At 38.1% G+C, this 72,089-nt stretch overlaps 3 protein-coding genes across 3 annotated transcripts; all 3 read left to right on the forward strand.

Annotated features, from left to right (window-relative positions):
• Positions 1–20,435: 20,435 nt before the first annotated feature.
• On the forward strand, positions 20,436–25,549 carry HOXB3 (homeobox B3; the record flags this gene model as incomplete). Its single annotated transcript, XM_083376231.1, has 2 exons — positions 20,436–20,910; positions 24,783–25,549. The coding sequence occupies 2 exons, from the start codon at positions 20,436–20,438 to the stop codon at positions 25,547–25,549; spliced, it is 1,242 nt and encodes a 413-aa protein (XP_083232357.1).
• A 10,045-nt stretch (positions 25,550–35,594) lies between these two features.
• Positions 35,595–38,044, forward strand: HOXB2 (homeobox B2; the record flags this gene model as incomplete). The annotated part of the gene is made up of 2 exons (XM_083376487.1): positions 35,595–35,970; positions 37,365–38,044. The coding sequence occupies 2 exons, from the start codon at positions 35,595–35,597 to the stop codon at positions 38,042–38,044; spliced, it is 1,056 nt and encodes a 351-aa protein (XP_083232613.1).
• A 21,870-nt stretch (positions 38,045–59,914) lies between these two features.
• Positions 59,915–63,404, forward strand: HOXB1 (homeobox B1; the record flags this gene model as incomplete). The annotated part of the gene is made up of 2 exons (XM_083378060.1): positions 59,915–60,596; positions 63,055–63,404. The coding sequence occupies 2 exons, from the start codon at positions 59,915–59,917 to the stop codon at positions 63,402–63,404; spliced, it is 1,032 nt and encodes a 343-aa protein (XP_083234186.1).
• Between the last annotated feature and the right edge of the window lie 8,685 nt (positions 63,405–72,089).

Genomic DNA, 72,089 nt, shown 5'->3' on the forward strand with positions numbered 1-72,089 from the left:
ACAAAATGAGGCAGTAAGATGAATAATACAAGCAGCTATGGTAGGGGTGCAGAGAGGCTAGTCCTTCCCCTTTTCTGTTCTTCCCAACACAACCCCCCACAACTATAAATCTATTTCCCACCCTCATTCCTTTGTATCAGTTTTTCCTTCTGATATCATTTTCCTGGGGGAATTGACATTGCCTCCTTTCCATCCCTCTCCTTCCCCATAAAAGACTTACTTATATCTTTGTATTTGCTGGCTATCCTGCTTCATTAAATCATAACACATCCCCCTATTTGTGTTAATTATTGGTTTATTTATTGATTGGACACTACAATAACTTTGCTGCTGAAGTACTTTTCTGCAAACTGTAACAAAATCTGTAAAATCGTTAACATCTTCCTTTGTGTTATAGGTGCATACTTTTTATTAGCTTGGTTGATCTCCAATATCCTGCTAAATTAGCACTACTGTTATAGAAGTTCAACACAGAAATGAGATATATACTATTTCACATGCTTCCTAGTTTATTGATTACTTCTTCCATTGATGCATATAAGGAGACATCCACATTGGTTGTTAAGATTCAGAGTTCAGTCCCAATTTCTTTTTCCATCAACAGCACTTTAGAATTCATATTTAACAGTTAAACATTGTTGAAAATAATCTTTCAGTGTAGGGGCTTTCCCCCATGAATTGTTCTTATGGAAGCGTTCAGCTTCCCTCTCTTGCTATTCTTGGAAAACCTGCAACATTCATTTGAACAGGGTTACCTGTGCAAGGTAATTTTCCTCTTAACTGTGGTCTGAAATAGCAACCAAATTGAAACTAAATTGGCAGAGCAACTACTGAAAGAGAAAAACAATGTTTTCTTTGCAACCATTTTTTATTCATATGGGACTTCTTGGATTAATTCTATATCCATTTAATTTTGAAGCAAACCTCCTTTAATATCCAAAGCATTTTTTCAACAGCTAAGATGACAATGCTTTACAGACTTATGCTCCAATGAGACAAGTAGGATTATTTATAAATATTTATATAGGATTATATTATAAGTGATTTTGAAATCTCAGCCTTACATTTAGTCATCGTATTGAAACAAAGGTAATTGTGTTGTAATTCTTCCCCAGTTTTATTTATAATCAATATTTGTTTATTGTTTCAAAGAACAAGGATAGTATACCTTCTTCTCCTAACCAACTGAATTAACAATATAAGCATATTTTGATAAACTAGAAACAAGAAGCAGTGTAAATAAATATTCCTGCACTCCTCCTAAACCATCTTTTTCTTGCCTAGATCAAAGAATTTGATCTTAGAATTTATAAGAGCTAGGACAAGTCTGCAACAGGAGGTAAGATTCCTACGTGGTCTGTGTTTCTCAACCTTAAGCTGTGTGAACTTCAACCCTCAGAATTCCCCAGCCAACATGCTGGGGGGGGGAGGAATTCTAGGAGCTGAAGTTCACATAACTTAAAACTGCTGAGGTTGAGAACCACTGATCTAGATAACCTTGGGTCAGCCTTTGTTCTACAGCCCTATTCTACTGCTAAGCTTGTAAGCCGCCCTGAGTCTTCGGAGAAGGGCGGGATATAAATGGAATTAAAATAAATAAATAAAATAAAATATTCTGAGAATAAAATAGGTTCTGTGCTGAGAATCACATATGCCACCTATTGCACTTGGAGAAGCATTTGGACAAAAACAGAATATTAGAAACATAAGTTTCTCAAAACACAGCAAGTGTTTTTCTTTTGTTTCAATTTGTGGTTCTCTATTATGTTAAGGACTCTTGAGTTTTATATTAAAATAAAGTCAAGGGTAGGTAATCCAACAACAATTTGCCTGACTGCCTGATAACCTATGGGGAACAGTAGGAAAATGTCTGAAACTCACTGCCTAAAAGGAAGAAGAACTTGAGTAAGGGAGTTGCAGCAATAACAACTGTTTTAAGTTTCAAAGGACATAAGCCACTTTACAAATCCATAGGAAATGATTCCTTTGAGATAATTTGCCAGAGATTCTAGCAATATGTGCCTCAGTTTATCCCCCTTGTTTCCAAAGTGTACAAATATATTTTAAGGTCCAAGTATCTTGACAAGGTTGATCCATCAAATATTTCTGGATTACAGTACACCTTAAAGTAATCTTTTCCAACATACTAGAATGCATACCATTAGCATCTGGAAATCTAGACCCTGGCTTAAGATGAACTTCTGTGCTTCAGAGCCGCACTAAACCCAACTCAAACACAACCACAAGCCAGAATAAAGTGGTGAGAGCAGACATAGTTCATACCTGACAACTATATTTCTACCCAGTTCTCACTCTTTGTGTGCCCACAGTTTTGTAGGCAAACTAAGAAACTTGGTAAGAAAGGCATTTTTCTTAAAGACCAAACAAACAAAGAGTAATCCAAAATAATACAGTAAAATAAGGTTGGGACTTCAGTATTTGATGCATGTGTATATTTCTCCTTAATTATGTGCAAAAATTTCCAAATCAATCTTCTGACTTTCAGATAGCTTACTTCTAAGTAACTATGAGACCTACATCTCCAATCAGAAAATAAAAAGGGATTCAAACTTACTCTATTCAGGAAATCATGGTCTGACAATTTAGTCCAATGACAATGGGGAAGATTTCATATTAATGGACATTACAACTGAGTAAAGATTAGTTAATACTGCAGTGACTAAGTAGTCCAAGTAGCAATTTGATTACCTGAGATCTATGTACTTCACCCTGTAAATTAGCCCTATTTCTGCCCTATAATAAATGTAGCATTGGTATAAAAGCCCAGGGAACCATTCTTTTATTCTTTGGATAGGATTCCATGAGAGGTTCTTTGCACAAAAGCAAAGCACAAAAGAAGATAGTTAAAGATGCATTTCCAAGTCAGATATTAAATTCTGTGAGCCCTCTTAGAAATAAGTCCATTAACTTTAGTAAGACTTACTCACAGGTAGGTTAATTTAATGCTGCAACTGGTTGAGAAAGTGCTGATGAAGCCAAAGGGATATTAACAGAGAAAAGCAAAATTGCTCTGCTTCATATAAAGTAATAAAGTTATTTTTATATTAGAGTAAGCCTTTTTAAACCAGAAGAACTGAAGTTAGTATATCTTAGAATGAGTTACCAAGTTCCAGATGTAAGGCCATGACCCAGAGTATCTTGTATACAATTCAGCGGGAGTTCTTGTAGGCAAGCTTCATCAAGTTGAATAATTCCCATTCAGTTCTACAAACTTTGTGCAGGAGGTTGCTTCAATGAGTCCTCCCTACCAACATTAAAACACCCTGGGGTGTTTTGCTTTGGGATCATATATTCACAAAGTCTTGACTGATTGAATGTTTTTAGGGGAATAATGAATTTGTTAATAGTTGCAGAAGTAAGTATTCCTTAATGGAATCCTGAGGATAAAAGTACCCTTGCTTTGCAATAAGCCCACTTGAATGGCATTTATGAAAGAATAAGGAGAGAAGGAATGAATGAAAGGCATTGCTGGATTAGTAACAGAAGCAGACAAGTAAGTGTTGAAATCCCTGGTCCATTTGCTTTAATCCTGGAACGTTTGTATTTAGGAAATAATAATGTACCCAGTATGAATATTAAAACATGATATGTGTTATCCAACATTGAGCATTGAGCAGACAATCCAAAATACATGTACAAGAAAGTAAAGCATATATTAAAAGACAGGATTTCTTTCAGTAAAGCAGCCTTTGAGAACAATGCTTTTTAAACACAAACTTTTTTTTTAAAGTAGGTTTACATTGCTGTCCTGATTAAACAATAAACAGTGAGGTCTACTGTTTGCATTTGAGAGAGGTGGGAAAAAAAAAGAGAGTAACAGATGAGCCGTTCACTAATCAAAAGGACTTGAACCAGATTAACTTGGGGTGGGTTCCAAATTTGGGGGCACTACAGGGAAGGGAACCCCAGCTCTACAAAACCAGCAGAGCTCTTTGTTAGGAGACCACCACCTCTGAGCTGTTGGGGAGTCAGCGCCAGCTGCAGGCAGCTGCCGAGAGCAGAGGTTGAAGATGGGAGGTTGGCCTTCAGATCTCAGACTGCACATGAATCTCTTCCTTTGTCTCTGGTGTATTACCACCCAAAGACGAACATCTGAAGCAAGCCCATTTGAACCCTAATTCCAGATTGATTTCAAAGTTAATCAAAAGAAGGAAGGAAGGGAGGAAGGAAGGAAGGAAGGAAGGAAGGAAGGGAGGGAGGGAGGGAGGGAGGGAGGGATATTCATTTCTTAGCTGAAATAAAAGATAGAAATGGTGATAAATATCACAAAAGGAAGGCCAGTGGAGGAAGAAGTATTAATTGATTCCATACAATAATATCTTGTGCACCCCAGAGAATGGAAAAACTGATTCTGAAAAGGAAGCTATGAAAATCATCATAGTGGGTGTTGGATAAATGGATAGAATTTAAAAAAGAAGGAAGCCTCTGCACTGTTCACAGACTATAAAAACAGAGAAAACGACATGGTGTAGGTATGCATGCTTCAGCAGATCAATAGCTAGTTTGCTAACGAGACCACATTAAAATGTCGTGGCATGAGGCTTTCCTTCTTCAGGGGAATCTTTTGCTCATCACCCTACCTTTCCTTGATGAAACATAAACTAGCAAGATCGGTTGTCTAAAAACGAGAGCATGCTGCATTTTTTTTTTCTAAATGTGTTTCCTTCTAACTGTTTTTGTTGTCATTGTTACTGTTAGTTACAAAAATGAAAGCTGGATTATTCTTCGCTTTTCATTAACATCCATTTAAACAAATCATAAACACGACAAAAGAAAGAAAGAAAGAAAAAGAAAGAAAAGAGAAAGAAAGAAAGAAAGAGAGAAAGAGAGAAAGAAAGAAAGAAAGAAAGAAAGAAAGAAAGAAAGAAAGAAAGAAAGAAAGAGAAATAAAGACATATGGAATTAATTTCGTATCTTGACGTTGAGAACCAAGCCAGTTCCTGCTGGTCTCTTAAACCATAACCCATTTGGTTCTTTTCTCTCTGGCACCTCTGGTCATTCTGTAGGATCCCTTTCTTGTTTTAAAGTCTTTATACAGAGAACCAGCACTGCCTAGAGCGATAGGCCTTTGCCCCTTTCTCCGGTGGAAGTGGGAAGATTTTTTTTTAAAGTCCTGCGTGTGTCTTCATCCCAGTACTGATAAAAACTGGGCTTCCCTTGGCATTTCGGAAATTATTGCATTTTTTTAAAAAAAATATTGGAATGTAAAAAGGAACCCCTCACCCCAACTTGGGGGGGGGGGGGGAAAGCGCATCCGTGCGGTAGGAATCAAAACTCCCCAAGCCACAAGCTCCGCTGTAGGAGTTTAGCCGCAACATCTACGGAGCTCTATTCGCGCAGCCTCGCTCTTTCTTCCCGCTTTGCTTTCCTTGAATCCTTCTGAAGCTTTGGGCCGCTTCCCCCTCTCCACGGAAATCGTTACGTTGAGCATTTTTACAGGTAAGAAGGTTTAATAAAAATTAAAAGAAAAACCGAATTTAATAAGAAAGCTTCAATCCGAAACAGCTTCGTCTGAGCCTGGCATATGCTCGGGCCGCGGAGATTTAATTAATAGCTCTGACAAAAGCTTGGGAAGATGTCGATTGGTCGATCTGAATTCTACAAACCTTCCCCCCCCCCTTCTCCGCCAGAAAAACAAAACAAAACACAGCCCTAATCCGGTCTTTTGATCTGAACAAACTGGCACCGATCATATATTAAATAAGTAATATTAATGATCGCCTAATAACGTTTGAATAGGGGCTTTCCAGTAGAAATAAAATACGTGGGAGGCAGGTTGCTTTTTCGAAAGTGGATGCCCCCATCCCACCCATCCCTTTCGGACCACATTTGTTAAAGGTTTAACGCCTCTAGGGTGTTTGAAAGGGAAAAAGTACAAACGCTTCTTTCTGGGAGGGGAAAGTCCGCTTGTTAAACAGAAGGACGTGATTTATGGCGATGAGAAAGATGTGTTTGTTTGAGGTGGTTATGTCGCGGCTAGTCTGTTTCCTAGAAGATCGAATCCGAATCTCTTCCTCCTCTCCCACCACATTACTCTTTTTTTGTGTTTGCTATTTGTGGTTAACAAATAAATATATTCCTGATTTGTAAAGCCAAGAAGGGACAAGAATAGAAGACCAAGCTGGCTTGGTGACCAATACATAAGTGATCCATTTAGGCTTTTAGATGTGGGAACAATTTATTAGCACAGTGTTTGCTCCTTTCTTTATACCTTATGATTTGTAGGAATTAATTTGGGAATGTTAGCCTGTCTTTTTTTATATACAGACTTACCTGGGATCAACCTTTAAGGGAGGCATTGATACTCCATTCCTTTGCCTATGAGAAGTCAGTCTCATGGATTTGTGTAAGATTGTCTAGCAGGAAAGTTACTTATAAAATTACAAGGGAACAAGATTTTGCTCCAGATCAACCAGCTGAGAGCCGGAATTGTTGGAAATTGCTAAGGACTATAATAAATTGACTGACAACTTAAATCCATATAATTTTCTTTACAACTGGATAATCCTATATTTTTGAAATATCGCAACGCTCTTGTATCAAGTATAGAAAACTCTTATGTTCCACTTGCCATGAGGGTTTCTTAAACTCTTTCTTTCTTCCAATTGCATCTTGAAGATGATGTTTTCTACATTTGGGAACAAAAAAGTTTTCCTTTTGCCAAGTTAGACTGTCCTGAAAACCAGAGTTCCATTTTAAAAAATGAGCTAATTAAATGAATAATTACAGCTGAGGGATCAAATCAAAAGGAAAAGTCAGAATTGTTAAATGGATCAAGTCATCAAGGCTGACAATACATTTGTATTCTGGGCTGAGAATAGCATTTATAAGAATGAGGATCTTGAGATGCTATATTATCTATAAACATATCCCTTATTACTTAAAAATAAAACAAACCATCAAACCTTCAAACTACCCTGGTGTTTAATATTTCCACTGGCAAAGCCAGACCATATTGTAAGAGAATGGCAACCCAACTTGTTCAATGTATCTCTTCTTTCAAAATCTTCCATGATGTGATGACAGATGAAATCCAAGAGGAAACCACGAAACCCTTAACTCTCTGTAATTTAATCGATTTAATCATAAATCATCCACTTGATGAAGAACCAAAGTTTTCATTGATAGAAATTGATATTAATGGAGCAGCTGCTTCTTTAATTCATGTATTGTTTTTCTCCAGTTTGAAGACAAATTTGGGGGGGGGGCATGATTGGGGGAGTTTTTTCTAATCATTTTTAAAAATCTTAATTGGAATTGTTTAGCTGGCAACTTCTCAAAGGGCCACAAGTCAAAATGACTTCAGCACAGCTTCACTGCAGTGCTAAAGATCTCTAGAGTTGGATTATATCTTAATATATGCAACATCAAATATCAGATTTTGAATCTGGATAAGTGCTTCTCTTCAGAAGAAAAAAAGAAATGTGAAAAGTTATAATGTACTATTCCAGGCAAAGGTGGGGGAGAAGATTTATATTTTAAGCATTAAATATACAATTGCAATCTGCATTTATTTCCTCCTTTGTAAGTTTGTCTAGTTTCTATTGCATACCAATGGCTAAGGCTTTAAAATAGGAAGGCTGAGTGGAAGCATATTTGAAAGGATGACTTAACCCTAAACTCCTAAATCATGTCTCACAATGAGAGTCTGTTAAACATTGGCCATTTTGCAATGCTTCATCTTTGCAATTAAAAATTAACTCTTAGTTTCGCCACTTTTCCAGTTTATTATGGATGCCTAGATTCTAATTAGCCTTAGGTATGCTGATGAATGCCCAGATCAAACAGCCTTGAAGAATTTTCCAGTAAAGCAAGAAAAAAAAAATGGGCCAGAAAACTGTTGGTTAATGTGAAACCTAGATAGATGCATAAACACATCCCAGCCCAAAAAACAACAGCTTGGAATTAAGTTTCATTGACCTCAGGGAAATTTATTTCTCCTTAAGGGAATGGAGGTAGAAATGTGTGGTGCACAATTGGGATAAAAAACTGCATTAAAAAAACCTGTATAAATGACTTGGAGGAACCTTAAACTTAGACTGACATGGTTTTCTAGATTTAATGGAGTTGCTCTGGAGAAAACCAAGTGGCAGAATAAAAAATGAAGCAGTAAAGAGCTGAACGCCAGTAAGTGATAAGTACAGGACATAAGGGTGCTTCTCTGTATTTTCCCTACCTCTACCTCATTCTATGCCTTCCTTTCAGCTATTCAGTCAGTCAATCCCACATTCAGTCATTGTATGAAATAGAGAAGCCATAACATCTTTGATGCTGTTTCTGAGAAGTTCCCAGACCAGGGACACTGAATGGGTAGCAGCATAAAACAGATATTTATTGCATTTGCTACTACATACTCATTTATTTTTCCAAGGAGTTTATGTCCTTCCTTTATCTGGAAATCTATTAAACTCATTAAAAATAAAAGTCTATACAGTGGTGATGTTAAGTGTAGGAAAAGAATATAAACGTTCTTGAGGTTTATCACATTTTTCAGGAATATTATTGACTTAACTCTGCCTACTTTGTCAACTCACAATTTAAGAATAATCAAACTTGGGAAGTAAAATGCTTGCCTGTCTGAAAGGCCTATCCTCTTTCATTCTCTAGGCATAATTCCATCCTGTGGGGGTCAAATCATCGACTTCTTTCCCAAGAAGAAGTAAGTGGATTTCAAATTCAAACTTGTGTTTTTTTAAAAAAATATTTTGGAGACTAATTCCATTTCCATTCTGACAGAATTACACATTCTTTTGCTGAGATTCTGTCTACTGAATTTTAGACAGCTCTTTCCATTCTAAGCTACACAATGTATATATACTGTGTTATAAATAGTGATGTCTATTGCCTTGCATTTTTGCATGCAAATCAGTAAAGAGGTACATTTTGAGTATGTGATTAACAAAACAAAGTTTAAAAGTAAATCATTTTGGCTTTTATCCTCTTCAGCAATTCTCAGGTGAATCACTCTCATGTGATGTATGGCTCTGCCTGCCTGCCTGCCTGCCTGCCTTTCTTTCTATCTATCTATCTATCTATCTATCTATCTATCTATCTATCTATCTATCTATCTATCTATCTATCTATCATCTATCTATCTATCTAATTTCCTGTGTTTGATACTAACTGAGTTATCAGCTCTGAACATACTGGTCTGTCTCAGTGAAAGTTCTTACATAAAAGCTTGGCCAGCCCACAGTCCTCCAGAAACCTTGGATTACAGCTCCTATAATGTTCAGTTAGTATTGCATTATTTCCTGTGACTGAAGATACCAGCCAAGTTGGTATGTAAAATTTTTTTCACATAGACAGAGAGATCAGTATGTTCAGAGCTGGGTAGAGTATCAAACATAGAAAATGGATAGGTAGGTAAGTAGATAGATAGATAGATAGATGATAGATGATAGATAGATAGATAGATAGATAGATAGATAGATAGATAGATGATAGATGGATGGATGGATGGATGGATGGATGGATAGATAGATAGATAGATAGATAGATAGATAGATAGATGATAGGTAAGCAGGCAGGCAGGCAGACAGATAGACATGATGGGATAGGAATTATAGTCCAACACAGCTGGGGGTGAATGTTAAACTCAATGTTTAGCAATCTTACTTCCTTGCACAAATGCTATGGATTGCTCTGTAAACTTAACTGACATTTTAGATCCCAAGTATGTGAACTTCACCTTCTAACCTCATTTAAAGCCTTACTAGAAAGATTTGTCAGGTGACATTCTCAATATTTTACTTGGAAGTAAATAACATTCAATTCAAAAGGATATTCTTGGTTTTCATAAGCAGGCTGTATTGCAATGTTGGTCAGATGAGCAGATTTTTCACTGACCTGATAGAAAGTTTAAGGGAAAGCAAGTTTAGATGGATCACAAAATGCTCAAGGGTAAATGTTTCTTCCAATATATGCTTTTGTTGTAGGCCTTTTCTCAATCTTGAGAGTGGTGTTGAGATGAATCTTTTCCCTGAAATTTCAGAAGTAGGAAGCACTCTAAAGGCTGAGATGTTTCATTCCAACCAGGACAAAATCGCATCCAGAGTGGAGTGATGAGGGGAAATCTGGGGAAAAAAATGGAGCACTACTCTGGGATACAGGAATAGGCCTCATTTCCACACCGGATCTCCCCTTTTTCCTGGCTTTGTTGACAAGGCAACCCGCATGGTCCACTGCAAAATGAGACATCCCCTCTGACATTTACCTCTTCCTCCCTCATTTCTTTTCCCAAAGGCTGCTGCATCCTATTTCAGAGTAGCCAAAGTGGCTGCCAAACATTTTAGTGGTATATTTAAACTTTTTTCCTATATATTGATTTCTACACAGTCCATACATATTGATTTTGTGCACTTAAGTGTGTCATCTCAACTTTTATAAAGTATTGTTTTATACTATAAGTCCTTTCTCTCCCCCCTCCCCCATATTTTGAAATGTCTACAAGCCCAATAGAAAGACTGAATAGGCTGTAATGTGGTAGGCCAGAGGCTGGGTGGGAACCATAAAGGAAATTCTGCTTGGGAATCAAAGTTTAATAATACTTTAAGTAAAGGATTCCAAGAGTTGAAGAAGGGAAGTGCCACCAATAGAAAAGTTAGGATTCTGCACAATATTAGCCTTGTCATATGAAATTGGTAATATCTTATAATCTAAAGTTTAGCGTACATTAAGAAAGGACAACTCTTCACTTTATGTTGAATTTTATCAAATGTATTGTAGCTGTGCCTGAGAAGAGGAGTGTCATAAAAACCTTTGGAAATAAGTCCCCTTGAAAGTTGGATGAGGTTAGAAACCCAAAGATATATACTTTGGCAATATCATTATTTTTTCCTCTGAGTTCTGCTTTGAAAATGTTGACAAGGTTGCTAGGTGGTATTCACTTAGATCTTTCCAGGAATGGGGGTGAGATATGAAGCAGTTTTGAATTCTGAGAATTTCTCCCTCTCCATCCCTTTTCCCTTTTAAGCTGTTGTTTGTTTATGTGTAATATTTTGGAAGTAATTCAGAACTACTTTTGTTAATTTGACCATTAATCCAATGAGTTATTAAGCTTCTAAAACAAAAGTTCATGAGTAAGAAAGAGTTACAATCCATCAAGGAAAACAAGGAAAACAATTGGTTGAGATTGGCTTCTAGGTAGAATTTGTGTCTATCTTAGATCAAAGAAGTTAAAAAAGGGTGAGATTTCATGGATACATATCTGATATAGATATCTTTCAATCATAGACCTCTATCTATTCATAAACCTTTTTAAATTTGGAGTCATTCTAACATTATCATTAGATAATGGAGAGGTTCTTCAAGCAAGATCCAAAATATTTTTGTATGTGGATATATTTCATAATTATTTCTTTCATAATCATCTTTCACAATCTGACCTCCTACAAGGAAGAGTTCAACATGGAAGATACCATAGTGAGGAAGGTTGCCCCTCATTCCTAAAAGCTACTTTTGAGTATTACTAATGTTTCAGTAATAAAATGTTTAAAAATGAGAAGCATAGGCATATATAATTTTTCCATACAGGGTTGATGGATAAATGGGATTGAAAGTAAAATTTAGGATGAATTCCTTGAACTGAAGTCAGTAACTATTAAAGTCTGATTTTCATGTTTTTTTTCCAACTAGGAGTAACGATAAGATTAGTTATAACTATAAGCCATATATTTATAATTAACTGAGACACAATCTACTTCCAACAAATGAAACAAAGTATACATAACTTCCATAGATGTTGGTTTCATATCCACAGAAAAAAGCTAGGATATAAAACAACAAATAAATAACATTACAGCAATTGCTACACTAATTGCACTAATAAATAAAACAATAAGCTGACCCACTCACATACCATTGAGAATAAATTATGTTGAAGAAAAGAAGACCAGGGCCACTCCTAAATAAGAGACAAAGAATTTGTAGCATTCTAGATATTGGAGAATTATAACTTCCAGCAGGCCTTATCACTGGCTAGGTTGTTTGTGTCTGGGGGGAATTGGAATCCAAGTTCTGAAAGACCACATATTTCTCATCCCTGCACAGATGTGAAGAACCATTGCAATATTGAATGAGGGAGCACCAGTTATTTTTTTACTGCATTTCCTAATCAATTACTTAATTGGTGTTTAATAGTTGGATTCTGAATAGCAACTCTTCTGCAGTGAATAAGATAGCAATACAAGGAGCTACAAGGCTTTGGTGTATCAGGCAAAAGATTACTTTTTCTCACTGTCCAGAGATTAATGTCTTAGATTAGTACCTTAAAATAGTTCCAACTCAAATGTATTCTATTGCAACTCCAAAAAGTTCCAGCAGCCAGCATGCCTGTCCAACCTTCCCAGACTGATGCCTCTCCCTGCCCCCTCCCCAGATGGTTGGTTTATAACAGTCCTGACTACCAACAAACAATGATCACTCTCAGAGGCTGGGACAATGGGTGTTGTGTACGGTATATTAAAAGGGTATAGGTAGGGGATCAATATAATTCTATGCTGCCTTATCCTCAATGGTCAAAATCCAGCAGCTGTGATTTAAAGTTGTTTTTTTTAAAAAAGAACATTTCCCCAATTTACTTTGTAAAGGGCCCAGTCCACAGCCACTGAACCACCCTGAAGCTGTCTGATTGAGGTGAAACCCTGTATTTCAGGTTTAGTCACAAGAGAAAGCAATAATTGGTTGGGTGGTTCTGCAGTTGAACATGAGGATATCTCAAAGGTGCTAGAGCTGAATAAGCTTCTTGAAGGAGAAGAGGGACGTTTTCAAAGGAGAAAACTAAGACAGTCGAATTGCCTTTTGGAAAAAGCACCTTTGAGACAACCATGAGCAGGATGATTGAGAACCTCCATAGACAAATGTGTGGATTAACTTTCCTACACGCCCTCTTCAAGATATCAGCCATATTCAAGAGATCCAGGAATGGGGTAGGTATATTCCACATTTCTAGTGGGCACCAACTTGTCAAAGAAATGAACTGGAGTTAACAGTACAGTAGTTTTTAAATCTTCATCTTCATTGAATTGCTTTAGCACATGACGAGATCTTCTAGTAGCACAGAATTGGTTATTAGCATTGCAGTAATTCAGCTGTGTAACCTGTTGGATTTTAAGAGTCTAGAAGCACTTAAAAATAGCCAATAATTTTATTTATAGAACAAATGATTTCTGCTGGAAGCCAGAAATGGAGAACTCACAAGGATCTGGTATCCGTGGACTGGTGCCAACTCGGTGGCAGTTCAAACGGGCCGGCGCTTTTAGTAACAACATGGAGCGCCCGGAATGAAGCTCAGATTGTTGCCAGAGGCCGCAGATCCGAGAAGGAGGTGCCGGGAGGGAGAGGGGGGGGGGCGGGGGCTCCCGGCCATGATTTATATTCTTGAGGTTGTGTGACATACGGGGATGCCGAGCCGGGGACTGTGGGTGGGTGGTTAGCGGACGTTTTTATTACAGATTAATAATATTAGCATTCAGAACGGGAAACGAGGTTACTGGAGCCAAGGAATGTTTCCCCAAACGAAAATATTTTAAAACGATCTCTCCTTTCACAAACGAAACCTTCTCCCCATTTTAAAGATAGTTCTCTCTCTGTTCACCTCCCATTAATTCTGGGTTCATTACTTGGCGACGTCCTTTTCTCTTACCGTCACACGTGAAGGTCAACTGCCAAATAAATGTCCTTTTACACCTGAACGTACCGCGGTGAAATTATAGCTCTGTTCTCAGGCAGATTTTAAATTGAGAACGAGCGGCCCAGCTAATATTTTATCTGAAGAGTTCCGTCCCTGTCACGAAAGATCAAGAGCACAGGATTGTGTCCGCCCATTTTATGGTTAGAAAAAAAATATCTACCAGACTTCCTGTAGGGGATGAGTCTAATTCGGGCATGAGGATTTACCTAATTCCTCTTTTCTGCACGAAGATATTGTCTCACTTTTGCCTGCCGAAAAACAACAACAAACGCGAATTGTTAAGAAACGCAAGTCTGCCTTGCGTCTTCTACTGTAAACGGGAAGAAGCCGCGCTTTGGTGCCCGGGAAAGCTGACATTGCTCTGTTTTTCCTCAACGAAAATAAGTGATCTGGGTAACTGTTGTACCATTTAAAAATTGAGAACTGGGCATTTCTGTGCGCATAAAAAAAGTGTAAGGACAAAAAGTCTCAAAAATCGCGTTTGGATACTTGAGGATGAGTTAGTCCAGAGACCCGCTGCTTTTTTTTCAAATTAGTGGCTTTCAGTACTAAATATCCGCGAGGGCGGCTTCAATACTGTAGAGTATTGCATTAATTATGGTAATAACAGCAACGTTGAATTGCAGGTAATGCGGCTGAGAACAGAGGGGATTCTTAGATTTCTGTTTCGAGTAATTTCCCCCCCCTCCCATCGCAAACACATTTATTTTAAAGTAAACGTTCTATACTGCTATGCATTTCTCCTCCCAACATTTGCCCCTTGCCTCTTTCCCTTTCTTTAAACAGACCCCTCCTTTTTCAATTTGTTCTTTTCCATTATATCTCCTGGTTCACTCGCCTGAGTTTTTAATAGTACATTTGTGACCTACTTGGCACATCCTAAGCTACTTCACTAACACCACCACAAGTGTGTAACCATTAATTTTGCAGAGGAGGGTTGATTCCTTGCCTGTAGCTTGCTTTGAGTGTATTCCTTCCAAAGCAATCCTATATATGCTACTCAGAAGAAAATGTCAAGGAGTTTTTTTTAGGATTTATTCCCAGATAAAATTTTGTAAGGTTGCTAAGTAACTGCACAGTTATTCTATGCATATTTGTTCACAACCATGATCTATTCAGTATGGTTTAGTCAAAGAAAGTCTTAAAGAAAAATATCTGAAATAAATATTGACTTGGTAAACCGAACTACAGATAATAAATGGAGGAAGAAATACAAATTCCCAATGTTAAATCTTGCTTCTTCTTCTTTTTTTGTGGGGGGCAACTATCCCCCAATCTTGTCACTTAGGCAAAGAGACTAAACTAAACTATACAAAAGAGTAGATTTAATCCTGGTAAAAATTAGTTTACCGTCTGTGGTGGTCTAAAAGTAATTCTGTAGACGAAAAAAGATGTTTGGTATCCAATCTTCCAATGGTAGTCCAAATTAAAAAAAAATAGCCTAATATTGCAAAAAGCATCTTTCTTAGTTGTTTAAGAAAGCCTGGCCAGAAGAAGTTAATATCCAAGTGGAGATCCATGATATTCATCTGTATTTCTATAAACATTTGGTGTAGATCAAAGGTAAAGTTGGATTTAGCCAAGGGCTCAGATAAAGAAGTTTTCCCCTGCAAAAAATATCATAAAAAACCCTTAGGCTAAATATGATGTTTTGGGATAGCCAGGGTGTCTGAGGAAAGAAACCAGACCATTCCAGCACTTCTTCCTTTTCTCAATGCCAGTTCTTGTCAATTCAGCAACTGAGCACCTCAAAAACTGGAAAAAAGATTGGGGAAGAAGTAACAATGGATCTCTCATTTTGACAAACTTACAGGCCTAAAAATGTGCAGAGACCTCAACTTCTGCCTCCCACTCTCAGTTGTAATGGCAACTCTCTTTCCTGACAGCAGCAAAAACTGGTGTGAACCTTTTGTCTTGGCAAGCAAAGCTCCCTTTAGACAGGACAGGGGTTATAAATCTAAAGTTACTTTGACATCATCTATCTATAGCTATTGCTAGCTCTGTCTGTCTGTCTGTGTCTGTCTGTCTCTCTCTCTCTCTCTCTCTCTCTCTCTCTCTATCTTTTTTATTTATTTTTTTATTTTAATTCCATTTATATCCCGCCCTTCTCCGAAGACTCAGGGCGGCTTACAAGCTTAGCAGTAGCCTATCTATCTATCTATCTATCTATCTATCTATCTATCTATCTATCTATCTATCTATCATCTATCTATCTTTTACATCCACCCATCCATCCATTGGTTTACTTTACTTTTCCTATGCAAATTGTTTCATATGTCCCCATTCCAATTACATAACTTAGAAGTAACTCTCAACAAGCAAATGGTTTTGTACCTTTGTACTTTATATGCACAAAATAACACAACTGGCTTCCAGAAATGTGCGGTTTTTTATTTCTTAATACAGAAGCATCTCTTCCATGTTCAATCACACATTGCCAGAGCATACAAACCCAATTACAAACTATAGCTTAATATATAAACTTGATTTGACTCTCCTTCTATTTTATACCCTCTTGAATGTTTAAAATTTCACTAATACACACACACACACAAAACGTCATGCTACCACCTTTCTGTTACCTTCCTTTGAAGAGTAGCCATCGTAATTATGTCATATTCTCTATATATGACATCTAGTTTGAAGTAACAGAATATCAAAAGGTCTCCTCTGTAGCTTTACTCAGGAGAAGAGAAGAAGTGTAGGACAGAGGAAGAAAGAGAATAGGATGATAGAAAGAGGTGGGGTGAATAGGATGCTCTTTCTGAAGATTTATTAGCATAACTTAACACGTAGTTGAGAAACATGTGGATCAATACAACTCCAGTTCTCCTGCTAGGCCTCTGTATCCACCATGTCTCTATTTGCATATTGCCTTTTCCTTAACTGACGCTGTCAGGAAGCAACCTTGGCGTTTGCCCAAGCCCTCCGCCCGCACACGCACGCACGCACACAAACACACACACCCGCATACTAACCATCGCCATTCCCCTTGCTAGATACAAAGTCTTTTTACATACAAATCTCTTTATTCCCCCCACCCCCCACCCCACCCCCCGCTTTAAATAGCAAGCCGGTTATTAGTATTAGAATTAGCACTAGTGTTATGTTTAAACCTCTGTCTAGGCATTGCCTTATTGAGGGCTTGATATAAGCGGTTCTTTCTGTTTTCTCCTCCTTGGTATCCTGTCTGTCGGTTGGTCTGTCTATCCTTCTCTCGAGCTCTCGCTCTCTCTCTCTCCTCTCTTGCCTTCTGCTATAAAGCCAGAGGCCATTGTTAACCGTGAACAGGGCGTACGGAGAGTATAGGGCAGTCAGAATCCTCAATATCTTTGGAAGGCTGTCGAGAATCTTGTGATTTCTCCCTCTTCTCACCTTCCCCCTCCTCCCCAAACGGACAGAGAGAGAGAGGGGGGGAGAGAGAGAGAGGGGGGGGGGAAGAGAGAGAGAGAACTGGAGCATCCTTCACCAGAGCTTCTATATAGAGATTCCCCCCTCCCTTTGGCGTTATGACCGGATTTCTCTCTCTAGATATTCCTTGAACATTTTTTTTTAAACCGAGAGGAATGGGGGGAGCTCTCCTCGCTTATTGATTGCGTTGCTTGCTGGCTGCGAAAATATATTATGTCTGCTCGCCGCGCTGCTCTCGTCAGAGGCTAAGGTAAGGTGGACCGAAATAGGCTATCAGTTGTGAATGGCGGAGACCGTGTCTCCATGATTTATAGCTGTATGACTCGCATCGCGGTTCATGAAGAGTTCACAAGCTCTAAGCTTCCTTCCACGCAGCGACTCTCGCTCGCTCGCATGCTCTCTTCTTCTTCCCCCTCCTTCCCTTCCCTCCCCTTTTCTTCTACCCCCCTTTTGCTCTCTTTTTGCTATTTTGAATCCTTTATTTTCCTTCTACTTATCCTTTTTTTTTTTAGTCGAATGGTTTCTGTCTCTCTCTCTCCTTCCTTCCTTCCTTCCTTCCTTCCTTCCTTCCTTCCTTCCTTCCTTCCTTTTTTTTCTAATTTAGGCTCTCATGAATACAGTAGCCTTTTACTTTGAATTATTATATTGTTCTATACTTATCATTTAAAAAAGCTGATTAATTTTATTCTAGCATAGTAACATAATTATGATTTTTTCCCACCCATTATGGAGGTTAAAGGGGAAAAGGTTATGTTTTTTTCCACCTCGGCCTTACAGCCTTCCTTCAATTTTATCGCAAGCTTTTGGACTCTTCAGTTTGTTTTTGTTTCTTTAAATATAGTTTATAAAAGTCCTTAAGAAAAGAGGCGTTTGTTTTGAAATATCCTTGGGAATAAAAATGAAACTTCCAAGATGGCAAGAAAGAACTTCAGAGTTGTGGTTGACATTTCAACAACTAATTGCAAAGACACGATCTGATTTCTCATTCATTATTCCAATGGATATTTCTCTCTGTATGTATGTGTGTGCATGTGTTTAACTACCACAACAATTCCTTGGAGTAAATCATTTACGATTCCATCCGTATTAGAGTAAGACAAATGACCGACATTTAGAAAGTGTTGAAAGATGAGGTACAAAAAGGGATCCAAATGTTAGCTACTGAGTGCACAGATTACTTTGGATCCCTTTTTTGGGTAGAAAGGAGATTAATATTTTAAAGATGCAGCTTAATTTAAGCCAACAAAAGCAAAAAAAAAAAAAAAAACCTTTGGTGCCTATTTCTCCTAGGCCTTCCAGCACTCCTAGAAAATCCAATCCAAAACAAACTGTGAGGGCCTAGAGAGAAGATAATAATGGCTGAGTCAGGATACTCAACCTGCCCGCTTTCATCAGACAATCTTTTTTCTTTCTTCTTGGAGCCATTTGAAGAACAATGCTAGATTATGATGTTTGCTAAGAAATATTTCCTGGGTGCTGAATAAAGGCAGGGCAGCTGCCCTAATTCTTTCCAGGAACACCTGGCCAGGGAAGATTTTAGATGCCTCTAGAGACCAATGGCTACAGTTCCCAGGCCAGGGCAGAGAATGAAGAGGAAGAGGTGAGATATACCGTAAATTTTGAATTGAATTATTACAGTCTATTTGCTGTTCCCCAACAAAGGGAAGAACTGGAGTGGTGCCTTCAATACTATTGTTTATGCCCGAAAGGTATGAAAATACAATGCAGCTATCTGGATTGAAATGAAGCAGAGAAGGGTTGAAGAGAAATAAAAGAGAATTCCTTTCCATAGATGCATGTTTTGCTCTATTAAATGCATTATAGCTTTTATTATATTTATAAAATTAATTTTCCTAGCGGTGAAAGGAATCCCCTTTCTTTGGGAAGCATATCAGCTCCCATCGCAAGTAAAATAAAATCCTGACATAAAAGAGAAACAAAAGCAAGGAACCAAATGGTTTTGTGAGGAAAAACGGGATTTGTTTTGTTCAAAGAGCAGTTGAGAAGTGGGCTGTAGCCCGGCTTTAGGAAAGAGAGAGGCCAGCTCACACCTTGAGCAGCAGCAACAAGACAAAATTTTAACGACTCAGGGAAGAGGAGTTTCTACAGCCCATTTCAAACGCAGCCAGGGTTGCAAAAACAGCTTCAAAAGAACCAACATCAAAGAACTTGAGCTCATTCCCCTTTTGAAAGCAGCAGATTAAGTAAACCAAATCTGGAAATATTTCAGAAGTGTTAGGAATATTTTCAATATGATAAATGTTGAACCTCAGAAGCATTTAAAGGTACGGTTAAATATAATTTTATTCAGTTTACACTTAGGTTTGTTTTTCCAAAAGTTCTCAATCCTGAATTGGGAAAATATTATATTTTAATCTTGCAGGTGAGAAACACTTGGTAGTTCTAGGTGGATGCCTGAGCTTACACAAATGCTACTAAAATTCATTCCGAATAGATTTACCAAGTGACTTTCCACCTCAGACATAGTTTATGTGGAAGTAAATTCCACAGATTTCCGGAATTTTAACTCCCAAGTCCCCTCCCGTCCCTGTTTTCTTCGTCTTTATTCAGTCCCTTTAAATAAGCGGTAGCAAAATTGAGATCCATTCACTTCTTTGGCACGTGGAAATAAAATACCTCGCCCTTGTATTGGAGCAAGTGTGCGCGCGTGTGTGAAAAGCCTAGTGTGTAGAAAGGTAGTTGGACTATACCCATGGCTGAGATTTTGGAGGATTGAGTTGAACGATCTAAAAGAAATCCTGCGACAGCGATTTCTTTCTCGGTCTACAGGAACTACTTATATGGTGTAATTAAAACAAATAAGTAGACGAACAAAAACGACTGAACTTTTAGAACAACAGAAGAGAGAAACGCCAGTAAGGAATCGATTTGGTGAACGGTTCGCCTGTATGAAGCCCCCTCTTTGTGTGTATGTTTGTGTGTGTGTCTGCGTGCGTGTGTCTGTGTGTATTGTATGTGCATATCTAGAAATCTTAGCCCAGTGGAGAGAGGCGAGGTGCATCCCAGAGCACCCGGCAAAAAGCTGTTGGCGGCGGCATCTGCTCCCCGCTCCCGGCCCTCCTCCGTAGCCGGCCAGCTATTCATGTCACGCGCTTTTCAACCACTAAGATGGATTCAGAGGCCGAGCCGTATCATTGTGTGTGCCTTCTAACCTTTCAGGTCATCTTCCAAAAGACACCGGGGGAAGGGAAGGCCCCTTGTCACGTGACCCGGGGGTGCCAATGTCCTTCCATGAGAAGGCCAACCGGAGCCTGGTAGCAGCGAGCGAGCGCCTCGGGGAACCCCAGCCATGCAGAAGACCAGCTACTACGACACCTCCACGCTCTTTGGGGCTTACTCCTACCCGGGGGCCAACGGCTTCGGTTACGAGGGCCCTTCTCCGCAGCCTTTCCAGCCCGCGGCTCATGTGGAGAGCGATTACCAGCGGCCCGCCTGTACCCTCCAGTCTCTGGGCAACGCGGCCCCACTGGCCAAGGCGAAGGACCTGAACGGGAGCTGCCTGCGCCCCAGCTTGCCTCAGGAGCACCACCCGCCCCCGCCCGTCTCACCACCCACCAACCCCGTCACCGCCACCAGCGGGAGCGGCAGCACCACATCCAACAGCGCTGGCGGCGGCAATAACCATAGCCAATCGGGGGTGGTCAAAAGTGTCCCCAGCAAATCCAGCCTGGCCTCTAGTAACGCCGCCCTTACCAAGCAGATTTTCCCTTGGATGAAAGAGTCGAGGCAAAACGCCAAGCAGAAAAACAGCTCCCCCTGTGCAGGTATCTTCTGCTTTTGGAAATAGCCCCATACTTCCCGTGCACCTACAGTGCCTATTACTCTCTCCCTGGCACATACCCAAGCAAGCCCAGTTTAGTTATAGAAAGCTGGTGATGGGGTGTAGGAAGTGGTGAAGGAGTGCCCGGCAATGCCAGGCACTATGTGTGCAGTGCCATGCTCTCCAACACCCCCCCACCCACCCATCTGAAGGATTTAGGCTTGGGAGGCAGCCTGCTTGGCTCTAGAAGAACATTATTTAAGTCGGAGCAGCAACCTGGGTGGAACTAACATCCACATCAGCAGAATCATGCTAGCTCAGAATGATGGTGTTGGTGGTCTTATTTTACATATTTGGATTAGAAGAAAGTGGGTGATTAAGATATGGGAGAAAAAGGATCTGCTTGGAAATTGGCTCTTGAGGGAAAAGCTTGTTGTTTAAGTGAGAAATGGCTTGCAACAAAGACAGAGTTGAGAGTACCAGAAGGGAAATAGAACAAAGTATGGGTGCAGTAGGAATGATTTTGTGAACTGTGCATGAAGACAGAAGGGCTAAAGGTGGCAATGGGGAAGCAAAAGGTTCCTCACTTCAGTAATATGTATTAATAAGTTCAACCTCCTTCCTACTTCCATTCCTTCAAAGGATATGGATTTGGATACTAATTACACATGAATATTAGTATCATCTACTTATATTGAGGTAATTCTCTGGTTAGTAAAATTGGGACTCAAAACAGTTCCCTTTTTGATGGCCAGAAGTTAACTTCCATTAGTCCCAGCTGTTGGATGCAGGGTAGGTTTCTATAGGTGAGATGGTCATTGTCTAATGCTCCTTATTAAAAAAAGAACATAAACCTTTTCTCTGAAGGTAAAACACAATTGAATCCGAAAGCTTGCAGTTATCTTTGTCTCACGACAGAGTGTCTTGCTGGTTTTGAAGACTCTCCAAAGGGCTTCTATCCACCCTTCTACCATAAGGCTCTGTCATCTTCTTCCTCAGTCTGCTGGATGAAGAACATGTCTTCTTCAAACCAGACAATCTGGGCAAAGCTGAGTTATGGTCTCCAGTTATAATGTCTGTTTTTTACACCTGACAAAATGTATTTCCATCAAAGTCCTGAGATGTCTGTTATACTCCATTTTATATGCCATTGGTTTAGCATGGATGCTCACTAATATCCAGCAGAGATTGTCTAATTTGTTGCAGGCATGAAGGCTACTGTTTCCCAATCCCCATCTTCTAATACTGTTTAAAATGTCTTTTGTCCATGTATAATGTAGTCATTTAATCCAAATCTTGCCTGCTAGGAAAAGAGGTTTATTTGGAGGTTTTTGTTTGATATTTAAACTGTAGAATTATTGGGGATAACTGGGTTTTATAGAGGACAAAGTTTATAATAGCCACAAATGTCAATGGCTCCAGATTCATTTCTAAACACTTTGGTGTCAAGTTCCTAAAATGAAATGGAAGCAAGTGAGAATAATGTCATTAAAACTCAATTCTAAATACACTTAGGTTACAGTTCTTTTTTTAGGTATACATTCTTTGAAGTCAGTGATGTTCCTTTCCTGATATGAATAATTTTATTTGAGGATTAATCTTCTTATAGCCAATTTGCTATACTAAGTAATTTTGAATCAGCAGCCCTATTCAAAGTTGTGTACTATGACACAATTTAATTTGGATGAATAATTTGCATGAATATGTTATTGCACAAAAGGTATAGAGCTAAGTCATGCTTGAATTAAGAGAGCAACCAGATTAATATGTTTGAGCATGTTAATATGGTCCTACTAAAAGGCAATAGCTGGAATCCCAGTGTGGCATCTATGTGCCTGGAGACATCACATCTGATAGACTTTTTACATTTAAAAAAACATTTCAATTAAAAATGAATTGGAAATTGGCATGCCGCATGAGCAAAGCACCATCCTCCAGCCTCACCTTTATTAACTCTAATGTCTTTGGGCCCCAATGGACTCTGTTAGGTTGCTTTATAAATTTTTTAAAGAAAATAAAAATGATAGGGGGGCTGCAGCCCAGCACTATTTTTAGATGCATGTCCACTAGCCCAGAGTAAGGACCTATAGCAAACAATATTAAGTAGGGGGGGGGAACAGCCACACTGGATGGAGGGGTAGGTGGCATTCTGATAAATCTGTATTGTTTCCCCCCATGGCAGTCATTTGGGGAAAGAATAAATTCCCAAGCAGCCATTCTAAGAGAGCACCCCACAGTGTATTTTAAAATTCCAAATGTACCAGTAAAAACAAAACGTTTGGAAACCTCCTGATTTTCATATAGTAATACCTCTTGCGTAATCTTTAGATTTTTGAATAAAAATTTGCAAATGTTGCATTAACTAAATATTGATGGAATCATACCCTAAAATAACAACTGTATGAATTAGATTCAGTTTCACACATGCCTATGATTTGGAACTAAATGCAAGAGCTTTCCTCCTTTACGGAAAAGTATATGTTTTAAGGAGAGAACTTTTTAAAGGCAATTTCATAAACCACTTGCCCTGAGGGGTATGTGAACTCTCACCAGCGTTCACCGAATCTGTATTAACTTTGCCCTCAAATCCTGCTTTTGTCCCATGTAAAATTTTATTAAAACTCTTACACTTTTTTTTTACATCTCTGCTCAATGTAAGAACACAGGAATTTTACCCTACATCAGAACACTGCAGGGAATGTTACCAATTTAACAGATATTAACTATGACTTCAAATTATCTGTGATTCCTCCAGGTATCTTGTATCTTTTTTTATATTTATGTTTACACATATTTTGGGGTATAGGTTTCTTATTTCATCCTGCAGTGGATAGACAATGGCTAAAATGATGATGAAGTTTCTTACAGTGCAAAACACTCACAAATAAGGCAGAGAACAGGCGTATGGTTGAAGGGGTGGTAGATTCTTGAGCAATAGAATGGGGATTTTTTACATTTCAGATTGTGTGTAGAAATCATTTGGAAAAAAAGAGTTTCCATATTACACTTGCTTCTTTGATGGGGAATAAAAAGGATTTCTACAATGGGGGAAGGGGTTATTTATTAATGGCTCCCCCAATTGCAGTTTGAAATGATTAGTCCAGCTGCATTGCCTTAAATCTCTGCTAACCTATTCTTTTGCATGTGTACCCTGGGCTTGAGTCTTTAGTCAATCTTTCTTCTAAGTCAGTATTGGAGGGTTGGGGAGCAATTCCCAGCTCCTTAAAAAACAAACACAATTCCCATTTACTTTAAAGCACAAGGTAAATATCAGAATATGGATTTGTATGGAAAGCTTGCTTCCCTTTCCTAAATGCATCTTTTGCACTTTTGATTATAAATTTTTCTGAACACAATCCAACAAGAAGTTCTCCGATGCAGCCCTCCCTTTGAATAAGTGGGAACTTACAATGGGCTTGCCCCCCCTTTCAAAAGTGCAGTTTGTGTGTGTGTGTGTGTGTGTGTGTGTGTGTGTGTGTACCCTGGAAGCAGTTGCATCTCTCAAAGCAGGCAGGCATCCACTTTTGATGACCTGATGAGCTACATGCAGGGCAGGTCTATATACCTAGGGGCTTCATTTTGCCTTGCTAACCTCGCCCACATAATTTCCTCTGAAAGGGTCTGCTTCAAAATAATCGACTCCCAAATAAATTGCCCTGGATTTCTTTTCTGCATGACATGATCAAATTTTCATAAAGCATGGGGCAGCTTTGGAGAACAGAACTCTTAATAAATGACATGATTATGGAGTGGGGACTGGGGGGGGGGGAGAGTGTAGCCTTCTCGCCCATAGGAGGATTTATTAAGAAGCCTGTGCATTCAATTTTCTGCATGTAAGTAATTATCTTTGATTTCATTTCCCGACCTTCTTTCCAGAAAGCTGCAGTGGCGAGAAAAGCCCTCCAGGCTCCTCAGCTTCCAAGAGGGCCCGCACAGCTTACACCAGTGCCCAGCTGGTTGAGCTGGAGAAGGAATTCCATTTCAATCGCTATCTTTGCAGACCACGCCGAGTAGAGATGGCCAACCTGTTAAACCTCAGTGAGCGGCAGATCAAGATCTGGTTCCAGAATCGGAGGATGAAGTACAAAAAGGATCAAAAGTCAAAAGGCCTTGGGTCATCCTCTGGGGGGCCTTCCCCCACAGGGAGCCCTCCCCAAGCCTTACAGTCCTCTGCAGGCTTTCTGAATGCCCTACACCCCATGACTTCAAACTATGAAGCTCCATCTCCGCCCTCTTTCAACAAACCACACCAGAATGCCTATGCCATGCCCACTGCCTACCAAAACCCCATCAAAGGATGCCCCAGCCAACAGAAGTATGCCAACACGGCACCTGAGTACGATCCTCATGTCTTACAGGGTAATGGGAGTGGCAGCTATGGCCCCCCCAATATGCAAGGCAGCCCAGTCTACGTGGGTGGCAATTATGTGGATTCTATGCCCAACTCTGCTTCATCACTTTATGGGCTGAACCCCCTTCAACATCACCAGCCCCCCAGCATGGAGTACAATGGGGGCCCCCAGATGGGCTCTAACCAGCACCATGGGCCTTGTGAGGCTCACCCGACCTATACAGACCTTTCTTCCCACCATGCTTCTACTCAGGGTAGAATCCAAGAGGCACCCAAGCTGACCCATCTGTGATGAAGAGCAGGGCAGACTCGGTGGGGAATTAATAGAGAAGGGAAGTGGTGAGTCAGGGGACAGACTTGTTGTGGTTAAAATCCTGGCCTCTTCTTTTGCAAAAACAAACAAACATTTGTGTTGAAACCCTTTATGAAACCTAAAACTATTGTTTCAGGGACACAGTTTATTCATACTGTGTCTTGCCATTCCTGATAGATTTGACCCTAGGATGAAAAAATGGTTAGGCATAGAAAACCATACTCTCTGAAGTAGAAGTATTTCTGTATATTCCCTTCTCAAAGAAAGGTGAAAACACCAGACAGCCTAGTGCCCTTCATATGGTTGAGATAACAATCTTTAGATTAAAATGAACAGATCCTGGGGATTAGTCCTGGCTGAGCTCTAAAAGACCTGTTGTAAGCCCAGGGTAAGAATGGTCAGGCTACTGTAACACCAAAGTGCAAAAAAGTCTATAAGGCTGTGGGAATCTATTCCTTTTTCTTCAGTGTGAGAAGTTATTTTGAGAAATGCATCTTAAACACATTCCATCTTTTGTGTTCTAGTTCAATTTAGGCAGAGGGAGCAGAGATGGGGGTCAGAGTAAACTTGTACTTTCTTGGACCCACAACTCTTGTTGGTTTTATGAATATACATGTGGGAAACCTGTTTTTATGATAACATCTTGAATGGAGCAGCACATTTTCATGAGATACTAACTCTCCATAGGCAGAGTAGAGCATTTCTTCAATGTAAAGAAAAGCTGAAGAACTGCCCCAGCTCACTATATTATACACAGTAGATTAACTTCATTCCTTTTACATTTTTGGATTTCAACTCCCATCAGCCCTAGTAAGTTAATAAATAGAAAAAGGTTGTGGGAGTTGCAATCTGGATCATCTAGACACCAACAGATGCATACCACTGTTCTATCACTCTGTTTTCAAAACTGCTAAAATCTTAATTACTCCTAAGTAAACCTCTACCACATTGGAACTGAATTAATTTCAGTGGGAAAAGAAGTCAGCATTCTGTCTGCTCACAGGTTGCATTCCCAATCATGAAGGCAGTAAGGATTCTTAATGAGATTAGGAGCAAATTTTCCTCTGTGTGTGTGTGTGTGTCTGTTATACAGATCACAAAACAACAGCTTATTTATACATAATTGATGCGTTCCTTAAATATAGGTTATTGATAGATTCATTAAGATTCCAATTTGATGAAGGGTTTTTTTTTAATATGGGGTAAGACTTCCCCATGAAAAAGACCTGCTAAAACACTGACACAAACCTCCCTCCCCCCACCCCCACCCCCCAAAAAACAACTTTATATACCATTTATTTCAATGCAGTTTGTGGAAGAGAATTCTCTGCTGAAAGTTGTTTAGCTGTAGAATTTACTTCTGTTCATTTCAAGTATTTTCTTTTCTTAAAAGTATGCAAATACTTTGTTTACAATTATAGAAGGGTATATAGGTGTTTGGAGACAATCAGCCATACAGGAACATACACTTATATGCAGGGCTTTTTTTGTCATAGAACGCTCTCAGAACGGAGTTCCGGCACCTTTTTTGGATGGAACCTTGTAGGGTAGGCAAGGCAGGTTGTATGACATGTGTGAGTTCTGGCACCTTTTTCATTTACAAAAAAAGCACTGCTTATATGCATACACACAGAGGGGATTCAGTCAAACTCATTTTAATAAGTTTGATAAGGAAGATGTTACTAGTGAATTTCATCTCTTTTTAAAAGTCTTTCAGAATCTGTTTCAGATTTGTATTTCACATGTTATTTGTCCTGAGGTTTCAACACAAATGTTTGAATGTTTAAAAATGTTCTGATTCTTCTGAATCATAGAAATCAATTGAAATAAACAATTTCTGTTACATTTTTTTAAAAAAAGTTCATATAACATGCACAAAAAGATCTGGTCTAGATCTTGAATGCACCTCAATATTTCTTATATCTATGCCCTTTTCCCTTAGCTAAATACTAATCTATCACAATTCTTAAAAGTTTATTTTACAAAGAAGAAAGAGAAATCTTAAGGTATTGAATGGAAACTGTCTTTTTCCTTTCTCAATGTATCTCCACTCATATGCAAATTGTTGAACAGGCTTACCCCCTTGTCCAGTTTCACTAACCCAATACTGTTATCTACAAAAATACATCTTTACAAATTATTCACTTCTATATTCCCCTCCCTCTTCTTTAATTCTAAATTTAAATAGTAAATTTAACAGCAAAATTGAGTTTGGTTACACAGATAAAAATCTAACATCTGGAAGGAGAAAAAATAGTGACCTCCCCTTTGTTCTTCCCATCAAAATGATTACCTATCCTTCTTTATGATTTTGGTGTTAAGGTCGGTTAAGGACTGTGGGACTCTCTCACATATGTCTTTGCATTTGTCTGCATAACTTCTCTTGAACGTGAAAACAGGGTATATTTGATCAGAAACTGTTATGTCCTCCAAATGGAAGCAAAGTAAAGGATCCTTTGGGGAGAGGATTTCTTTACTGGTGCCTCTACTTTGGCCTGGCATTCTTTCTTGCACTTAGAGTTTACATTTTAATGGCTATATATACCAACATTTGAAGGACACACATTGGAATACTATTTTCAATGGAGGTGTGCCATGTTCCAGTAAACATTCATATATATAAATATATAAATATATATTATATTATATTATATTTATTGGTTATAGCCAGTTTTAAACTATTTTTTCTTTTGTTGCATTATTTATCCCCAACATTTATGTATTTATAAGGAAAATGGACTTTTTTTTTAGTACTGACTTGTTATAAAGGACTATGGTGTCTTTTCTTTGTCATTGTACAACCAAATTTTATTTTCCATTCTTCCTTTTCTGCTTGTTCTGTTTTAGTTATTGTAATTTAGGGAAAAGGCCAGTAGTTTTCGTACTTAAAATAATGTGTTTAGTTCTACTGGAGGCATGAAATCAGGTTGTAGTTGTATAGTCCTCAGTTAGAAGAACTAGCTAACCCCCACCCCATCTAATTCTCTTCCTTCACTACCACTTCTCTTTTTTGAAGCATCTTCCTTTGTTCTTTACAGTAGATAAGTGAACAATTCTTGAATAAACTTTCTGTTCTTAATTTATTCTTGTCCCATTTGTCAGATTTGAAAACAGGAAGAAAAAGGAGTTATCAAATAGAATGAAGATGTTCAATTTTTTAAAAAATAGATTTCTACATTTTTCAGCCATTAATGAGAAAGGCATTTTTATCTATCTTATACCACCTTCTTTGGTTCTGTTTATTCTTTTGGTAATGACAGTCACTGCTTTATTTTGGAGTTTATAGAACAAGAGGACTTTTCCCAGCTGATTAGAATTATTTTAAAAGTTAATCATTGGGGAGTTGATTTCCCTCCCACTCCCTCCACAATGACCCCAGTCTCCCCCCATTCGCTTGAAAAATCTTGTTCTAAGTAGTCTCACGCCAATTAAAATTACCCTTCATCCTCTGCAGATACAAAGAAGGGTGATCACGTGCTGTCCAGATTAAACAGCCATTGGGCCTAAAATGAAAACAAAGAAAAATGATTAATCATAACAAAAGCACACAGGCTTTCTTACTGAAATTAAGAGTGAGTGGGGGAGAACCTATGGTGAAATTAAATCACTAAGTAAAGCAAGAAATGAGTTGGAAGCAGATGCTGTTTGGAGCATTGAAAGTTGGGGGGAGGGAGGAAAGGTCCTTAAAATAGAGACAGACAGATAAGAATTAAGCTTGACTTAATCTGCTTTTTAAGCTCCCAACCTAGATGAGAATTTACTCTTTACAAAACTCTTATGAGACAGGAGCCTAATGTGAATGTTCTGTCAAATTATGCCAATAGAATGATTCAGACTGAAAAAAATGCTACTAAAGAAAAAAGCTATTATTATTAAGAGGATGCTTTGTTAACTCCACCTTTCTAGGAAGGGGTATGGCAATGGGGCCTTCAAGGCAGAATTTGGGGGCAGAAGGCCAAGCTTACCTGCACGAGCTGCAAGAGGATACCCAAACACTGCAAAGCTGGTTATCAATGTGCTAAAATCAATAAGAGAACTGGACTGGGATTAAGTTCAAGAGTCCCCTCCAAAACTGTCAAGCCCAGAGATTCTAAAACTATAGTATTAACTAGGAAGTTTGTAGATCGTTGCAATCACTGCTGCTTTTCTATAGTATATTTTTAATTCATAGCAAACACTATCATCTGTGACTGAAGTCAAGCTTTTTGCCTTGCACTTATGAAATCTCTTGTGGGAAAGAAGAAGTTGAACATTTCATTCTGAATCTCTTTCTTTACTGGATTTGGCAAGTGGAAATAATTTTGTGTTTGGGAAATTCATGACTGGAAACATTTTTTTTTATTCAGCATAGTCAATGTGGGGATTTCATTTGTGCAACATCCATGACCCTCCCTGTTCAGAGTTATTTGTGTGATCTCTTGATAGGTCTCTGCACTTACAGTATATTTCCTAAAGTAAAAACATAATGTAAGTTAATGCTCCTCTTAGAAAGGGCAGTTGGGAACTGAAGTAGTCTTTCTGTGGCACATCCCACTGTTTGTTGGATGGTATAAAGAATTACATAATACTTCTAGGAATTTTCTAACCTTGAAGTTTAATTTCAAAAACCTTTTTCCAAGCAAGCAATTGGGACCTTGGGCAAAAGAGATCTGTCCCTTCCCTTGGAAGCCCTATTGTCCAAGGAGGCAAAAAGAAAGGAGTGAGTCAGAAGCAGTGAGAATGATGGCTCCACCCACTGTTTGATTCAACTCCATCCTTGATGCAGTGGAATGTGGCCCCACATAGAGGAATATTTTCCAGCAAAACAAAATGCCTGTTTATCTTTGGTCCCAAAAGTCTAATTGGAATATTGCATATTCATCGGGTGAGTTAGGAAGGCACAACCAAATCAGTTGACAATATGCTAACCTTGGTTAGAATGTATTTATGTATGAACAATTTTGAGAACCAAATCTGTTGGATTAGTCTAAAATTCAATGTCCTGCATGAAGCTAGAAAATGAGTGAATTCAGTAATGACTTTGGGTATGTAGATTGAAGACAGCCTATATATTCTGGTATCAGTTTTAGTGAGCTGATACTATATTTTTCCTGTAACAATCATATGCCTTTTGTTCCCATCCCATTAAACCCATTGCTGTCTGTCATAATTCTGTATAGGAGGAAACGTATCTTTGTAAATCAGGTGCTGGAAAACAATAGAAGAAGACTTCTGTCTTTGTGTCCTGCTTGTGAGGAATGGGAGCATCTGCCTGGCCATTATAGAATAAAAGACGGTTGACTAATCAGATACAATAGCAATTTTTTTGCTCTGATGTAGCTGATTAATATCAGTTTTAGAGAAAGGCATTTATCCAACATCAGACTTGAGACTGTACAATCTCAGGGGGATGAACTGTAAATGAATTGTATGTTCTCTGATTATAGGCCCGATACAGATACAACTACTACTGTTTTATGGATCTGCTACTATGTGTACTTCCCCTATGCCATAGAAATAAAGTGTATAGGGTGGAACAATCTTAGCTGAATTCAGGTTGTGGTCCTTTCTGCAATAGTATCAGTTACTTACAAAAGTTTTATGGAAAGAAACCAAAGCATTCATTTGCCACAGCATTCTCCAACCTGATTTGTTGGACTGCAGTGAACATGAATCATACTGGTCACATTAACACAGAGATGAATACTTGCTACAGTGTATTGTCCATAAGTAAATATTTGCCCATATTTAAAAAAGGCCTCATCACATTGCCCATGTACATGCTATGTGAGCCACCTCATATGCTAAATTTGTTGAAACACACTTACTCTGCAGATGTTTTTCATATCATGTGAGATAAAATATACATAGGACAAAGAGACCATAGGCCAGGTTCATAGAACTTTCTTCCTGCACTTCATTAACTTCTTACCGGAGTTGACAGGATTAGTTTGGCATAGTTCTTAGAAAGGCTGCTGCATATTGCTTTATAATTACATTGGATTGTTTATTATAGTACGGTATAAATGTGATTTCAATTTGCTGTGAACTGAGCTCCAAACCAGTTTCATTGTCTTCAGCAGGATGACTAGAGAGATTCTAGATGGCAACACTATTCTCACAGCTTTAAAGACTTATCTTTGCATCTATTGTTGGTCTGTGGCTCTGTTTAATGAATGTAAGGAGAAAAATAGCTTCTACAAACAGGCATGAATTCCAAGCCAGAGAGACCTAAAAAAAATATTTGATTTTGTTTTGTTGGTATATTAAGTTCCACTGATAATTAAAGCTTTCATGCAATCATAAATAACAATTTTTTTAAAGGACCCGAAGCACCCTTTCTTGCATTCATGGCTGTAGCTGGGTTATGCTCATCCATCCAAGAAGTAATTTAATATTCTGTGGTGCTGTAATTTAAAAGCATAAGAGCGTGGAAAGTTTGATTGGGATCTGATCAAGCAACAATAGTCAAGAATGCAGTATGTCCCCCTCCCCCACTATCATTTCTCTGACTGTGATTTTATGGATGATTTAACCAAACTAAAATATTGGCTCCCATTTTATTCAGACCTTTGTGAAAGGGTTTCCTCAAATAAATTATTCTAGCAAAAAAGGCCGATTTCCTGGCAAGCTACTACAAGAAATAAATCCTAGGGAGTAATAGTGCATTTTTTATCTTATATTAGTACTGCCATCATTACATACAAACAAAGAAAGTCCCATTATGCTCCAAAACTTGGCTTTCAAAAATCAAGAATTCAGAATCAGATTATAAATTTAAAATCAGTATTATTTTATGTGGAAGTGCCTCATATTCTCAGACACATTGCACTAAATGTTTTAAACAAGGAAAATTCTTTACTATTTTTTAATACTTATATATTGCTCTTTTAGCAACTGTACAATCCTACATTCAGAAGTAATTCCTACCCAATTAAAAGATTGTTATTGCAGCCTGTTTCAAAATATTCAGGTCAAATGAAGGTTAATTAGCCAGAAGATTCTAACTTTTGACAATGCCCAGGAAAGCTCACTTTTTAGCCATACCTTCACCAGTTAAATCTCCCCGCCACTTGTTCTTGTTACATTCTTTCCAACACTTTTTCTCTATATTTAGTTGAATAAGCTAATATCAGAATCTTGTGTAAACAGATATCGAGAACTAGAATTTAAGTTTAAAATCTTCTCTTTTTTCTATATTAAAAACAATAGCAAGTGTTGTAAAAATAAAAATGCTTTAAAAATTGTACAAATTTACTTTTCTTCTTAGCATTCACTAATTTTATATCTTTAATAACTTGACTTTCATCATTCTATTTTTCAATATTTATATTTTTAAAAATATGCACTGATTTACAAAATAAAATTTTATTTCATTCATAAAACTAACTTTTCCCAGAGTGAAACATTTATTTAGATCTTCGTTTTTAAAACTTTCTAGCCATCCTAAAGATATAACTCTTAGGGCAACATACAATTTAAGAGAAAACTCTACTTCATACACATACTGTAGAGGATACCAGTCCATTAAAATAGTTTATAAAAGGAGCAAAGTTTTAAAGAATACAACTATTGAAAGCAACAGAACAGAAATTAAAAGGCCTAGCATACAAAAAAATGCCATAAAAATGATACAGTAGAATCAGATGGATCTTAATGGGGAGAATATTCCAAAGCTGGGAGGGACTTCCATTAAGGCTTCAGCATGTGAGGATACCTGGAGCAAGACCTCTCATGATAATCTCAGGGTTGGGGCAGAATTTATTACAAGTTAGTTATATTAGATCCAACCATGTCTGTTTCTGGGTCTAAAACATGAATTCATACAATCTTGCATCTGTATTATTACGAAACATTATTCACCATCACTCTAGATGACCAGACAGACCAACAAAATCAGTGATTTTTAGTTGAAAGCAATGAATGGCACTAATATCAGCACTGCAAATGCAGCTAGATCAAACATGATCAGCTAAATGGACTTTATGTGGAAAGGAGGTATTTCATTCATAGCAAAAAAGGGAACTGAAGATGAAATTTGGCAACTTCTCTGCAGACTAAACTCATGCATTGAAAGGAAATTTATAAATACACTGATTTGTTTTTTTATTTTTTCACCCCACCTTATTGCTTTAGAAATCTAATATAAATAGAAACATTCATTTTCTTCCATTGCTTTTCTCCTACATTGCATCTTTTTTCCCATTTGGAAGGTTGTAACAGAATCAAATGTTGAAAGGTTAAAAATTAACCTTAAAAATTATCCAAAATAAAGTAATTTTACGAAGATGACTGTCACTGTGGGAAATGTAGGGAATAGATAATAACATTGCTACTCAGATCCATTGCTCTGTTGAAGGGGCATCCATTTCAACAGAATGTTTACTTTCAAATACAATGATCTTAAAAAAAATCAGACAGGATTGAATCATGAGCAATGTTTTCCAAAATAATATACATGCCATAGTAGTTTGGGGCAGGAAGTAGTAACTTTACTGCTTCCAAATAACATTTTCAGCACAGATTTGAAATACTTAAGATTTATAGTTCTACAGCCACGGCAGAGCAAACACCTTTCAAAATACTTCATTATTTTTGCTTTTACCAATAATGCTAATTATTTACAGTATTATAGTTTTCAGAACCCATCTGAAGTCTGCCCACATAGGCTTTTGGAAATCATTTTTCCTTACTTAATTATTTCTCTTAGACTTAAGATTTTCATACCACATGGATGTTTGAACTGACAAATATTCTAAATTTTGCCTTTTTCCTCTGCTGAAGTTTTCCAGCTCTATTTTCTAGTGTTTCTGAGGTTAGAGCTTGAATAAACAAATGGTAAAAAGCATTCTAGATTTTCATATGCTCTTTGGTATTTATCTTTCTTAAACTCATCTCAATTTCCCACCCACAAACCTTCAAACTATTTTATTTAGTACCTTTACCAAATCTGTGAAAAAAATCTTCCTTCAGAAATTCTGATAAACATCCAAGTTCTTTAAGAAGTGAGCAAAGCCTGGGCTGTCAGAAGTCTTTGGTGAGAAAAGATTGATCACCTTCCTCTCCCCCTCAATCTCTGCTCTTCACTTGCTCAGTTTGTGGGCAACGTTTAAAAAGGGGGTGGGGTGTGGAGGCCTACAAACTTTCTTAGATAGATCCTTAAGATCCAGTTTTGATATTTGAAGCTGATATTTAAAATTAAGCTGACGATCCCATAAAATATTCATTTGAGAGGAAAAAAGAGATGAACTGTGGGCGAGAGGAGTTACTTTCCTGTATTCATCTTTCCCCATCATCTCAAACATTCCAAGGTCTCTAAGTAGCTGCTCTAGTATAGTATGTATTATCCAAAACACTTTCCAAAGTCCTTTCATACAGATTTGAATTAGCCAGTTTGGAATTTTTTAATTCAGGTAAATGAAAAGTGTCTTCTGTATACTTCGCTCTTTCAACACCCCTTTCCCCATCCTCACTCTTTCTTCTGCATTGGACCTATCACCCAATCCATTTGGCAGATAAACTTAAAATATAAACTCTAACCATCACTAGCTGCCCATCACCACCTTGCCCACTATGCCTCCTCAATCAACCTTAAGGAGCATCTTCCTCTGGATTTAGATTTTGTAATCAGGACAAGAAATCTTCAAGCATGACAAGTGGGAGTATTATTGCTGTTATTATTGTCATGGTTGCTATTATTATTAGCCATGATGGGGAGGGGGAACCCCAACCCTCTGTTTTCAACTAGGTTGGCCCTGCTATTGGGCTAGCCAGGTCATGTGATCAGGAATTGGCTGCAATTTATCCCTGCTCCTCAGTTTAATAGAGCAAGGTCCCCATACGCCTGTTTTATCAGCAATATAAGATATTAAAAAATAAAAATAAAAAGGTGGGTAGAAAAGGGGGAGGAGACTGCAAATAATACTTACACTAAAAAGGATATAAAATATTGGAAGGGCCTGAAAGAGCCGGCGTTCCTTCCCCACCCACCCACCCACCCGCATCCCCCGCCCCCTCCTTTTGCACTGGGCCTCTGGAAAAAGCCATGAATTTTGAATTTGAGAGGGAGATAGGCTTCATAAACAGCCAGCCATCGCTAGCGGAGTGTTTGACGTCCCTTCCCGCTGTCCTGGAGACATTTCAAACTTCATCAATCAAGGAACCACCGACGTTAATTCCTCCTCCTTTGGAACAAACCCTCCTCGGCTTGCATCCTTGTTCCAGCAGCCAGCCTTTGCCGCCAAGGAGCCAAAAGAAAGCAAGGCATGGGCAGGCCCAGAAAATCACATTCCAGCCTTCTGCTCTGGGTGGAGAATTCCCCTGGATGAAAGAGAAGAAATCTTTTAAGAAAGCTAACCAGGTCCCTGCCTCTTTGTCTCCCTCCTCTTCTGTGCCCGGATTTGTCCCGGCTTCTCCTGCAGGTCTGTAAAGGGGGGGGGGCGGGGGAGGGTGAACATTTGGATGGCTGGCAGGGTGGAGGGAAGTGACAAAAAAATCTGCTATTTAAGACTCATTAAGTCTTGGAAAAGGAGGCAAAGGAGTATCCGTCTCCCATTTCTAATTTCAGTTATTGAAAGATTAGGATGAATCCTTCCTTCCTTCCTTCCTTCCTTCCTTCCTTCCTTCCTTCCTTCCTTCCTTCCTTCCTTCCTTCCTTCCTCTTTCTCTCACCCCCTGCCCAGCCAGTCTTCCAAACTGAGTAACTGCATTTCAAATCCCCCTATTTCACATTTTTACCTCTCTTGTAAGGTTCTCTATGAGGCGTTTAGACAGTTGATTCCAGGGATGAGAATGGAAGGTATTTTGTGTGTTTTGGGAAGCATGGGGAGTGGCATTGGCAATAAAGTGCTCTGCTTCTATTTTCAGTGTGGCGGAACAGAGGAACAGTTAAGAAAGCAGAAGAGGAAACCCAAATTCTTTTTTCCTCCTTTTCTCTCTACAGTTCACCAAAGTACCCTTCTTTAGGCAACCAGTCCAATGTTCCAAAATCAACCCATCTCCATGTCCTGAGGAAGAAAGGGTTTTGCAGGAGATAAAAATCTAAGGACCTGGTCGAAAATCCCACCCCCCTTCGGCTAGTGGATAGAAGAGGCTAGCTTTTGAGGCTTTTTATTTTTAGGTTGGTGATAGGGAGATAAATCTTTTAAGACATCCTGCCTTTCTCTCTCTGCTTTCTATTTTTCTTATTCATAGTTTGTGTTATTTGCTTACTTAAGGAGTTAGTTTCACTTAGTTGTGAATATTGTCCTTTTACATGCATATAACACAGGACAAAGGAACAGATAAGAAAGAGACAGCTAACAAACATCCATTCTTGAATGTGGATTCCTTTATAGCTGAAGGCAGCTTTTCTACAATGCATAATTTATATTTATAAATATTGCTAAGCACATTGATTTGTGCCTTAGATTGTAAGCCGCCCTGAGTCTTCGGAGAAGGGCAGGATATAAATGGGATTAAAATAATAATAATAATAATAATAATAATAATAATAATAATAATAATAATAATAATAATAATAATAATAATAATAATAATACCCACCACCCCCCAGCCCCTGTGTGCATTTGGCATTAAGACCAAAGCATTTTACATTGTGTGGGTACACAGGCACTGGGGATAGAGGAATAATCTGTGCCCCACAAAAATTAGCAAGATGCCCAAACCATTTAAAACGGTTCTCTCCCTCCCCCTTTCCCATCCCCTTCCCGCAGCCCTGTGTCCATCCCCACCCCCGCCAAGAAAAAACCGAGATGGGACCATTCGTTTAGCCGGTTACATTACTCTCTGTAATTTTGCTGTTTTCCTCCTCCAGACACGTGTTTGGACCACAGCGAAAAAGCTTCCCGACGGCTGAGGACGGCTTATACCAACACGCAGCTCTTGGAGTTGGAGAAGGAGTTCCATTTTAACAAATACCTCTGTAGACCCCGCCGGGTGGAAATCGCAGCTTTGCTGGACTTGACGGAAAGGCAAGTGAAGGTCTGGTTCCAGAACCGTCGGATGAAGCACAAGAGACAAACGCAGCACAGTGCAGATCACACCGAAGAAGACCAAGTCAGCAGTCAGAAAACGGGGGAAGCCAAGCAATGCAGCTCTTCCTGCAGAGGAGAGCGGAAGGCGCCTTCTTCCTACCCAGCCGGCAACCACAGCAGAGACACTCGGAGTGCCCCAGCGCTTTACCCGATTCTCAGCCAGGGCAGAGCTACGGCCGCGGAGCTTGGCGGAATCGCCGACGCTCGCACCATCTCTTGTTGCTCGTCCTCCTGTTCTGCCTCCTCGCCGGGCGACGGGTTCCCGGAAAGTCAGAGGTCCCCTTTGCTGCCGTTGGACCCGAGCGCGCTTTCGGCTAATTCCTGCCCACAGGCCGCAGGAGAGCTTTCACCCAGCTTCCAGGGCTGCGCAGATAGCCCTATAAGTTTCTGCCTAGAAGACCTAGACTTTTTTACCAGCACGCTGTGTGCGTTGGATTTGCCCCATTTCAATTTTCAGTAGCCTTTCGAACCCCGAACCTCCAATTTATTATCTGCCTTGGGTGATGAACCCCTATAAGTACAATGTGTATGCACACACCACCCAGTTAAATGCAGTTATTTCAAAATTTACTAACCTCCTTTTAACCACGAAACTCCCATTTTTTTCCAAAGTACTCCTTGGGGAAGAACGTTTCCTTGGAGAAAAAGGTATATCTCTTTAGTGAAATGATCACGTTAAATTATTTCAGTCATTTTTTCCAAAGAGAATTTCAATCACATTTAGATTTCCTTTATTCCTCTCGCAAATGCTTGACGGAGTATTTGAGGTCAAGCAGGTGCCCCAGGTGTTAAAAATATTAAATAATTGTGTAAGGAGGGCATATTTTTAGCTCAAGAAAAGATGCCCTTTAGAATTTGAAACACTTCAAACACCAGATTCTTTTTTCTCCCATACCAGCGTTTCAGCATTTCATCGCATTTTGACAAAGTAGATATTAACAAACAAGAACAAGAAGAAAATGTCCTAATAAAATTCTCAGGAACCAAAATAAGACATTTAAATGTCTTAATTTAAGAAAGAAAGGAAGGAAGAAAAGAAAGGAAGAAAAGAAAGAAATTACCCCTATCTTTTAGAAGTAGATTATTTATTTAAATGTTTTAATATTAAAATGCAAACTATTTATTGTACATTATTTTCATAGATTAAATAAATTGTTTTATAGTCTCTAAAATGCCGCATTCTTGTTTTTATAGGCATTGAAAGAATCTAGTTTAGCTTTCTATCCTGTCAGTTCATTCAGATATTATTCTTAGCAGTGTTTAAAGAATTATAGTGTAATATAAATAAATTTTATTTTTGGGGATTTTTTTTATAAAAAGACATGGTATTTTTTCAGTTAATTCTGTAAGTTTACAATATATCAGAGATATTTTACAATATTTGTAACAGTTAAAGGAAAATATTTTTTAAAAGCAGGTTGAATAATTACAGATCACACACACACACAGACCCACCACAGATATACATTCTAGATTTGAGAAGAATTTAAACACCTGGAGCCAGACCAATTTGATATGTCTGCAATATGCCTAGCAAATCAGAAAGAGGGTAGAATGAAAAAAGGCAATATTTGTAAAAATGTTCTTAAAATGAACATGTATTGTCACCACCACTATAATCAATACAGCACCAATGTCACCAGGTTTTTTTTGGAATCTTTATATTTTATTTTTGCTAACTTTACCTATGGATTTCCTATTCATTAAAAAAGGAAATGGAAATGGAAAGAAGACTGGAAATACTAATAAAAGAATGGTGTCCAGACTTTTGAGTTCTGTTTCTGCAGGATTACAGGACAAAAGTCAACTTTTCAAAAATGGAAATATTCTGGAAGATACTAAATTAACCAAAGGAGGGAGGGGAGAAAAGAAGAAATATTGTTTGCATGAAACCATTTTTTGAACACTTTCCGTGTAAAATATCGATCTCTTGAGATCAATTCAAGTTAAAACAAACCGAAACAAAAGACTTTGGATAGTCTCCTGCGTGGGGAGGATTGGCTTGAAAGCAAACAGCTGCGAATATGCTTATTTGCAACTCTAAATTTCTGAGACCAAAACCAAAAGAGTGATTTAAAATGTCTGGCGTTTGGGAAAGTTTACTGGATTATGAAAGGGAAGACTAGAGAAGTAACGAAAACAGTAGCTCTCTGACAAACATATTGTTATACTCCCGCACACAGACGGGCGCGTAGACACAAATCATATTGCGTCTTTGTTAAGTCACGGGTATTTTTCCTAGCATGGAAGAATTTTGGGAGGCATTCAAGTCGCAACGGTTGGCCAAAGTAATGCCCGAGACCCGAGAGAGGAGCAGAAAGACGAAGAACCGACGCCGGAAGAGGGGGTGTCGAGAAATGGAAACTCAAGATGGCGTATGGATCTCAGGCTGCGCGCTTGGTGGGTGGGGGAGAAGGGGGCACTGCTGCAGATCCAGGCAGCCATTATGGATGGCAGAAATTGTTCTCTTACTACAGGGGAGCGTGGGCAGATAGGAATGCAGGCTGTGGTTGAGCAGGCTGTGAGCTTCTGACATCCCAAATTCTCTGTTCATCAGATTGTAGCTCAAAAGGATTTGACAATTATGCAATGAGCTTAGATATCTAAGCGTTTATTAACTGCATTTTAAGAATAATGGATACAGATTTCCCTTTTCATGAGAATAGATATATTTTGTCTTCCTTCTTGCATTTTTTTAAAAAAATCCATCCCCGTAAAGCCTAATTGAAAGGGGTCCATATTTATGGCAGGAAAGAACTAACCCCTGTATGTACATTTTCTGAAGCCCTCTCCTTGTATTTTGATAATATGTTTTAAAATTAGCGGGATAAATTCATATTCATTTTTCTACTCTGAAGAAGTATAAAGATATATTCTGTAGCTGGGCAAAGGAAGATTTATTTTATTTCACACTTTCCAGATAAACAGCGGTTTATTAAATAACCAACCTTTTCACATACAGAGACAAACATGCACAGAATACAATCTTGCTCTGGTTGGTCTCTTTGTTTTGTTTTGAAATAGTGTGGATCTAAAAGATGACAGCTTTGTAATTGATCCTGTGTGGGATGATCTTTTCCATAGAAACAGTTCCCTGATTTTTGCCTGCTCTGGGAAAAACCTCTGCTTAGCAGCTGAGTAGAACAAACAAGATTCTCCCTCAGTGTGGATAAATCTGGCACACCTGCTGTAGACTTTGGCTCCAACACTAGTTCTCAGTAATACAAGAGATTATGAGGTCTTCTTTTCAGATCCCATTATTCTTTAGCACCCTATAAGCATTAGTAATGGGGTGTGTAAATATCTGGATATTTAAACCAATTTCACAAATCATGCCAATCTAGTTATTTATTTGAATTCAAATAAATCAGATTCAAGTATTTTCCATGGAGACTCACTTGCATTTTAAAGTCAATCCAAATAGAATCAATTTAATTCAACAGTTTGACCCAATATTATTGGAACATCCAAATCAAATCAGACTGATTTTCCAAATACATTTTGTTACTTTGCAAAACATTCAATTCAAATATTCCCGATAAACTCCCCATTGTCTTATTTTGTTATTATACTCCTTCTTTCCTTCAGCTGTCTTATGGCCATAGTCTTGGCCCTTCTCCCTTCTGGACTTGTTTCCTATGGGACTCTGAACAGCAGATTGAGCATATAGAAGGTCTCATACTTAAGGATCATGCAGTCAAGGATTCCCAGAGTTGCTATGAAAGTATTATTGCAGCATAAAGGGTAGTTTACGAAATATTCAGGGATGAATCATATGAACAGTTAATTCATGTTCCTCTTTGTTTTGGCATCATTTTTTCAGTCCTGTTTCCTTTCACTCTTTGGAGACTGGCTCCTGACATGCTACTCAGGCTAAAGGTGGCTCCTATTTAAAAAAAAGATTGCATATCTTAGTCTTATGTAGACAAGCATTGGGTATATGTTTCCTACTTATTTCTAATTGTAAATATAAAGACCTACATGAGTATAACTGGGATCTTTATGGGAGAATATACAAGGATACACAAATACAGGTAGCCTTCAACTTTAAAGCATTCATTTAGTGATAGTTCAAAGATACAATGGCTTTGGAAAAAATGACTTATTAATGCCCTCATACTGCTGCCCCATCCCCATAGTCACAAGTTCAAAATTCAGGCGCTTGGCAACGGGCATGTCCTTAGGATGGTTGCAGCATCCTGGAGTCATGTGATCATCATTTGTGACTTTCTTAGCTGGCTTCCAGAAGCAAAGTGAATGGGGAAGCTGGATTTGCTTAACAACTGCATGATTCACTTATCAATTGTAGTGATTTGCATGAGAACTGTGGCAAAAAGGTCATAAAACTGGATGCAATTTACTTAACAATCACTTCGCTTAGAAACAGAAATTCAGTTGTGATTATAAGTTGAGGACTACCAATATTGCTTAATCATATATGCAGCTTCCATTTCCCCCCTCTATTTGACTACTTTTATAAAAGGGAAATTAACAGTTGCATCAGTATTTATTGCAATTTACTCAAAGAACTCAGTTAATTCCCCCCACGTTCTCTTAATACCAATTCTGTGAAGTTAAATAAGAGGCCCAAACTTGCCTGGCCCAAAATCACTTTCAGACTTTAGATGACAGCAGTCTCTCAGTCAGAATTTTTTCTGTTAAACCCAACTGTATGTGCATGTGTGCATACAAAGTTGTTTTTTTAAAAAAAGCTCTCTGCAGCAATAATATTCAACTATAAGGCTGGGTGGTTGATCTAGCAGAGTGATGAGAAATCTTTTGGGCTCAGTGTGTCAAAAATTCAGAAAGTGCCTAACCTGACTCTGCTGGCATGTCACCCCCACCCCTAAACCAAAGAGAAACAATTCTATTTCTCCTTATCACTAGACCACCCTGAACAATGGCATTCAACTTCCACCCTAGCACCACTGCTGCCATTTGAAAAGGCCACCATGCACTGTTCCCCAAGGCATACAAGCCTTTTTACACAACTTCCAGAGGGCCCAAAGGCCGCACAGACCACACATTCTAATGCAGCCTCCACAACTTCCAAAAATTGCACAAGAGTGGGGTTTGCTTTCATGAATAGCTGTTGTTTAGTGTTGGTGAATGTTGGTGTACTGCCCAAAATGTCATGGCATGTCATGTTTGATACATGTTACAGGTTTGTCACTACTGATCTAGGATTAGGGAAACTCCAGTTCTCCTTCAGTCACGAAGCTCATTGTTACATTGGTCTGGTAATTCTCTCCTGGTCTAACCTCCCTCGAAACATGGTTGTGACAATTCATGTTGGAGAAAGAATAATATATAGTGACATGAAGCCTTTGGAGGTGAGCATGTGAAGGTAATAAATGAAAGATGAGTAACTTGAGGTCCCTGGACTATAGGGAGCACTTTTACTTTTTTATGATTCCCAAAGCCTCTACACTACTGCTGAAAGTTGGCAATAATATTCTCTGTCATTTTGAGACAAGAATCACAATATAACTCTTGAATAATTGCTTAAAAATAATTATTTTTTTGAAAAAAATCAAGAAATTTCAAGATTGGAGGGAATTTTTGGAAAAGACTGAAAGAAAAATAAAGGTCTACAGATTTGCCCTTGAATGTTCAGCTGCAATTTCATTGCATTGCAGCTATGGTCAAGTCTTGTATTACAAACAGCAACAAAACATGAGTTGCTTAATTTGCTTTAAATATATGTCTGCTTCTAAGGTTCTCTTGGGTGATATTCCAAATCACCTAACCATCTTGTGCATTTCAGTTTTGCATATAGGAAAGGATATATTATTTACTCTTCCTCCATGAACAGCAGCACGCTTTGGAGCTCTGGACATATTGCACTACATATTCTGGCAACCATCCTTAAACACTCAGAATACGTATGTACTTCATAAATGAACTTCATCTAATCCACCCTCATCCTACCCATATTTACTGCAGAGTAAACTGAATTTCTTTTTAAATCCACTAAATTAAATGGGTTGTAATCCTGAATCTGTATCCACAGGATGCAAATTTTCATTATTGTACAAATAACGTTCCCAGTGCAGTTCACATAACTTGGAAAAATACGGTTTTTGATTATAGAAGTATATCTAAACTTGTCTTTTATATGCACAGAATTGTGATAGGTTTTATATAGCCAATAATGGCAACTGATAGTTCAGGGCTGAGCCTGGCATTGACAATTGTGTTCAGGCTGATCTTTTGATCAGTTTGGCTCAGGCTGATTCCTGACAAATATAGATAAGAAATCAGTAATGACCCCTGTTTGTCTGGTTCAGTCTGCAGCAATTAGGAAGAGAACTATATCATAGGTTCTTAGGAGACAGTGGCTAAGAACAAGATCTTGGTGAGAGAAAATTGTTGGAACAATCCTAAAGAAGCAGATATTTCTAACTAAGAGAAAACATGATTACTTATTTAACAGTAATTTTACACTGGATCTAATACTTATGGGAAACCAATTAAATACTCAATGCTGCTTGGGAATGAACACTTTCTTTCAGAAAAAAAACATTTTTTTAAAAAAAGCTGTGAGTATATTCACTCTTTGCCTACAGTTAATTTCTTTTTTTTTTTAAGAGAAATAATTTTTCTACAGGCTTTGGGAAGACTGTCTCAGCCCTGATGTAGATGCCCAATTGATTTGCTTGTGTCTTTCTTAATCACTTGATGCTTTAGGTACTCTTCTCTGCAATTGACTTGGATGCAGAGCTTTGAAGTTCAAACCCAGCAGCTCTACGGCACAGAGACACCAATAACACACTTAGAGATCTGCATAAGCAAAAATGACAGCTCCCTGCCTCCGATACAGCCATGACAGGAAAATAGGAGCTGCCACTTTACAAATGCAGTTATAGATGCTCAAAGCTGATTATAGTTTGGGGGCAAGGATGAAGGAGTTAGGTGAAAGATATAATCGAAAAAGAGGATGTTGGTAAGGAAAGTGAAGGAGAGAATGCTATAATGCATTAGGTTCATGTTTAACTCATGTTTAACTTTCCCTCAAGACCAAAATAGGTGTTATGAAAAACCAATCCAAACTGCTATTACAAGGAAGATGGAGTGGTGGAAAGCTGTTTATATAGTCTGAAATAAAGAATTTTCATACAGTATACTTTCCATGAAAATATCTGCCTGCAAATCCTATTGAAACAAATTGTATCATTATATAAGCATAATGTCATAGTTAATGAGATTTCTTGGGAAAATTTTCTGAAGAGTTGCCCTCAGATTAAGTAGTCCTTACTCACAACCAATAATCATAATTCTCCTTTTTTTGTTTACAGTATTTTAACCCAGCTCTGAAGCCTCCCTCAGCAGCATTACCTACACAATTCAGAAATGCAATTCCTACTCATGAGAGTAGAGTTTAGATTCAGAAGACAGGATTTCCATTATGGAAAGGAAAGAGATAAATGCATATGAATCAGGCTCTGGATTCATAATAATAATAATAGTTCATCAGGGTTCAGGAGGCCTTGATTTTGGAGCTAAACTTTAGCAATGACTGTTGGTATCTACCAGGATCTACAGAGATCACTTTCTTGGAGCTATATTCAAATTTGAAAAAGACACACAAGAGAATAAGGTGGGGCTTTCTGGTTCCCTGAATGCTTGTCATTCATGCGTTTATTTTAGAAACTAGACATGAGATTGGTCATTGATGTAATTAAGCAATGGTACATAATGGTTCCATTTTATGAAAAATCAGATTTCTAGTATTGATTTAATATATTATTGTTGATCAATTTAGTTTGTGATTTATGCTGTATTAATTAGTTTAATTTAAAACAGTGAGGAAATTCTTAAAATTATAATTTATAAATAATTAATAAAATATCAGGCTTTATGACATTTCATTATTTTTTTATGATCTTTTAGACCCTTCCACCTATCTATTTGCATTTCTTTATCTGCACTTCATTCCTTTGTTTCTTTTAGGATTTAGTACAAGTAGTCCTCAACTTATAACTACAGTAAAGACTGCAAAAATTGTCATTAAGTGGTGGGTTTATTAAGTGAGGCAACACATGACCTTATCGAACTTTATGACCTTTTTTGCCACAGTTAAGCAAAGCATATGGTTCTCCATTGATTTTGTTAGACGCCAGCTAGGCAGATTGCAAATAGTAATCACATGACCCTGTGCAATTTGGATCATGTGATTATGAGGATGTTGTAATGTTCATGAGTGTGAGGACCAGTCTTAAGTCACTTTTTTCAGTGCCATCTTAACTTCATACAGTCACTGAATGAATGGTCGTAAGTCAAGCACTACCTATATCTCCTTTTGCTTAAATTCTTTTCTAAAGATGTTCAATTAAAAAAAACAATGTTTATGTTTTCACATCAGCTTCTGCAGCTGTTTCTTTATCAGTCATCAGGGTTACCTAAAAATCAGACAATCACTAGATGGCTGCAAAAGATAGTGATTTTTGTATCTCATTGCTGTCAACTACTGATCATCCAGATCATTGCAGCTGAGACATGGGGTATTATCTGCCAGGAATTATTATATTTAAAATATAAAAATGTCAGCTACCATTGATTTCTGCCTTTCAAATTACTTGATTCACTAGAATATTATTTTCTTCTGGTCTGTTGAATCTCCAGCAAGGTTGCATGGTGACCCTCAAAGCTATGTTTCTCTAAACATGCGTTATATTCCCACAAGGTCCTGAATTAATGTAAATATTGAAATTATGAAGTGGGGCATATTTAAACCCAGAGTAGACTAGACTATAATGGAATGGTATGGGTTTTTTCCCCCTGTTAAAATGCAATTGAGGGCCTACTTGGCCACTTCCTTATAAGGAAGAATGTCCAGACAGAAAGCTAAATGAATTTGGAGACAAATAGTTCAAAGAGGAAAGAAAGAGTTGATAATGGGACAGAGAAGAAAGTAGAAAGGAAAATAAAAGGGGCTAACCAGCATATATAAAACAGAAGCAAACAGAATTTGATTTGTATGTGTATATTTATGTTTATGTGTCTACAGTATGTATATGTATATATTTAAATAGAAGCAGCTTATGTCTGAAAGTATTTAACAATAACATACAACAAAGAGAACATTTTAGTTGTTTATGATCAAATGGTTCCCTAAATACATTTCAAAATAATATAAGCCTCCAATCTAAGAGATACACCCCACTAGTAAAATAATAATAATAAGGAGTATATTAATAAAATATCAGACCACAGTTTAAGACCTTTAAAATTATTATTTCAGAGTGGTAAACTGAAAGTTATGAAACTATACTTATTCCTAAAATAAACTTAGAAGACATTATTTCATTTCCGACCAAACCAACCAACATTTATTATATAATCTTCCTCAATTATCTTTGAGATGTATTTGTTTATTTTTCACATATTTCTTTGCCAAAATCCTGCATGGAGGTTATGGTAGTAACCAAAGTATATTTAGGGCGTTGGATTGAAAAAGGATGGCTAACTCCAGTACTTTTTCCTGAAAGCCAACAAAGAAGTCTTTCAAATCATAGTAGCCAATTTTAATGAAGAGAGTAACAGATTCCCTTCCCAACCTCAGCTACAACTGAAGTTGTATTATTGTTGTAAGTCCAGTTCCTTCATTCTCCCATTTGGACAAGCTGCTGGGATTGATGGGAACTGTGATTCAGAAATATTCAGAGGGCTATACCTCCCTTGCTCCTGCTAAAAAGAGACACATGGGAACAAATGGCTAATTTCTGGACAGCATCTGGCATTTCTCATGCCAAACTTGAGTATTGTCCAGAAGCCAGTAATATTAAATAAAATTGTGTGTAATGAATAGCTTTCTATGATACTTTAGACATGTTTGACCCCAGCAGGGAATTTCCTGGGAAGAAATGTGTGGTACTTAGAACAGAAATACATCTATTACATTGCGAATTATGTACAAAACAAAACAAAACACACAATAGGCAGGATGCCAACAATGAGCATCTCTGTTTGGTCCATGACTGATACAACTTTAAATGAAGTAATATTGTTAGGGTACAATCATCTGTTATCATCATGGGATTGAAAAGCAACTGCAAAGAGATGATTCAGAGTTGAAAAGATACTTTCCTTACCGGAAAGTGGTCAGTAAGGAAAGAATTAAGCATCCCCTACCCATGTCACTCCTCTGATTGAAATAATATCCTGCAAGATTACTTTTCATTTCATAAGAACTTAGTTAATGCAATATGGATGCTATAGTTTGCCTAAGGTGTAGAACACAGACAATGCTCATTTACTGAAAGAGGGCAAAGGTTTGCCTCCCTTGGATGCCATGATACAAAATCATAGCCCCTAGTTCCAAATATGTGGGATCATGGTTGGTTTAATCATATTGACTGAAAGTTTTGTTATCACAGAGACTCATACAAGAGTGTGTAAACATCTCAAGATACTTAGCAAACCATATTTTTCCTGTAATGCCAAATGGAATGAATATCTCTGATTATGTGATAAAAGTTAGCTAAGTTACTGGATCAAAACTATAAATTTTTTCACATACAATATTGCAGAGCCACAAAATACACCGTTTTTTATTCCTACTTCTCCTTTTGGGAGGATTCAATATACAGATTATCCCAATCTGTAGTTATTCTAGTTTTAGTAACTCCATACTATTCTTCTTCTGTCATAAAAGAACCTTGGTGGAGCAGTGGGCTAATGCCTCCTTAAGTAACACCAGCTGCCTGCAATTAGTGCAGGTTCGCATCCCACCAGCCTCAAGGTTGACTCAGCCTTCCATCCTTCCGAGGTAGGTAAAATGAGGACCCAGATTGTTGGGGGCAATTAAGCTGACTTTGTAATAATACCGCTTGGGGTGTGTGTGAAAGCCCTAATAAGCAGGCATATACATAGAATGAAGGCTACTGCTAAGCTTGTAAGCCGCCCTGAGTCTTCGGAGAAGGGCGGGATATAAATGGAATTAAAATTAAAAAAAATAAACACATATGCACAATATTTCTAGCTCTCATGGTAACACAGCCACTGCTGATTGGAACAATGAGAGTGCATAATGCCATTGGAGAGAAACATTGTAGAGCAAACTAGGAACAATCTCTACTTAATGTTGAACTGAACAGCCATATGCTTCATTGGCTAATGTAAGCTACTCCATCATTTTGTTCCTCCCACTCTACTCCATCATTTAATCTGCAGATGCAGTAAGCCAGCCTTCTCTACTCTAGAGAAGCACCAATGGTTAAAACATAGAACTTGGAACAAAGGGAACCTGGTTCCATTCCCATTTAATCAGGGGATCTTTTGATGGTTGTGATACTTTCTCCTTTAGCCCAACCTTTCGCTGTTATTATTAGGGGGATTAAATAAGGAAAACCTTACTTGTATGCCACCTTGGACTTCCAGATAACAGGCTAGATGTCAACCAAACAATTCTTACCATGCCCTTTAGCAGACCAAAGTGTTGGGATTCGTAGACTGGACACATTTTAAATCTCAGCCTAGGGAAGGCTGCACTATATGAAGGCAAAGCTTCTGGTACTAAAGAATAGACCCTCTTGGGAGAAAAGGGACATTACAATAATAGACAATACATACATGTTTCCATTATTTTGCTTCCTGAAGAACATTTTGCCAAGATCTTTAGCAGCTCAAGTCAAAGAACAGGATGGTGCCCTTTCCCCAAACCACATATAGAAACTAAGTGCAAGAGTGGCTGGACTGTAGATCAACATTGGTGATCAGGTAAAGGATGTCTGATAGGTGAAGAGATAGACTAATTTAGGAGGCCCAGAAAATTTCATCTGGTTATGCAACATGCTGTGCAATAATAAGGTTTAATTGATTTGGGTTAAGTAGTTATTATTCCTTGTAAGCCATTTTCTGTTTAGCCTATAGCAGGGTTCTTCAAACTTGGCCCTTTTATGACTTGTGGACTTCAACTCCCAGAATTCCTCAGCCAGGCACACTGGCTGAGGAATTCTGGGAGTCGAAGTCCACAAGTCATAAAAGGGCCAAGTTTGAAGACCCCTGGCCTATAGGGTGTGATACCAACCATTACCGTCTATTCAATAAAACCATGAAGAAAACCATGATTCTTTTTCTGTTGGATATTTCCAGTCACTATAGACCACACTCAGATGTATCTTGTAACAGAGAGGAACAGCCAGAGTACATGAAGGCCACTACTTATAAAAGTTTCATCCAATCACATTTCTTATTCTGCCTAATGATAGGACTGGCCTGAGGAAGCAGGTGTTCTGTCTTAGGCATTAATAACTACTTAGCATCTAGTTCAATAATGGCAAATAAGATATGATTAAAATCAGATATTTAGTCAGGTTCATGTGGTAGAACATTAAGTCATAAACTAAGGTTTACAATTGACATTAACAGGGTTTGAGTCTTTATTTATTTATTTATTTATTTATTTATTTATTTATTTATTTATTTATTTATTTATTTATTTATTTATTTTCTATGCTGTCCATCTGACTGATACAGAAATTCTGGGCAATTTACAATCTGATAAAAAGTAAAAAAAAAAGGGAACTAAAATAATTTAAAATTGGAAGAATTAAATTAATTAATTAGAGAAGACTTTATGCTAACTCAGATGTTATAGCAAAATGTATGGATATGGCCAAAATGCATGGTCCTGATAGCCCCCGTTAAAGTACACTGCTTTGGGGCATTAGCCTTTTATTTGGGAATATGCCAGCCCCTTATGTTGTTTCACACTTGAATTGGGAAGTTATTGGGGAGATTTTCACCTCTGGAAACAGAGACAAAGCAAGAGGGGTTAATGCCTCAAGACCAGTGCAAAACAAGTGACACCTTATCAATACAAATCTCTAGCTAGGGCTCTTCTGCAGATCATAATGACTCTTCAAGTCACTGCAGGTCTAGCCAGCATGCCACTCACAGCCACCAATCAATTCTCCACCCACGGAAAGTGACTTAATAAATGGGGGGCCTTGCCAGTTATTATCCTTGCTCACAGCAAACCTATCTTATTTTTCCTAATTAGCAAAGCCAGAGTGTCAGAGGAAAGAAGGGAACATATTCAATAAAATCTAAATTATTGAATGACTGAAAGATTCCACCATTTGTTTAGCCTGATTTTTTTAGACTCTTCGAAATGTCAAATACCAGAGGAAGCACATTTTCAATCTGATGTTCGTATCAGTCGGAAGATATACATTAAGCATCCAGCCACTGCCTCTGCATAAGACTGGAGATTATTATCTCCAGGTAAATATGCAAACAAAGGAAACTAATGTGATGCAGTGACTGGATGCACACAAAGCTATATTCACCTGGTTAGATCTTATAGATGTTTTTGGACCAGAGTGCTATTTGACCAATTAAATATTACATTTACAGATTCAGCAAAGCAAATAAATTGAATCCAAAGTGGCTTGAAAGAAGATCAGATTGAAACTATAAGCCCAAAATAGCATTTGTGAATGCCAGCTCAGAAGTAAGTGGCCCAGATATTGCATCTTGGTACTATCCCTTTTTCCTTGGTTTATTTGAACAATAAATGAATGGCAAATGTTACTGATGAGCTACAAGTAGCATATTAATACTCTTTCTATGGCCACAACAGCCCCCCAAAATTATACTATCAATTTCTTATATTTTGTATCATGTAAGCCTTATTTTAGGTTTAACACTGTCCCCCACAAGAAACAAATAATCCTCTAAGGGTTAACCAAAGTGCTTAACATAATGTGACCAACCTTTCTTTGAGGAGTGTTGCTCAGGTAAATTCATGAAAATTTGTTAAGACATTTGGAAGTGGACTTCTGAGAATAAGCAAAGTGATGGTTGTGGAGAAATTCTTCTGGAAAGCTTTCCTGCTACTTTTCATTCATTCAGATAAAATCAAATTTGCTTCGCAATATACAGTATTTTTTTCCAAAGGAAAATGAGTGGAATGTGGCATTTTTAAATTAGTTTAGTTACAAGATGATTAAGAATTCTGTGTAAATATCTTATCATAAAGCAATCTGCAGCTTCCCTGGTTTCCTGTGCTTCAATTAAATCTCAAGGAAAGGACTTTCTAACATTGGGCTTTTCCAATAGTGGTACAATTATCATTGATAAACAACAGCCCTGATCATGGAAATGTCCCCACCCATTAAAAGATATTCTGAAAAGTGCTCCATGAAGAACATTGAATAACACTAGGACTTGAATAAAGAATAAAAGATTTTACACTCATTTAATGCCTTTATTAATGTGGCCAGTTATTAATGTGAAGCCAGACGTTGTAGTAGATATGAAAGGAAAATGAAAATGGATTCTCCTCAAAAATATGTTCAGCTATACTAGATAGTGGGGAACTCATCCAGATCTCTTCCGGCCTTTCCTCTTCTATGAGAACAGAATTGTAGGTATAATAAGAGCCTAATCTGCACTATCTATGTTAACTTATTGCTGTTGGGTTGCTAGCCAAATTCATCAGACAGTCTAGCTGTTTTCCCTACATGCAATACAATAATAGCTGAGGAAAAATATTATCAATCCCAGACAAATATATCATAAAAAAAGCAACGTCCTGCCTATCTACTCAAATTAGTGCTCAAGAAAAATGTGTTTGGTTGGCTTTGACCAGTTGTCAACTTCCATGAAAGAGATTTCGAAGAAAACGTTCTGCCAAGAGTTCTGATCATCAATGCAGAAGTGTAATGAGCAGGAATAATGAAAAGTTATTTATTGTGAAATTTCCTCTTATCCTCAGTTGTGAGAATAAAAGAAACTCTAAAAAAGGATAATGCAGGGTATTTTTCTAACTGTCTTGAACTCAGACTAGATTCTTCAGTCCCTGAGCTTTCCTAAGGAGATTGTTCTAGAATTTTATACTACTAATAATAAAAAGTCTCACTGATTGCTTTTCTTCACAATAAAATTGGGGAGGGAAAGAAGCCTCATCAAGTCAAAGTGAGTATTAAGAGAGAGGTTTTTATCGGTTGCGCTTTAGGGGATAAGAATAATTAGTGTCACTATCGCCTCTCTAAATACACAAGTGAAAATGAAGCAGTAAATATAATTAAAGGCTAATGTCTAATTAAATATTTTTAGGAAGAAAAAAAGACTGATACTTGATGGAATACGCTATCTCTTTTAATTGCATCAAGCTGATGGGATCCCATTATTTTTTTGATGTTGGGACCTTCAAAATCTTATCTAGTACACTAGCCAAAAAGAAAATAGCTAATCTGAAAAAAAGTATAAAATGATAGAGATACCAAGTGTATCACAAATATCTCTTACTTTTCCACTAAAGAGCTTTAATCCTCCAGTCAGTATGGCTTTTGCCTATTTTGCTAGGGAATTGTAAGAACTGAAATCCAACATACATAAAGGTTATTAAATAAATAAACCACAAACTTTAAATTAGTGTTATAAGTGCAGAAGATAGAAAATGAAATCCCCAAAGTATCATGTTACATATGAAGCACAGTGATAGGAAGAAAATTTTTGAGTCTTCTTTTGTTTTCTGGAAGATTAATCTATGATGGATTATAAAACATAATTTTCTTATTTCACAAATTATTGGAAGTAGGGATTTCTATTCTACAATTGTTCTGCTGTAAATATATTTTCCAATATGCAAAGCCATTAATGTATTAAATAACTTTAACTGATATTTAATTGATTTATTAATTAATTAGCTTTAAATACAATTGCCTGTTATTCATCGACATGTAGACTTTTTGAGACTTTTTGAGCATTGCATATGTAATATTTTAGTTGTTTGGAAATTAGCTTCCTTTTTATATTTTCCATGACTTTTAAAAACATTTTTCTTTTCTCAGTATTCCCTGTAATGTTGTATTAGGTTTGGAACACACTCATCTGTTTAATGCATTTTGTAATGTATTTGAGAAGTCACCAGGAATTAAAGTTTGAAAGAGATTTTAGCTTTTTCATAAAAAGGAAAAAATGATTTTGCATGATGAAAGTAGAAGAATGTGGGATAACAAATAAGGTGAATGGGCAGAATCAAAGAAATTCCTGGAATATCCAGGGAAGAGATATGAATTCTGAAAGCATGTTGTCACAACAAGCATTTGTCCATTCAGTCACCTGGAGTCAAGAAGGAATAGTGTGGTATCTAGATAAGTTAGAAGTTATCTTTTTATATATGATTAGTTTACAAATGTTAGAAAGTAAAATGTTTTATTTATAATTTCCTGTTACAGTTATTGAGTTATACAATATAATTCAAAGCCTTAGAAATGCTTTTAAGGCCTAACCAATACAATTTACTATTCTTTATTGGAATGGATTTTGTTTTCTTTGCTTTACTTATGCTCAAAATGATTAGATTTGTTGACTATTTGTATATTAGAAGTAAAAGAATGTTATATTTTGTTATTTGCAAGTGTATAGATCTTGATGTAGAATTTTAGACAATAGGCCATGCTAAATATTCATTTTAGATGCTTTCCTCTAGTCCATGAGCTGGCAGAAAATTATATCAGTATAAGAGTTGATAGAAATACAAGATGTTAAGAGCAATTGACTTCATTGCTGTTCTTTGTTCTATCTCTGCAATAAGGTTGGCAAGTGGTAGCATTGTCCTTACTGTTTTAATGCAGGACTGGTTATTCTTCCCTGCTTGCATTTTCCCTCTGCCTGGCTGTCATTGCTAGTAGAAAAACAGCTACCATTTGCTGTCCATAAAGTGTAGTGGGCAAGGATAAGTGAGTAAATGTGAGTGTTTCTGAAAAAAAGCATTAACCTTATGTCCAAAAAATAACATGGCTGAAGGATCATAGGCACTGGACAGGGGCACTAAGGAGGAAACTCTCCTGATATTCTGAGTTGGTTTTTCTATGCCTGTGACTTTACAATTAGACTATTTCTGAACATGAGTTTAGCAGTCTTCTGAAACTGCACTAAACCGGTATTCAAAAAAACGGTTCATTTGGAAGATAAGAGGTATAGAAGGGGGTGATTAGTGAAGACTAACATTGAAAAGGAATGGTAGTGCTGGCAGTGACCAATTAAAGCCGGCAGTGTAAAAATGACATAAGGGTAAAAAAAAAAATGTTGTTCCCTTCACAAACTTATTAATGCAGTTAAAATGTGAAATTCCTTGTGGCAGGAGCAATAGAATACCTTTAATGTACTCACTAGTGACAGAAGGAGCAACATCTAGCTGGCAGAACCCATTCTATTTCTCAGTTTAAATTTATCTTCTGAGCACAAAGAAATAATACGCTCTCAAGACATCACTAATACTATTTTTTTAAACATAGGTCTAGTCTTTTTTAAATGCGAAAAGCCCTTGTTTAAAAACAGTGATGGGCTCTTTGGAAAAAAACAACAAAAAAAATAAAACTAGGGGTATAAGGACTCACATAACAGCTGATAGTATCTTTGAAAAATGTTTGTCCGGCATTATACATGCAGAAGTTTCTATGGAGGCCAGATGCCCAGTCTTTCTTGAATCCCAAGAGCCATGCAAACAAATGGAAGGAACATGCAGCAGCAGTCTGAGGTGTCCAACCACTGACTGCCTCATAAACCACATAATCAGTGAAACTTGCTAGATTGTACCCATTATACAACTTGTGTTGAAGAATAGGAAAAGCATTCCTTTAAAACAAGAACTGTAAAAGGCTACTTTAAGCTGCTTCAGCTATGGGCTGTGCATGAGACAAATGAGTGTATAGATAAAACCCTTATTGGGGCATGGTCATGTCAGACTTTGGCGTACTGAGAATTTACCCAACACATATCAAATGAGAAAATAGTAAGTTGCCTTATAGGGAAGACGAGAGAGATCAAAAAGATCTCCATCTTCCTTGGATGGACTACTTCAGGTATTTTCTTAGTTCTTACTGGTCTTCTTAGTAGTGTAGTCTTCCCCAACTGGAACATCTCAAGAAAGGTGTGCTTCAACAACCATGGTTATTGCTAAGAAGACTTAAAATTGAAATCCACATAGTTTGAATAAGCTGCAGATCCAATGGAGAAACTGACGTAAAAGATCACTGTCATCATTATAAGGTCTATGTCACAATAAGAACAAACAGCCAATAAATATATTGCAATATATCCATAAGAATTAGATGAAAATTAACTTCTACTTTAGGACATCACTGGTATTTGATACCATACCAACATTTGAGGCTGTCCAGATATTTTGACATACCATTTCCATAAAACCTTCTAAAATGGCTAATAATTAGAAAATTATTCAAATGATCATACTAATATTTAAACATATATTCTCTTCATTTGATGCTTTACCATTCATCATTGCCAATAGTGTATGGTTTTTGAAGGCACACATAATAATTAACACTACATAATGTAGCTTTAAAATTAATTTAACACCTTTGTAATTTAATATTTTAAAAAAATCTGTAAATTTGGTGAAAAGGAATTTGGGTGTTCTTCTCCCAAGAGTATTTGAATTCAGATAAAATTCATGCCTGCCTGTTCCTGCCTGCCTTCGGAATGGACCTTTGCAACCACTTTTCCTTTCTGAAAAGTTGTTATGAAACCTTTTTAGAAGATGTCCACAGCTCTGGATGAAGGACCAGTTACAAACCTTCCCTAAAGCGGAAATCAGGCTTCTGTTGTTTGCTTGCAAGCATTCAGTCTCCTCTCAAGATTCTTGGGGCACATGATATTTTGCAAGGCATAAGAGAATGGTGAGGATGGAGGGTGGGAAAATCAGCACCACTGGGGAGCAGATGGTGAGCGGCCACTGAGCTGCAGAGGGAGGCAAACCTTGTGGTGCGACGGGGGGGGGGAGGGGGGGGAGGGGAGAAATTTCTGGATCCAAAGATCAGTCGACACTGAATGGCCTTTCTTGGATTGTATTTCCGAAAGGAGAATTGTAATTACAACGTATTCGAGGCACCCATGCCTGCTTTATATTTAGCACTTTAAACTGGACTAGTGCAAACTGGTTTCTGTGGCATGAATTTTAATATTCGTACTTCTGTGAACCAAATGATAGCAGCAGGAAGAGCCTTCTTCCTCTTCTTAAGCTTTGCCCAACTGCCGGTATCCCTTGCCAGATGGAGAAGATTGAAGGATTTAGGAAGAGGAAACCAACAAATGGAAAATCTGCAAATCGAGGAAGACTTTGTTCGTCGGCTGGGGACGGTGCAGCTGAACCTTCTGTTCGCTGCAAAACTGGGGCATTTTCCTGTTGAGTCAGAATTAAGACTTTCTTTATACCAGGAAACGGCACTCAGGATGTTGATTTAAACTAAGCGCTGTCCATTTATGTCCTCTTTCTTGTATTGCCCTCCCACCTCCACTATTCCGCTTTTCTCGCTGCGGTTTAATATGGAACCCAGAGCCCCGGTAGAATTTCCTTACATAATGGTTAGCCTTCCGGGCTGGCTTTCCCAGCCTTTAAAAAAACGCCTTCCCCCAACTGGATCAGGACTCAAAATAACTTTTTGATATATATATATATATATATATATTTCTGGAGTTTCCTAAAGCCTTACTCAAATAACTCTTTAAAATCTTCCTTACCCACCACCCATTCAACTTTGGAGGCATTGGTTGGATTTGATAAATGATCCTGATTTTTATTTGGGCTTTAAGCTGGAAAAAACTATTAATGATTTCTTCTTCATGACAGCAATTTGCCATCTTTTTTTTAAACAGGCCAACCTCCAAAAGGAAGTACTGGTGTGTAGGGTGGGGTGGAAAGGATAAGTTGATACCTGGCATTAGTTTTATACTGCAAAGTGATTGGAGAGGGAGAAAGAGAGGGAGGGGGGGAAAGAATAGAAAATAATTCTCTCTGGACACTTCCATTCTGCCAATGACAAGGTCGTCATCCCTGGTCGTAAGGCTTCCCTCTGAGGACCTGCTCATGAGAACTCCCCTGGTAGCATTCAGATGATGTTATTGTCCTAATTCTTGTGCTGGAGAGGGCTCTCACCAATGGCATCCACAGGTTTGGGAGCACAAGCTTAGCAAGGTTTTCATGGGCTTGAGGTGCAAGGACATTAAAGGGCCCCTTCACACCTGAAGTTTTAAGTAATTCTTCCTCAGGAAATGATGAGGAAGAAAACAGGGAGACAGTTTCTCTGACCAAAAATGGAAACAGCGAAGCAATTTTGCCAACCAAAAGCTGTAGTGCAGGAAACTTAATTTGGTCAGGATTTAAAGACAGGGACTACACTGCAAAATCTGAAGTTAATTCTTGTTAATGAGGGGGTGACCCAAAAGAAATTTCTTATAAATGTTTTCTAGTGCAAATATTTTCTCATAAAATACATTTTAAAAAAATGTAAAAGACACAAATCTTTCCCCACTTCTAATTTCATTTTTTTCTCATTCGGCATGCCTTTCTTGACTTTCTCTCCTTGAATTTATTTATCCATTTATTTCATTTTGTACAAAAAATCCTTAGGATAGCCTCAATGGCAACTTCCAGAAGACTTCTGTTTACAGTATATTATATGAAGATAAATCTCTCAGAGAGGTTGGTCTCCTTGTCCTTCACTTCTGAAAGAAACTACAAAAATAAATGGGAGTCCTGATGCCCCCTCCAATCACATATATGATATCTCCATTTCTATAGCCTTCCAGAGGACTCCTTTCCTTTCTGCCACCCAGTCTCCTGTTCTTTCTGTTTCTCTTCTCAGTTCTGCTTGCGACATGAGCGTCCTTCATTTCTAGAGTTCATAAATGGGTAATTACGGACTTTCTTTTCCAAGGGAATCTCCTCCTTCGGCCCATGTGTATTGACAAAGAGGAAGAAGCTCAACCACTCTGGGATGTTGAATATAATGGAAAGCCAAGGCAGAAACATTTATTTACTTGTTAGCACATGGAGGACAAGAGTAACTTGCAGGCTGACGCCTACAGTCATTTGTTACTTGTCAGGATATTTACTGGCTGTACAGCCCAGGGGGAAAGCACTAGAGGTTGAAATAGGCCAAAAGTTCATTTAAGAGCCAGCTTTGCAATTCTGAAGATTTGGCTCTGACCAACATTTCTCCGGAAGGTAAATGAAAAGGTGAAGTTTCTGCCTGCTCAACGAAAATGAAAACAGCTCGTTTTTCCTTTGCTCCCTAAAGCAATAAGCACCTTTTTCAAAACACCTATTTTATTTACTTGCCATAAAAAAAAACGAAGGAACTCTTTGCTCTTCCTCCTATGCAAATCAGGATTAAGAAATGGTGGCTCAGAAAGTGGTCTTTGGGAGTTGTCTTTAAGTGTGAAGAATGATTTACAACAATTAAAATTCCCCCCTCCCAATAATATAGAAATCAAAGTCCAGCAACTACAAGCTTTTTATTGAATAAAAACATAGAAGGGGATTGCAAATGATACCAGGGAGTAGAGATGGAAAATGGATGGCTTAGTCAGATCAAATAAATAACTAATAGATGGATAGGGTAGTGAATTTCAATTTCATTTGCCTTTCCCTCCCTTCCCCTTTCAACAAAACACAATTGTGTTTCTAACTTTATTTCACAACTCATTAGAATGTTGATTGAATTAAATTGCTCTTAAGAACTCTGCTTCTAGACACAAAGGCGATATGCAAAGCAAAGCTATTTGGATTTTTTTTAAGAGAAAACAAAAGACATTTTAAGCAAACCCATAAATGTTTAAGTATCTCTTCAGTGATTATATTTTAATGAGGAAAAGGAACATTTTCTATCATAAAGAAGTCCGCAATACCTCTTACTCGCTTTCACACACAGCCATACACACACACACACACACACACACATTTCTTTCTCTGTTAGGTGAGTCCCTTATAGCAGAAATAGGTTGAAAGATCTTTTTGTTTCACTGTAGGAGAAAAGTTCTGATGAATTTTGTCACTGTCTTTTCTAACACATAGAATAGACTTTGAATAGTTTTAACTTTCGTCCTCCCCCAACCTCTTTTCTATCACTTCCTTTTTCCATCCCTCTTCCGAAGTCTTTGAGGGAAAAACCTTTTGACGTATCCATGTTGTTAATCAGATCGATGGGGAAAAGTTTGATTGAAGTCCCTTTGTCATGCAAATGCCAAGGACTTGATGGATGATGGCAGATATCTGACAAAGTTTGGGAGGCATTTGCTCATTGGGCTTGAAGCGAACCACGTGGTTTAGATCCCCTTCCACCCACCACCACCTTCTCCCATCCCCCATTCAGAAAGCTTTGGGAAGGAGGGGGGCCCTTAAGCCTGGAGATCCATAGATGGGAAGGGTGGTTCTCTTCATCTCTCCCTCTCTCTCTCTCCCCTTTTTCCCCCTGGTTAACTTTGACATACTATCTAAAGGTTGTAGGGCAGAAGGAATCCCCATAAAACAGGGCAACCCTCTTCCATCATTGGCAAAGGAACAATACCTAGAATGAACTTCTTTTTAGACTATGCAATTTGTAACCGTGGGATGAGCGCCTACCCGCCCAAGGAGTACCAGCACCTCGACCAAGGGACCATTTCCTACCCAGCTTGCTCAGGTACCACTCCAGCCTGTGACAGCTATCACTCAGATGGATGCTTTGGGATGATAGGGGTGGGTGCTACTGGGCCCAATGCCCACCACCAACAGAGCCCCAGCTACCCTCCTCCTCTTCCTCACAGCCCAGCTGGCCTTGGCATCTCCTTCACCAGCCCCTCTCACCAAGGAGGTGGAGGGGGATACACAAATTCGGGTTGCAACCCCAGCTTCACCAACTCTCAGTTCTACCATAGTTCCCCAGAGACGGAGGGAGCCTATTTTCAGACCTCGGCCTACCCTGCCAGCTTGGCTGCATCTTCTTCCCATTCTTCTTCCCATCTAGTGGGAAGTATACCTGAAGCATTTTGTGCAGCTACCCAGGGCCAATTCCAACCACACCAATATGGCTCTGATCAGGGGGGCTATTTGCAAGGGGCTTTGGGCAATCTTTCCCCACCTCTATCTGAGAACAAAGAGCCGAGGGCTTGCCGGGCCCATCCATGTCCCACAGCTGCTGCTGCTGCTGCCGCCACTGCTACCGTCAGCCAGACCTTCGACTGGATGAAAGTTAAAAGGAATCCTCCCAGAACAGGTAAATCTCTAATATACCTGGACACCCAGAGAGATGAGTGTATGCTCATATTTCTGCCTCACCAGGAACCCAGTCAAAAAGTGAAATGGGAGGAGGGGGACAAAGGAAGCAAGTGGGAATGAGGCTTCTGCATTGGCTCAGAATTCCCTCATCTACCTCACACTAGAGATTCCAGAGACAATCTTTGAAATGGCTACTGTTGAAAAGAGAAAATCTGCTCCTGGAAATCAGGAATGTCACTCCATCATTAACCTTGGTCTGAGAAGGCAAATCATAAGAAGGAGGGAGGGAGGGGTGGTAGAAAGAAAGGAAAGAAGGATGAAAGAAGGCAGTAAGGCCAGTTTGAGGATAGTTGAGATGGGAAAGACTTCTCTATTTCCAGAATTGCCAAATGGCAAAAAGAAGGCCAGGCTCATTTGGTGACCGCTATTGATAGGTTCCAAAGTAATTGGTTCAAACTGCAGAAAGGAAAAAAAAATTGAAGTATAATGATATATGTAAACACTAACTTAGCAAAAAAAAAAGTGAAAGAGTTCCAGAAACTATGGTGCTGTGATGGGGGAATTAGTGCAATTGTACTATTTATTTTGTAATACCATAGGTAAGGCAGAAAAAAATAATATTTTCCAAAGCTGTTGAATCAATTAAAAAAGCCAGTAGACTACAGCAACTGCAAGCAAACGATAGGTGCTTTGCAGAATTCTCAACATTTCTGACAATTCTGACCGAGACTGAGTGGAAGTCCAGAGAAACTGGAGGCAGAAGGTTGTCTAATCTTGGTTTAGAGTTTGGAAAATGGAGAGTTTTTGAACATAGAGTAGCTACAATGACTTCTAACTTTGCTCTTATTTCATTCTGCTTCCATATTTTGATCCATGGTTGCCCAAAAGGATCTGGTGAGATTTAGTTTGTCTTATACTTCCTAGTGAAAATCAGAGTTGTCTTTTTATTCACAAGAACAGAATCCTTGTCCTAGATGGACTTAGCCCTGATAAAGTAAACCTTCTTTCTACCACTACTAGCTAGAGATTAAAAGCCAGGAAGAAGCATTCCCATGAAACAGATGAACACACATGCAGAAGAGCTGCTTGTTCAAGGAAGATCAACCCAGTCAGGATTTTATTCTTTGGTTGAGATTAATTTTTATGCAATTGCCTTCATCATTTGTGATGCTCTTTGAATCCTAATCAGCAATTGCCTCCCCTTTGAAATGAATTGGGTTTATTTTAGACTTTGGTCCTGCCTAGTTCAGATTATTATTTTTCATCTTACCCAACTTTGATCAGATCCAGGGGAGAAAAATCAGGAACCGAACTAATGTCCCTCAATTCAGAAACTGGGGCTGAAGTTACTTACAAGCTACTGCTAAGCTTGTAAGCCGCCCTGAGTCTTCAGAGAAGGGCGGGATATAAATGGAATTAAAATAAAAAAAATAAATTAAAAAAAAGTTAAGAAAGAGCCTGGTCTGTACAGAATATGTTGAAACAGTTTGAGTGAGGTAGCCCTGACAGAAAAGGTGAGTTCACACATAAGTCAAAGTGCAATTTATTTTGTATTGATATTGTAGCGACTCATATGAACTGTGGGATTTCAGAGACTTGTTACATGGCTTATTGCTATGTAGAAATCCAGTCATATAGATAAGATGTTGAACCATCAACTACCAGTAAATCTGACTTTCCATTCCAATATTTTTAGTATATAATAAGGCTGCTGGGAAATGTCTTTGTATAGACACAACATACTGTTGCCTCAGCATGAAACATATGGGATATTGTCAGTTCAGGATTTGGGAGAAAAACCTTTAAACAGAGGATGAAGTTTCTTTCAAGTCTAAACATTTCAGGGTGTCTTTTCTCAGGGGGTAAAAAGACTTTTGTGTTTTGGGGTGAAGAGAATGAAGGTTTTATCAGTTGATCTGAGATTTTTAAAACTTTGTTCTCCAATTTTTTTCCTGGACCAGGTTATTTCCCTACTTGTTCCAAATCAGCCTGACAGACTAATCTAGAATACAAATAACCTTTTGTGCCGAAACCTTGCAGAAATTGTTTTATAAATATAAAGATCAGAACACAATCTGTAACATAAAGATCAGAGCACAATATTTCCTAAACCTAGAATTAGGAGGTGGGAAATCTTAATGGGGAGTGAATGGATTGCATGAAAGTTAAGCCCCCATTCCTGTTGCCCTCCAAGGTGTGTTATATCACAACTTCCAGCTTGAAAGTATGCTGTATAATATAATTCATCTGAAGGATACTGGCCAGGAACAGCTAAGGTAAAGTATGGTAAAGAGTGCCACTAAACATCTTCAAAGGTCTGGGCTCTTGATAAGCACACAACTGCTTCTAACTAGGTTTATATCAGAGAGGATATTGCTGATTGCTGGTTTATTTTGGAAATAATTCTAACCAATGGTTTGATTGTTTCCTTCTTCGTTTCTGGCTCATCCCAGCAGCGAAAGTGACCGACTATGGATTAGCCGTCAGTGCCAGCACGATCCGGACCAATTTCACCACCAAGCAACTAACAGAGTTGGAGAAAGAGTTTCACTTCAGCAAGTATCTCACACGAGCCAGGCGGGTGGAGATCGCTGCTACTTTGGAGTTGAACGAGACTCAGGTAAAAATCTGGTTCCAGAATCGGAGGATGAAACAGAAGAAGAGGGAAAAGGAAGGATTGGCTGGTCCCCATCCCACCGCCGCCGCGGCTTTCGGCGACTCTACCAAGGAAAGCAGCGAAGCTGCGTCTGACAGATCCAGCGGGTCCTCCACCCCCGAAGCTTCTCCCAGTTCGGTGTCCTCTTGAAGGGGAAGGAGGGTTAGTTAGGTCGAGTCCTGCCCACCGAAGTAACCTCCCCTTCCAGAGAGGCAGCTGCTCGGTTTGTAAAGTGAATAAACGGTCCTAAGCTTATGGGCACAAAAGACAAACCCACCCGAAAAAAACCAAGAACACACGCACATATGGTACCTATGCACACAGGCCCCTCTTGCGAAAAAGAAACGTGTATTTTCAAATATAGAGATACAGGAACTTTTGCACAATTTTTTTTTCTGGATACTCAATAGTTAATTACAATTATGTGAACGATTTCCATCATGATTACTCATAAATGCAGATTTTTAAAAGTTCTCTCGTCCTAAGCTTGCGTTTCTGTGCCTTCGCTGTCAGATTCATGTATTATATGTTTCTTTCTTGCTTCAAGCTCCACATCACTAGAATACCAGCAAGACAAATCCTTATTTTCTTTCCTTCCCCACTTCCTTTTTTAAAGCACGAGGTAGAAGAGGGACCTCTGTACCGAGCTTTTAACCTTTCTCTCTTCTATGCCTTGCTACATACCCTCCTTTTATTTCTCATTCTTATAAGATGCCCGAATAGTCTGTATCTTAAAGGCTAGTTTACTATACTTATTGCCTCGGGAACGACTCTTTTCCTTCCTCCATCTACCTCCCTGAAAATTAGGAGATACACCTCCAGTAGTAGGAAACTGGGGGCTGTGGTGGTTGGAAGTGGTTGGAAATAACATTTTCTTCATAAAGAGCCAAGAGACTTTAATAATAGAGGTAAGATTTTTTTTTCGGTCTGACTGCTTTGCTGTTTATTTTATATCCTTTCTTAATAGAGTCTCACAGCTACAGTATTTTTTTAATAGAGATGTATAGGAAGAGAAGCTTGAGGCCTTGGAGAAATATTTTTCCATCCAACTTCAATTTTTGCATTGAAAGATGATATCTTTGCATCTTGACTATTGCTCATCCGTATTAATTTTTGGATGAAATTGCTTTTATGTATTAGCCAGTCCATACTGGCTGTGGGAATGAAAAATCCACTAAAGGGAAGTGAAAAAGTATGTGTTGTTTTTTATTTGCCTTTGAATCCAAGACCAAAGTTCTAAATTCACAACCTTCATTGCATCAAGAATACGACTGTGAGAATATGTCTAAATATCCTATTTCTACACTAGTGTTTTGGTTAGTCTTAAGTGGGTTTTAAGATAAAACAAAGGAAAAGGCAACTGTTAATTCAGATTAACTTAGAAATATGCAAACCTATAAAACTCACAGATTTCTGAAGCAGCCCACAGAAAAGCCTCTTTCCAAGGAATCTAAGATATGAGGCTGGAAGGAGGGGAAAGAAAACCTTAAATCTGCAGGTGTGCACCCCAGGCCTATGCACTGAGGAGAGGCAAGCCTTACTGAGCTCACTGATGCTGACTCCCAGTTAGCCCATGAGCCATAATGCCTGGGACTTAATATGTCAACATATGTAGAGAGTACTAGGTTGGGGAAAGAGGTTCTACAGAAATTAACCATCTTGGAGAAGATATGTTTTAGGTCTCAGATTTTGGAACCCAAAGCTTGAAGTCTGCTTAAATCCATCAGCAGCCAAATAAAATAAGATGAAACCCCCAAGTTCTAAATATTCTTATTATTACTTCCTTTGGACCTCATTTACTCTACAAAAAAAAAAAAAAAAGAAAAAGAAAAACCACCCAAGGAATTGGATTAAAATAACTCAGTGAATCCATTTCAACCTGAAAGGAGATTCCAGTAGATCCCTTTGATACGCAAAGAATTTCAAAGGGGATAGAATCCCAAAATATCTTTTATCTCTTTCCTGATATTCATCCAAATCTTTGTATATTTAAACTAATCCCATTTCCTTCAATGACCTTTATTCAGAGGATTGGAGCATTGCATCATTAAACATGTCAGCTCTGAAGAAGCCTCAATGAGTTTAACAGAATTGAACTATTAGAGAGCGTGTGTGTGTGTGTGTGTGTGTGTGTGTGTCTAGGACTACATCCTTATCTCTAGTGTATCCATGTATGTGAGAAGGTGGGAGTGTTCTTCTTAATTGATGGCCAAAAGGATGAAGGATATGCCCACCTTGGAGAACATATTTTGACATGCAAAGATGCTTTACAATCTATCAGCCTGTGAAACAAATGTAATCACCTGCTGCACAAACAGATCAAGGGTTAGAGGGATGCATGTGTAAAGCAAAGGAAGGATTTCTCCAGGGAGGCAGTAGCTATCTAGTTCATGTTCAGACACACATTTTTCAGGATGAATTTGGGTTGACATCTATTTATGTATACTAACAAGTTCTCCTCTATTTATTGTATTTGCCCTATAAACCTATCCCTCTTTTCCTACAAGACTGAAAAAAATGAATTATTTCATTGCTACATTTAATTAGTATTATTTAGATTCTAATGCAATAATCTAGAATTTTAAGATGAAACTAGAGACAGTGTTTCCTCCCCATGCTTTATATTTGGAACCAAAACTACCTCAGCATAAATAAAGTTTACTTTTTCTCAGGACTTAGAACTAATGATTGTTCATCTGTTTTTCTCTCTCACCCACTCTATTCCCTTTTCAGGGTAGTACCAATATCTCAGGAAAGGTCAGGCTCAAATGGAATTAGGCATCAGTGGCATGACTAAGGCCAGATCACTAGGCAACAAAACAGTGTTACACTTCCCTAGAGGTCCCCATTTACACTTGCCATGCGTGTGTACATTTCACCCTTACCAAGCAGGAGCAAAGGCAGTATAGTATTTTTTTCATTTTTATTTTAAGGAAAAAACATTGGAACTGGACAAGTGAAAATATCTTAATTCCCCGGATAGTATCTTACTTGGGGCCCATCACCCCTAATCCTAACCCTAATCCTATCATGAATTGAGATTTTTCATATACTTCCATGTCTTACCCAGTGTTGTCTGTCCCAGCAGTGGAGAATGAATGATCTTCAAAATGTTTTTAGACTATATCTCCTGGCATCCCAGACCATATGCACTGTTCCCTGTGACTAATGCAAGTGAGCAACATATGCAGACCCACAGGTTTCCTTTCTCTTGTATTAAATAGAGGTGCTAGGAATTAAAGTTGGTCCATTTATTTACTCATTCATTGAGCTGTGACTCAATGGCAGATATTGACATCTTATTTAGGAGCATTCACTATGGTGCTACTATTATATGAATAAAACTTTAGGGAAGAAATCAATGGCTGTACTCAATAGGGTGGTGGGGGGGACATTTTTCCAATGATAGAAAAGTTAGCATCACGTTTTGAAGTGAATTAAGAAATGTACTTAAAAGAATCCCTATGGTCATGTCCAAGGCTAAAATCACTGTACGATCAGCACCAACAAAACATCGGAAAGCAAGAGTAATTTCAGTGACCATGTGTTCGTTACTGTCAGATTCCAAGTACTACTTCAATTATTACGGAAGACATTTCTGGTCCTTAAGTGGACTGCTTAGGAGTTGCACTCCCCAAAACAGAGCTAATACAAAATAGTTTGTCAATTAAGACAAATGCTTATAAATGACTTGATTTACTTAAAATGTAAAAAAAAATAATGTGCTGTACATGCAATATGATCATTTAATAATATTTCCATTTGGCCACATTAAGAATGACAATTTAGTAAACTTTCAAAGGGCCTGAGGGTTACACGAAGCCCTGGGCCCCTAAACTTTACGCTCTGACAGAAACTGGTGTTAGTTTCTTTTGTCTTTCTCTCACTTTAAGTGGCTCCCATTTTCGGTAAAACTTTTAATGTATATAAAGTTACTGACAAAGATGGATTTCCACACTGTACTTTAGATCTCATCTACTCATGGTTCTGATTTGTTAACCGCTTTTTTTTTTTTTTTTACAAAGCCTGATAGAATCAAGTAGCTAGAAAAGGTCATGCTTGTGTCAGCTTGTCCAGATACAAAACAAGTCTTCTGGGCTTCATCTAAAATTCAAAGGAAGTTGCTGGTATTTCTTTTCTTTCTTCTTTTCTTCTTTTTTTTTGCATAAGTCAAGCTTTCCTCTCCTTCAGAAGCAGCAGAACTAGAGGAGATCTTTTCTTGTCCTCTTGTCTCCATTCAGTCTCAGGGTCACTGTTCCATTTTCTCCAGATAGCAGTTCTTATCTTCTGTTAAATACCACTGCTTTTCTTAATCTCTGTTTTCAGAATCAAGTCTTATTTATTATTTTTAGTTCTAAAGGAGCTCAAAATGATACTACAGCTTTCTGATCCATTTTTATTTCGCAACTTATTCCTCTGAGGTATGCTAGGTTGACAAACAGGGATTAGCCCAAGGTTAGTCCAGCACATTAACATTATATCACACTATCTCTCCTTCTGTTCTCATAAATGTAGCTAATATAGACATAAAAAGAGTTCAGTAACTTCAAGACACACAAACAAGCACAAAACACTCTACGGAGGAAACGTCTTCAAAACATTAGAAAAGAATACAGTGGTCATAGAATTCAATTCAATCTTTTATTATGGTCACATACTAGAATAGTGCAGTGATCAAAGAATGCTGACTAATTGTTGAAAGCAGAATTATGTACATAATTATGAAATATGTACATTTACCTATGAGTATTATATCATTAAATATGCAAAATTTCCTTCTAAGTAAATCTGCACAGAATTGTACTGTTAAGCTACTGAAATTGTTCTAAATCCTTGAATTCTATTTATTTAAATTGTTAAATAATTTCATACATTATTTGTGACATCTCCCTTTTTGCTTCATTTGTGCATTATTTATTTTCTCTATTAATTCACTTCAAATCCATTTTCTTAAGCATCGCATCCAGTTATCTCTCCCTTGTTTGTTTTTTTCCTCTTTGCCCCTTTGTCCACCATGATGTTGTTGCTTCATTTCATCTCCCCATTATCTCTCATTTTCATTTTATCTATTTTTTCATTACTATTATCTTTTCTATCCACCCACTTGTCTCATGTCCCCCATTTCTATTTTCTTCTTTCCTAAAATAAGGATGAAATTTAGGGGAACATAGGTCTGCCATACTCTCTAAGTAGCCCTGTGTGCTTCACTGGAGGGATTTTGTGTATAGGTATCTACATGAACATGCACATGTAAGGCAGACATTTCTGGCATGGATCTTGAGTTAAACAGTTAACACCAGGGCTTTTTTTCTCATAGAATGCTCAGAACGGAGTTCCGGCACCTTTTTTGGATGGAACCTTGTAGCGTAGGCAAGGCGGGTTGTATGACGTGTGAGTTCCGGCACCTTTTTCTTTTACAAAAAAAGCACTGGTTAACACCACAGTCTTTCTCAAAGCAGCTGGAGTTCTTTCATTATTACAAATTAAAAGAAATTCTCAGGTTGTTTTCCTTTCTTTTTTTTTTTTTTTACAAAGGCTTCTAAATAATTTATGACAGTGAGGTGGCTGGTTCTTCTAGTCACCGTTGTGAAGATCTTCAGAAGGAATGCTGAGCAGATCCCAGTCATTTCCTTAAAAGCGGCAGAGCAAGAAAAGACTGTTCAAGAGACTGCATGGCTCCCTGGCAAGTATGTCAGTGCCATCTGTTCTTAGCCCTTGGTGGGATTCCTCTCTCTTTCTTGCCTTAAAGCGTTTTTTTCTCACCATGTGAAGCCTTTGATCTCAGAAAACCACTTCCTATTTAAAGGGAAGAAAGACTTTTGGTCAACTTGTACTTTTTTTCCCTGAACTAAAAGTTTAGCTTTCCAGCTTTTTTCTGGTGTTTGTGACAGTTTGTCTGAACAACAGGCAAGCGTAAAGAGAAACAGTGTTGTTTTGCACACCCTGTCACTTTATACATTGTGTTGGGTTTTTTTTTTTAAAAAAAGCAAACTCCTTAGGGTTTAATCAAAGAGCTAACCTTTAACAAGTCTCTGATCAGTCTGGCAATTGATGAAAATAATAAGATAACTTTTGTTTGTGCAAAATGCATTTTATTAAATAACAGCTATGCCTAGTCCACTTTTATTTATTACTTCCTTGACTATATATCTTGGTCAAAGACATCCTATATGTCTTTCAGTGTTACCATTAGTTGAATTAAGGTACCAGTTTGGGGCTGAAAAACTCCAGGTGACTCCTAGGTGGCAGCAAGCAGAACATTAGCTCTTTGCTGCTGTCCAGACATTTGCCTTCCTTGAAGGAATTTCAGAATAGAGTCATTTCCATATCTTCTGAGAATGGTGGGGGAGAGTTAAAGAAAGCTGGCACATGTCTATCATAAAAAAAGAGACATGGCTGCCTTAGCTAACATGTTGGGATTTCGGAGGATGTAGCAAGATCTTGGAAGGCAGGTTTGTATGTGATATGGGGAAGTTTTGCGCATTCTAAGTAAGCTTCTCCTGAGTCAGGTCTGTCAGAAACATGTTTTGGTAACTGTTACCTTTCTTCATTAATTTCCAAACTGAAATGTTAAAACAAAAGTCTTCAGATTTGAATTCTGAAACGCCAATAAATTTAGAGCTTCTCATTCAGTGGCATGCTTATAACATATAATTGTGCACATCTACCAAATGTCTACCAAAAGATTTATCAGCAGAAATTTATACATTTCCAAGTTAGTTTCCACTGTTAGCTTCTGTTGTTGTCCTGCAGAAATGTATTGAAATAAGGTACTTTAGAATATCTTTGTTAAGAGTGGAAGCTAATTGGGAAATTGGAATTGAGTTGATTTAGCTGCAACATTTTCCAGAGAAGAACTGTTATCCTCACTTTTGCTATACATTTATAATCCTTGCAGCTCATTCAGATGGCATGTGGTTTACAAGAAATATACACATGTTACTCATTTATTAGATTCCAAACAACTTTCATCAAGACTGTATTGAATTATTAAGGATGATGAATTTTTCCTCCATTCAACATTTTTTCCAGTAGCAAACAACACTTTTCACTTCCTTTGTAATCATGAGAATAGGCTATGGAAACCCTTCTCAACTGAATGTGTTGAGGCTACAAATCCCATCTCGCACAATGCATGTAGTCCTCAATTCATTTAGTGAGCCATCAAAGTTACAGTGCACTGAAAAAAATTACTTTTTCACATATACAACCGTTGCAGCATACTCATGGTCACATGATCAGAATTTGGACACTCACTCACTGGCTCTTATTTATGACAGTCGCAATGTCCCAGGGTCATGTGATCACTATTTGTGACCTTCTGACAAGCAAAGTAATGGGGAAGCTAGATACACATAACAACTGTGTTACTAACTTAACAACTGTGTTAACAGTTACCAACTTAACAACAGTGGTAAGAAAATTCATAAAATGGGGCAAAACTCACTTAACCAGCTTAACAGAAATTTTGGGCTCCACTGTAGTCATAAATTGAGGACTGTGGTAATTTGGGAGTTGCAGTCCTAATGCATCTGGAGAGGAACGTATTACAGAAAGATTGTATGAAGTGAACTTGTCTGGATGTCTCAGAAAATTTAAGTAAATATGGAAAAATGTATGCATTTACAGATAATCCTTTACTTACAACCATTTGTTTAATGATCATTCCAAGTTACAATGGCACTGAAAAAAGTGACTTATGACAAGTTCTCATACTTATGACCATTGCAGCATCCCTACAATCACATGATCAGACTTCAGGTGCTTGGCAGTTGGTGTGTATTTGCAATGGTTGCAGCTTCTTAGGGGTCCTGGGATTGTCATCTGCAACATTCCTAGGGAGCTTCTAACAAGTGAAATCAATGAGGGAAGCCAGATTTGCTTAGTGATAGTATGATTCACTTAACAGTTTTAAAGGTTCACTTAACAGCCATGGTGAAAAGGTCATAAAATGAGCAATGATTCACTTAACAACAATTTTGGGCTCAATTGTGGATGTAAGTCAAGGACTATCTGCAAATATATTAAAATATAAGTGAAGTGATGCCTTCTGAACACTGATCACAATATCATGAAATTTCTCCTGTGCTGACCCCTGATATTTGCTTAAGCAATACGTGTTGTATCTCCTCAAGAAAGCAATCCTTTCTGAAAACCCTGGTTCTATTTGATTAAGATAACATAAGATGGATAATTCTGTGTCTGTTACCTCATCAGATTAAGTAAATCAGTTTACCACTTCTGCCCCTTGCAATTGCAGGAAAGCATCAAAAGACAAAGTGCACTTATTCGGGGTTACTTTCTTGTTTGTTGCTCCTGCAGGTATTCTTGAAAGGTAAAGGTAAAGGTTCCCCCGCACATGCGTGCTAGTCGTTTCTGACTTTAGGGGCTGGTGCTCATCTCCGTTTCAAAGCCAAAGAGCCAGCGCTTGTCCGAGGATGTCTCCGTGGTCATGTGGCCGGCATGACTAGATGCCAAAGGCGCACGGAACGCTGTTACCTTCCCACCGTAGTGGTCCCTATTTTTCTACTTGCATTTTTACGTGCTTTCGAACTGCTAGGTTGGCAGAAGCTGGGACGAGTAACAGGAGCTCGCTCTGCTACACGGCACTCGGGATTCGACCCGCCAAACTGCCAACCTTCTGATCGACAAGCTCAGCATCCTAACCCACTGAGCCACCGCTGAACCCAAATTAAATCCCATGATTCACTCCCCACCTCAACATCCAGGGATACAAATAATTCCCCTGTAGGTTTGAGCCTTGCATTGCTGTGCTTAGAATGAATTGGTGTCTTCTTTGTTGCCCAGAAAAATGTACCTATCTTTTCTTCAGTT

The sequence above is a fragment of the Vipera ursinii genome (genome assembly GCF_947247035.1).
Source record: "Vipera ursinii genome assembly, chromosome: Z".
Taxonomy (NCBI): Eukaryota; Metazoa; Chordata; class Lepidosauria; order Squamata; family Viperidae; genus Vipera; species Vipera ursinii.